Genomic DNA, 72,089 nt, shown 5'->3' on the forward strand with positions numbered 1-72,089 from the left:
GCCAAGCACCGGCAGAGATGAGGAGGAAGAAGAGCAGGGCTGCGCCGAGGGAGAGGGAATAGTCTAATCTCCAATGGCCAAAAGTGCCCACTATATATAGGGGAAGGGGAGAGGGGGTGCCACCCCTAGGGTTCCCACCCTAGGGGGTGCGGCAGCCCTCCCAGATGGGTGGTGCGGCGGCCAGAAGGGGGAGGAGGGGTGGCGCACCAACTGGTGGGCCTCAGGCCCACCTGGCTTACGGTTTGCCCCCCTTTTCTCTCCCTTGCGCAATGGGCTGAGTGGGGAGGCGCACCAGCCCACCTAGGGGCTAGTTCCCACCCCCACTTGGCCCACCTTACCTCCGGGGGTCGTTGCCCCCCTTCGGTGGTCCCCCGGGGCCACTTCCGGTGGTCCCGGTGGTCCCGGTACGTTACCGGTGATGCCCGAAACACTTCCGGTATCCGAAACCATCCGTCCTATATATCAATCATTACCTCCGGACCATTCCGAAGCTCCTCGTGACGTCCGGGATCTCATCCGGGACTCCGAACAACTTTCGGTAACCTCGTATAACAATTCCCTATAACCCTAGCGTCATCGAACCTTAAGTGTGTAGACCCTACGGGTTCGGGAGACAGGCAGACATGACCGAGACACCTCTCTGGCCAATAACCATCAGCGGGGTCTGGATACCCATTGTGGCTCCCACTTGCTCCACGATGATCTCATCGGATGAACCACGATGTCAAGGATTCAATCAATCCCGTACACGATTCCTTTTGTCTGTCGGTATAGAACTTGCCCGAGATTCAATCGTCGGTATACCTATACCTTGTTCAATCTCGTTGCCGGTAAGTCTCTTTACTCGTTCCGTAGCACGTCATCGTGTGACTAACTCCTTAGTCACATTGAGCTCATGATGATGTTCTACCGAGTGGGCCCAGAGATACCTCTCCGTCACACGGAGTGACAAATCCCGATCTCGATTCGTACCAACCCAACAGACACTTTCGGAGGTACCCGTAGTGCACCTTTATAGTCACCCAGTTACGTTGTGACGTTTGATACACCCAAAGCACTCCTACGGTATCCGGGAGTTGCACAATCTCACGGTCGAAGGAAAATATACTTGACATTAGAAAAGCTTTAGCATACGAACAATACGATCTAGTGCTAGGCTTAGGATTGGGTCTTGTCCATCACATCATTCTCCCAATGATGTGATCCCGTTATCAATGACATCCAATGTCCATGATCCGGAAACCATGATCATCTATTGACTAACGAGCTAGCCAACTAGAGGCTTGCTAGGGACACATTGTGATCTATTTATCCACACATGTATTACTGTTCCCTGTTAATACAATTATAGCATGAACATTAGACGATTATCATGAACAAGGAAATATGATAATAACCATTTTATTATTGCCTCTAGGGCATATTTCCAATAGTACGGTAGCGCCACCTATCGGAACCATGCCAAAAATCGCCATGTCAACCTCATGCGTTTGATCTCCCTATCTTACTCCTCTACTTTACACTTGCACGTCTTACTTACCGCTGTTATACTATTAGAACTGCATGTGTAGGGTGTACTTGACTTGTCATAACTTTCGTAGCTGGCCCTCAAGTAAAATTGGGACAAGGCAAAAAAATTATCTTGTTAAGTAGTCTAATCACCCCCCCCTCTAGATATCCTTTCGATCCTACAAGTGGTATAAAAGCTTTGGTCTCCAATTCATTGGTTTAGCAACCTAGGACAGTATGGCATCTAGTGAGGGAAATTATCATCGTAGAGGTCCTTACTTCAATGGCACTTATTTTGCTAGTTGGAAGCATAAAATGAAAATGCATATACTTGGCTTTAATCCTCATGTTTGGGATGTTATTCATGTTGGTGTGCAAGGTAACTTCTTTGGAGAAGGGCATGAACCAGATCATGATGCGACAGCTGATGAACTGAAGATGTTGCAACTTAATGCTCAAGCCTGCGATATCATCTTCAACTACCTCTGCCCCGAAGAATTCAAAAAGATCAGTCGTCTTGAGAATGCAAAAGAAATTTGGGATGCTTTGGTTGATATGCACGAAGGTATTGATTCTGTCAGAGAATCTCAGTTGGATGTGTATCAAATTCAGCTTTACAAGTTCAAGATGAAGGATGGTGAAGGAGTCGCTGAAATGTACTCTAGTCTAGCTCTCATCACCAATGAGATTGCCAGCTTAGGAAGCAAAGAGATGACCGGAAAATTCATCATCAAGAAGATACTTAGAGCTCTTGATGGCAAGTATGACACAGTGTGCACATTGATCCAAATGATGCCAAATTACAAAGATCTCAAGCCATCTAAAGTCATTGGTAGGATTGTTACTCATGAGATGTCACTCAAGGACAAAGATGAGCTGCACAACAAGTCAAGCGGTGCTTATGAAGCTTCTTGTGATGCTCTCGCTACTTCAAAATACAATCTTTTCACTGATGAAGAGATAAGCCTCATGGTCAGAAAATTCAACAAGTTCTACGAGAGTAGAGGCAAAGATAGAAGCTCAAGTTCAATACATGATGAGAAGCGTTTGTCCAGTCGTGACCGAGACTGCTACAAGTGTGGGAAGCCCAGACACTACTCAAATGAGTGCTCGGCTTCCTACAAACGAAGAGAAGAGTCACCTTGAAAACGAAGCTCAAGATATGAGTCACCTCGTAAAGAGAGAAGGAGTAAAGAAGATCACTATGAACGAACACACTCAAAGAGAGGCAAGGAATCGGAGAAAAAGGACAAATACACCAAGAGCAGTTCAAGAAGAAGACGTCAAGATCATGTTGGTGAATGGGTCTCTAGCTCCGAGTCTCATCACCAATCTGAGAAAAGCTATCACTCCAACTCCGACTATAGTCAAGATGAAGGTGTTGCCGGGATTGCGCTTGTTTCCACCAACTCCTACGACTTATTTGATTCACCAAATGAGGGAGTCGGAATCTGCTTCATGGATAAATGCCCCAAGGTATCACATCCTGAGTATCTTGATTTCAATAGTGATGAGGATAACTTGTTAGGATAAGATGACTTGCTTCTAGATAAAGCTAGTGAATGCACTAAAAATGAACTTGCTATTTATCATGCTAGTGAAGAGAAATCTAATGATGATGATAAGAAACAAATTAAACGACTAACTCAAAAATTAAAACCTCTTAAGTTAGATCATGAGACTACTCTAGAAGATCATAGAGAGCTTGCGAGAAGCTCAACTTGGAGCAAGAGCATGAGTTCTTAAGAGCAATCAATGATGATCTTCGAAAGAAGAGTTCTTCTTATCTATACAAATTATTACTCTTGTCTAACTTTGTTCCACAAGTTAAACCTAGCAACACGAGTAACAAAGGTAAGAAGGTTTCTTCATCTAATAACAACAATACTAAAGCTAAATCCAATAATGGTGTTGCTAGTACCTCTATTGATTCCACTCACGATACTCTTAGCCAAGTTACACTTGAGAAAGAAAATGATCTGTTGAAAGGGATTATAGAGAGGGGTGTGTTCAAGAGTCTTGCCGGAGTTAAGCAATTTGAGGAAATTGTGTGCAAGCACGGAGGACATCGGAAGAAACAGGTGTTGGCTACTTCCATGTCAACGGAGATGTTTGGGAAGAGGGTCCATATCCCACTCCCAAGTTTGTCCCCCAAGAGTAGAAGTCCAATCCTTCCGAAGGAACAAGCTCACAAGATGGCCTTCTACCACAAGACCACAAAGGCAAGGGAAAGCTTCAAGATGACATTTACCTATTTGAAGAAGAACCCCAAGCCAAGGTCAAGTGGGTTCCCAAGGACACTACTAGCTCTACCTCAGCAAGTGCTACCACAACTCCAAGGATTCCCATCAATTTGGTGTGGATTCCCAAGAGGAAGAACTAGAAGTTCTTGAGGGGTGACTCTGCCAATGAAATTCACTCTTATTCACATTGGCAAGAATTATATGCAATCAACCTCAACCATATGCATTAGATCAATGAGTCACACATTCCCTCAAAGGTAAGCAAGGAACAAGGTAATTAATGCATCTTTGGACATTATCCTAGGTGTGCTTCACTCCATGTCCATAGATATTCTTGCATATGTTCCTTTGGCTTTGGGAATAACCCATGTAGGTGAGAAGAGTATGAAAACAACAAGGATTACTCCCAACTCAAGATGATCTTCATCAACATTGAGCATCCACCACTACTTCACCTACCCGAAGTCTTCTACGACAAAACCCAAGGTTAGTTGATCCCTCTTAGTGGGGATATCATATCAAGGGGGAGCTTTACTCTAAGACTTGAGTATAAGCATCTCCTAAGGATATGAACACATTAATGCTTATGTAAAAGTGTCCTATGATCAAGTATAAGCATCTCCTAAGGATACCCCACTTGTGCTTAACTATGAGTATGACCTATGATCAAGTATTCTTACTTGGATCCTATGTCAATATACTCATACATAGATGACTTTGTCATCGTCCAAATGCTTGATAGCTGCTAGGATGTGTGTGCATGTTCACCATATTTTATTCATCATTCTTATTGTGTTAGCATATTGGTCTGCATGTGTTTGATCATTCGAGGACATCCAATTGTTGCTATTTGGCTTTTGATTTATCTTTGGCCAATTGGGTGGACAAGAATGCCTAGGACCCTTCTCTAGCTATCTATGTTATCTCATCTCAAGTTATATTCATGCTTCATCAAAAAACTTGAACAAGCACTTGTCAATCCCTCTGTGTGAAGGTGCACTCGGAGTTCAGTATCGTCAAAGGCTACCTTCCAAAACCTCCTTGAAAAACACGGTGTGAACAACTCCTAAACTCGGCGCCACCGATTTTACAAAGTTGATTAGGTTTCCATTGTCGATACCACCGAAATCGCCAACTCGGTTACACCGAGTTTCCCTGTCTGCTGACAGTTGAGGAACTCAGTGACACCGATTTTGCCATCTGAGTGACACCGACAGCACTTGGGTATATATATACCTGCGGACCAAATCTTTGACATCACTTCGTTAAAATGTTTCGTTAGCCAAAACCCTCGCTGCCCTTGAGACCCTAGGTCATCGCGCTTGACTCCTCGAGCGTCGCTGCCTCTAGTATTCGCCACCGTCGATGCAATCTGCTCCGCCGTCATCGCCATAGCCGGACCGCTGCCAAGTTAGGGTACGGTTTGATATCCTTTGTGTTTCCCCGTCTGAATCTCACGCATTGGAATCTTTATTTCTCATACCACCTTGTGCAAACCCTTCCTTCCACTAGATGAATCTGGTAGTGTAGAAGAAGTAGAAATTTAGGATCTGATCTGCTGCAGCATGCAACTCGGTGAGACCGAGTTTGAAAAATAGGTTCCACCGATTCATGTTTTAGTGTTCCTGAGAAGCAACTCGGTGAGACCGAGTAGCTCTTTTCGGTGCCACCGAAAATGAATATCAAGTTTGTGTTATGCGAGTAAGCTTTCTCGGTGACTCCGAAAATGCCAACTCAGTGCCACCGATTTACATCATGCAGAAGATCATACCCTGAGTTTCAAAACTTCAAATTTTCAAAAACCATCTGAATTTTGTGATGCTCATCCATTCTGTATTTCCTATATCCACTTCACATATTCTTTTGTTTGCCGGAACCATCTCGTTAACAACAAACAATGTAGTAATATTTTGCTTCCAGCCCTCTTGTTGTAGGAGAAAATTGGCTTTATGCAAAAACTTATAGCCCCACCTGCCAAATATGCATGTAGAGATAGTTGATTATTATTTTACCCCTCTCTTTGATGACTTGCCGGCATATTCCATATGCTGACCTACACGGCTGCAACGTATCATGTTGCAGAGTACTTTTCCGACCAGGAGTGAGGCTACGATCTACGCTCAGCGACATGCCCTGGAGTCGGATGGACTCGTATCTCTGATGCTTCCGCTAGTCTTCGTTAGATATCTCATGAGATGGCCTTCAGCCACTTTATTGTAATCCATTATTGTAATAAAGTACTCGATATGAGATTTCGATTAATAAAGCTGTGTGATTGTACTCTTGATATATACATTGATGCACTGAGTGTGTACCAGCATGATCTTGGGATGGTACGGAAACACCAGAGGCTTGACTCGTCTTGAGTCGGGTCGCTACAGTCGATGTTGTTTTATCGACTCCATCATCAGCTGCCCGGAGAGACGAGTAGTTCTATACTTTTGAACTTTTTGGTAACTTGTTTCCAAAGGGGGAGAAATGTATAGATCATACACATCGTGTGAGAGAGATCTCTTGACTTTTTTTTCTCTCGTTTGGTTTTAAAAACTTTGGTTTCTGGATGACTTTATCCTATCTGTGTGTGTGATCATATGCTTTATCATGTGTGATGCTACTATATCATCCTTTAACTATCCTTTGTGATGATCACTCACTTATCTTGTTGGTGTCATGTGCATTACTTTTACTTTTATGCACCACCAAGATGTATGTGACATGGAAGAGTAACCCATGATCCTAATCAAGTGTGCATTTGCATTCAAATGCAAATTTTACATTATGCACAAATTTAGGGGGAGCTCTTGCTTTTCACATACTTCTCAAAGCGTCGAGGCTAATCATTGATTATATATTTTTTCGAAGCTTTGATATATATGTTGTCACCAATTACCAAAAAGGGAGAGATTGAAAGCACAATTGCTCCCTATGGTGGTTTTGATAATTGATCACGACATATGCATCATTGGACTAATGCATTTTACAAGTATATTTTAGAAAAGTTCAAAAGATGCTATGGCTTAAGGTTTATGTGGAGATACCCCTGGATACAAGAAAGGAATAATATTGGCTCATGCTTCAAGCTAGAAGACTCTTCATTTTATATTTGTGAGAAATTACTTTTGAGTCCATAGGAAAGCCAATACTATTAAAAGGGGGTGAGGTAGTAAAATGAACCAACTACTCAAATGCTCAAAGTTAGCCACCATAACACCCGGTCATTTTTTCCACATATCCACTGTGTCAAGTTCCACATTCCCAAATTTGGTGTAACCAACATTGCCACTTTGGACCCATAGATTTGAACCTCAGACTGAACCCTAGCCATTCCCACCAAATCGGTGCAACGGATTTTAGTGTGACCAACATTCTGTTGCCAAGATAAACAAAATCAGAATTTCCGAGTTTGAGTATCGGTGCCACCGAGTTTGGTCATCTTACCATTAGTCACCTTTTTTCTGCCACTGAGTTCTATATATCGGTCTCACCGAGATTCAAAGTTCACACTTTTAGTACTAGTCGGTACCACCGAGTTGTCCACTTCGGTGTCATCGAGTTTACACTTTCGTGTGTAACGGTTGGATTTTGGCTGCTGCCTATATATACCCCTTCACCCACCTCTTATTCGTGGGAGAAGCACTTAGAACACACACTTCATTTACAGATCCATTTTCTGAGGGAGAACCATCTACTCATGTGTTGAGACCAAGATATTCCAATCCAAACCTTTGAAACTTGATCTGTAGCCTCCCCAAACTTCTTTCCACCAAATCAACCTCTCTTACCCATTCATATTCTATGACAGAGTGATTTGTGTTGAGGAGACTATCTTTAGAAGCACAGGAGCAAGGAGTTCACTGATCTACCACATCTATTACCTTTTGGAGGGTGGTGCCTGCTAGATTGGTTAGGTGTCTCTTGGGAGACTCTTACTGTGTGTTGTGGAGTTGAACCAAGATGTTTGTAATGGCAAGGAGATCGCCTACTTCGTGCACACCTACCGCGAGTGAGGCTAGTCCTGTGTGGACGTAAGCCGTGGTGGAATAGACAAGGACGCTTCTTTGTGGACACCTTGTGGGTGGAGCCCTGTGTGGACTCTCGCAGCTGTTATCCTCCGTGGGTTGAAGTCTCCACTAACATGGACGTATGATAGCGCCACCTATCGGAACCATGCCAAAAAACACCGTGTCAAGCTCATGTGTTTGATCTCCCTACCTTACTCCTCTACTTTACACTTGCATGTTTTACGTTCCGCTGCTATACTATTAGAACTGCATGTGTAGGGTGTACTTGACTTGTCATAAACGTTGTAGCCGCCTCTCAAGTAAAATTGGGAAAATGCAAAAAAATTATCTTGTCAAGTAGTCTAATCACCCCGCTTCTAGACATACTTTCCATCCTACACTCTAGCCGGGAGAGGTATCTTTGGTGGCTGGATTGCACGCGCTATCCCACGGGACGCAAGACTGATCTTGATGTCCATAGCCCATGTAGGGTAGTTGTGGCCATTGTGGGCAAGCTCCTCAAACTATTTGGCAGTCATCCTTGCCTACATGGGAAACGAGAGATAATTAATTTACGAGCTGTAAATTAAAAACCATCATGGTTGTGTAATAGGAATGCAAAAATTTGATAGTCAAGCGAAAACTTAAAAAATTCTCAACCTCAATTGTGTGAACATAACACATTGAAGATCACTTAGATCTCACAATAATTGGCTACAATTTAGATATAGGGAATACACTTTGGAGGTAATCGCTTGTCGAGGTTGACAAAACATAGACCTCACAGTAACAGAGGATAGTCTGCATATGAGTAGTAGATCCTACCTCATTACCTTGTCAAGTGATTCCAATAAATAAGGGAGAAAATATTAAAAAAGTTACAAGTTTGACACGCGAGAGAAACCGATGTTGATCGCAAAAACATGTTCAAGAAATATGTGGTAAACACAAGGAATATGTCATACTTCCCGGATTAAATCCGGTACTTTATTTATATTAGCAGGTCATTGCATAATATAAATGTACTAATAATTACACAAGTCTTAACCTAGAATAAGTCTAGAACTAAAGTAAATGTAAATAGTCAAACTAGTTACTAAACAGTACTACTACCTCCTTTCCAGATTATAAGGCTTGCACGTATCCCTAAATTTATAATTTAATCAAGTTAAAATGAGTTGTATAGTCTAAAACTTATACCACTAAAAAGTAGACGGTTTGAAGTTTTTAATGACATATTTTTTGTGATATATAACTTGTATTATGATGACCTGTTTGTCAACCTAAGGATACGCGCAAACCTTATAAACCAGAAAAAAGGTAGTAGATATAATCCAATATTGTACTAATACAATAATTAGTACTATAAAAAAATAACAGCCACAAGGGGCAGCCCGAGGCTACCCAACCGCCTTGGTGTGGGTTTGCTCGGCCTTTGGCCGACCCAGCCAACTAACAACTCATAAGGAGGCGAGCGAGGAGAGTAGAGTAGTTACATATAAGATCGACGACCATAACCCGCACCACGACCATCACCTCTCATAGTCATCGTGTGCCTCACGACCTTCATTCTAATTTAAAAATTTTAATTTTTTTTGAAAAAAAGCATACATGTTTATAACACATATTAAGATAACTCCTAAAAAAATCAGATCTAAATTCGAAACATACATTGATAAACAAAAAAGAGAAACTCATATGTGAATAGTCTACACAGAACCATTTGCGAACTATTCATGACAGATTTCTTTTTTTTGTTTTTCGATGTATGTTTGGAATTTTGATCTGAATTTTTTAAGGGTTATCTTAATATGTGTTGTGAACATGCATGATTTTTCTAGATTTTTTCACAATGTTTAAATTTGAATGGAGGCCGCGAGGCAGATCTCCACCTCCTACACGGCGCGACTAGCAGAGGACCAGGCCGCTGCACTCCCCCTACGCCTCCACGCCTTTACCGGCTTGACGCGGACGAAGCGGTCTCCTCCGAAGAAGAGACGACAACGTCGGCAACGGGGACACGACAGCCTCCCTGCGATGGGGCGGCGGTAAAACCCAACCTCAACAGAGCCAACGAGCCGGGGCGGCGGCCAGGATAGCGGTCGAGTGCGGCCATGGCGCGGCCGAAGCGCTGTTCCGTGCAACCGCTCGAGTCTGTGGCCATGTCCTGCAGCGGCGGAGCGCATGCGTTGGTGCACTCCATCCCGACTCCGAGGTGGATGACGCCCGAGGCGCCGGTGGGTGCTGAGATGAAACAGAGTGCTGCCTCCTTGTCCGCAAAGGCGCGCTTCGGGACGGGCATGTAGCCCAGAGGGCTACTTCTCGGGGCGGCGGTCTCGGCTACTAGCGTGGGCGTTGATGGCGCGAGCCAAACCGTCGGTGAAGGAAGGCGTGGAGCGGAGATCCGAGGGGCGGACCAGGCGCGGCTGCAGCCCCGTGCGCAGCAGGGGCGCTCGGGCCGTCCACCAGCCAGGGATCGAACCCCATCAGGGTATGGCCACAGGCGCAAGGAGCACCGCGGTGGGCGCCTCCGGCGGCACGGCGGCCGCGTCCAGCAGCATCACGGCTGAAGTGGCGGATGGCCTGCATCCGGTGATAGAAGCGTCGAAGTCCACCCGCTCCATGGCGACCATAGGCGATGAGGCGGTAGCCGCGACTGTCCTCGCGGATGAGGCAAAGGGAAAAGGGGACGAGGCCTCGCATCTCACCGACGCCAAAGTGCTCCCTCCCTTCCCTCTTTCTCTCTTGTTTTTCTTGCTCTCGCTGGCTGTTCTACGTGCGTGATAGTGTTTTTGAGAAAGTGAAAATCTCTAATCCATTGATGTGCAGGAATCTGAAATTTATACATGGGGTAGAGACGTGACGATTCGAGGGGATTCGTTGGTTTTATGAGACATGGCATTGTGAGAAACACAAGCGCCCGTGCGGAAGCAACCGCCCGTCCGTTGGGCAAGGGAAGATTCCCCTTAATTACATATTGTAATTTAATCTTAACAATAGGGATAAAAATGAGACATGGACTGGTGACCCCTGCTCCGCACATGGCTGTTGTATGCGAGGGGGCGAGTGTGACGGAGCGACCGACGAAATTTCCAGCCGATTCACCGGCTTTAACCGGTCGAAAATTGTAACGCCCATAGGTGTGAGCTGAGGCAACATGGTCCACACACCTTCGTAACCATCCATCTTGTCATATCGAATATACATGAGCAGAATCTTTTTGGTTTTTGAACTTAAAATTGTTTTATCTTTTAAATAAAAAATCTAATTAAAATCCGCTTTCACCATTAAATCCTTCTCGACAAGATCTTCAATATTAGATCTCATATTGATATTTTTCGACAACTTTACTTTCAGGGCCACATGTTTACACTCAAGTTGTCATAGGATTTACAATAAAGTTGCCACGATATGTTTAATCTAGTTTTTTCTTTTAGATTTAAAGCTACCATTGTATTTCAGCTACTTTTCATGGCACCTTTTATTAATTGGCAATGGCAATTTTGGTAATTAACCACGAAAAATTTAATTCATGGATCATGGCAGTTTTAGTAATTCATCATGGCAAATTGAGTTTATAGATCATGACAATTTTATTATTTTGACAATGGCAGTTTAAGTATTTTGAACATGAAAAATATTTTTTGGGTGAATCATGACAAATTTTAGTGCATGTATTATGGTAAATTAAAGTAATTCACCATGGTAATTTTAGTTTATGGTTCATGGCAAATTTGAGCCACTAACCATGCATTTTTATAGTAATTAACGACATATTTTTTTTTACTTGTGAACCATGTCAAAATTATTTCATGGATCATGGAAAATTTTAATAATTCATCATGGCAAGTTTAGTTTGATAATTTCCCTTTTTGACATATCAAAGTTTACTTTAAACATAGGAGAAAAAATAGTTGAAATATATCATGGCAACTTCAGCGCAATCATGATAACAATTTATGTGCAATGGACATAACAACTTTTAACCCACAAAAAAGTCATCAAAACATACCGATATGAGATCTAGTTTGGAAGATCTCGTCGCGACAAATTTATGATGAAAACAGTTTTTCAATTCAATTTTTTATTTAAGAAATAAAATATTTTAAAAACAGAAAAGACAAAAGATTCGGGATGACATCATCAATTCTGTTACTTGTGCATGCATGTGATGGCATGGCGCAACGTGTGATCATTGGACGTGTGGACTGTTGTTGCTCCCACCACACGTGTGGGCGTTATCGCGACCCTAAACGTTCCCCTCCAATAAATCTTTCCTTATTCTTTTTGTGTGGCAATGTTTGGTACTATACTATATTCATGATATTTACATCAAATTATAATGCCAAAAAATAAAGTTCAAAGTAGAAGGACGTCCCTAGCTACAACGAGCTCAACCACAATCTATTCTTGTATCTGTTCTCTCAAATTACACTGTATATATAAACTAATATGGGCAGATCAAAACCTGCCTACTCGACAAAAAATAAATCGAAACCAGCCTGCGTACAAAATCGTGACCACTATACGAAGTGCTGGAAAACAGCCCTGAATAACTTGTAACTAACTATACGGGAGCAATTAAATGCTACCATTGTAGTGCTCAGCAAAAATAGCATATTTCAACATTAAGAGGCCTTTGGCAGCTTCTTGTTCCTTGTCACTGTAGTTCGGCAATGTCCAAGGTGCTTTATCCACCCTTCTCCTCTCGGCTTTGTAGCAGCCGTAATCACCCTGGAAACCGGCGGTGCAAGCGTTCACGTCGTCATCGACCACAACTGGCATATGATCTTCTCTCCTGACATGGCCGCTCTTAGCTCGCTTGTGCTTTGTGCCACGATCTGTCCGATGGCTTCTGGTGTTATCGGCGTCTGGGTAATAGTGGCTCTTGCCATCTCGCTTGCCGCTCCGATCACCAGCACGGCCAGCATCGACGAAGTCGTCGTCGTCGTGGTCGTCCACGGCAGGATAGCGAGCTGTGACAGCAGGCTGCCGGGGTCGCTTACGTTTGATGCACCAGGAGCTATCGCCACCACCCTTGGTCCTGAACACGAAGAGGCAGCGCTCGCCGTCGCCGCGCCTGCACGCGTACAGATCGAGGCGGTCTCCCTTGCACATGCGGCTCTCTGCCACCAGAATCCTCCAGTCAGGCCCCATGACCCGGTACGCCTTGTTGGAGTTAAGGAACCGGAGGTTCACATTCTTCTCGCGGCCCTCGTCGTCGAGGACCTTGACCGAGACTCTGTTCTCGGCGTTCAGGCCATCGTCGCGGAGCTCCTCCAGCTCCGGGAAGAACTTGGGGATAGGGCCACCCCGAACCGCCTCCTTGGTCAGCAGCAGCCTGTTCTGCCCCGCCTGGACGTCGGACTGCTCCAACGTCTTGGACAGCGCCCAGTCGGCGTCGTACACGCCGAGGCTGTCCATCACCTGTTGGTGGCGCGCTTCTTCCACGGGGTCGATGCGGCAGCGGGACTCCATGGCGCCGTTCATGCGACTGCGCAGGGGAGATCTATCGTACGTCTATCCACCGGTTGAATTTGGAATGCCACTGCGGCGGTTAAACGTGCGAATACATAGGTAGTTAGGATCGTTTATATGGCAAGCATGCACGCCTCCGTGGTTAGCTGGACGGCAGGAGATCTTTCCTGCTTCTTTTTTTTAGTTGGAGATCTTTGATTTCGTTGGGGCTGATTGACTTGCAACATATTCATGTATGGAAATCAACGGTTGGGAAAACTGTGGCTCAACTTTGGAATAGATCTTGCCCATCTATCCTTTTTGAAACTAGTTTAAACTGTTGATTATAAAAAAAGAAAAACTAGTTTAAACTGTTTGGAAGCTATCAAGCCAAGGCTCTACATGTCTTCCACAACCATGTTTAAATTTCAAACAATAAAACATGTTTACCTTTTATTATAGGACTTTGATAGTGTTGGTGAATACTCACAACATATGTCATAGGTAGGCTAAAGTCGATGAAAACCGAAGGGACAAAGGTGGATGCTAGGAACGAGGTTGGTACACGCATCGGACGCACGATGTATCCAGGTTCAGGGCTCTCCGTAGAGATAATACCCCTAATCCTGCCGGAGTGTTCGATGTGTATGAACAGAGTACAATGTTGCTCCTGGAGCTGTGTTGGGAGGAGGAAGAGGGGAGCAGCCGGCTCGTCTCTGCCTCTCTCCGTGGTTGGTGAATGTGTTGTGTCGTATCACTGTTGAATGATCGGCCCCCTGCATGGAGGGCGACCGGGGGGTTTTATAGACGAACCCGTCGGCCTACAATATGGATAAAGGGTACAAGTGTGGGACCCGGTTGGCAGCCCCGCCGGCTGGCCAGGGGCCCACGAGAGTCTTGTCTTGTCGCTTGAGGGGCCCGCCGGCTGCATGGTCTCGTTACCCAGTGGGACCCGCCGGCTGGCCAATGAAACTCTCGCGTAAGGTTGACGCCGAGCATGCGTTGTACGTCAAGCGTCGCCCCGCGAGATTCATCATGGGCAGGTAGTACGACCGCCTCGACTGTTCCCCACGCCGAGTGCAGTATTGGAGTGGGAGTGTGACGGTCCGACACTAGCTAGGTGATGGATCAGAGCCGGGGTAGGTCAGCGGCGTGGCCGCCGACGCTCGTACCTGCCGGGCGTCCCGATCCAGTACCTTTGCTAACACGTAGCTACCTTTAATTGTAAGGTCTTATCCTGACCTACGATCTGATGTGACTTGTGCTCTTCGGCCGGCTAGCCTGCTTGGCTAGCCGGCTTATGTGCGGCCGCCTCCTCCCTAGCCGGGCTGGCGGGACCAGGCGGGCTCAGAAGAGGAGGCTGCCTCGATTCTCGCCGGCTGGGGTTGCTTGGCCGGCCAGAGGGATGGCCGCCTCGTCCTCTAGCCGGTAGGCGCTGCCTAGCCGGCCAAAAGACTTGGGCCTTGGGAATCTGTATACGTTCATGTCCATTGGGCCGGAAATGAAGGAACATGCTCTATGAGCCTACCCCGGGGTTATCCCCCCGACAGTAGTCCCCGAAGCTGGCGAGGCCTGGCGCCTGCGGGCGGGCGGCCTCACCGGCTTGTCGATTTGTCTTGATATTTTGGCCGCTATTCGCGACAAAGGACGCCGGCTCCGAAACCGGTTGGCTTCGAAGCGACGCTTCGGTCTTGTCGCAACTTGCTCGGAGAACGCCACATGCCAGGCCCCGCCTGGCGTACTGATGGTGATTACTGATGACGGGACCGGGCCTGGGCCCTAGGTCCTGCCATGACGCCCCTCGGCCTCCACGCGGGGGATCCTCTGCGGATTTACTCCGCGACGGTTGGGCTTAGGGAAGCGTTACTGCCCGTAATACACGGGATTAATGGGGGGCCGGAGCGCACCGGATCCCCTCCCCACGACGCTTCGTGGGGGTTTAAATGGGATGCGGGGGTTCCGAGGAGGCCATTCACCCCCTTCTCGCCTCGCACCCGCGCTCTCTTCCTCCACGCGCCCAGAGAGAAAGAGCTCGCATCCTTCATCTTCGTAGCCGCGAAACCGCCGACCCCTTCGTGTTATCGTTGCCCGCAGCCATGGCTGGTGGTTCTTCCTCGAAGAAGCCCTCGGCGTAGAAGACGTCCTCACAGGGAGCCTGGTTGGGCAGTGATGTTGACGAGGGGCACATCGAGGCACTCCGTCACCACCGACTGCTGCCCCCGGCCTCCCAAGCGCTGGTGCGGCTTCCTCGCGCCGAGACCGGTCCCACACCTGCCGTGGGAGAGATCGTGGTCTTCGTCGAGCATTTCTACCGGTGCTTCGGGCTTCCGGCCAGCTCTTTCTTCGCCGAATGGCTCCACTTCTTCGGCCTGCAGCCGCATCACCTGGCGCCGAACGCCATTCTGTAGCTGGCTGCCTTCGTGGTCCTGTGCGAGGGCTTCGTGGGGATCGAGCCTCGCGTCGATCTGTGGCGCAGCCTGTTCTTCTTCAAACAGCAATCCATCGCCATGGAGAAATCCGAGATGGAGAAGCTCACGGGGCCGCGGCTGATGACGCCGTGCGGGGCCGCGTTGGTACACCATCGCTCGAAGTCTGGCTTCCCCCAGATGCCTCTACAAGAATCCATCAAGTATTGGCAGAAGGGTTTCTTCTATGTGAAGAATGCCGACCCTGCCCTGGATGCCGTCAACCTGCCCCCCTTCGACATCGCTCCGCCGACGAGGCGGAACTGGGACGCGAAGACCCTGATGACCCACAAGTATAGGGGATCAATCGTAGTCCTTTCGCTGAGTAAGAGTGTCGAACCCAACGAGGAGCAGAAGGCTCTGATAAACGGATTTCAGCAAGGTAATAACTGCAAGCACTGAAAGTAGCGGTAACAAGTGATTGTGTAGCGAGCTGAAACGTAGCAAGCAAAGAGTAACAAGTAACAAGTAGTAGCAACGGTGCAGCAAGTGGCCCAATCCCTTTTGCAGCAAGGGACAAGCCTGAACAAAGTCTTATAAGAGGAAAAACGCTCCCGAGGACACACGGGAATTTCTGTCATGCTAGTTTCATCTTGTTCATATGATTCGCGTTCGTTACTTTGATAGTTTGATATGTGGGTGGACCGGCGCTTGGGTACTGCCCTTACTTGGACAAGCATCCCACTTATGATTAACCTCTCTCGCAAGCATCCGCAACTACAAAAGAAGAATGAAGACAAAGTCTAACCATAGCATTAAACTAGTGGATCCAAATCAGCCCCTCACGAAGCAATGCATAGACTGGGGTTTAAGCTTTTGTCACTCCAGCAACCCATCATCTACTTACTAATTCCCAATGCCTTCCTCTAGGCCCAAGTATGGTGAAGTGTTATGTAGTCGACGTTCACATAACACCACTAGAGGAAAAACAACATACATCATATCAAAATACCGAATGAATATCAAATTCACATGACTATTATTAACATGACTTATCCCATGTCCTCAAGAACAAAAGTAACTACTCACAAGACATAATCATAATCATGACTAGAGGTGTAATGAATAGCTTTAAGGATCTGAACATAAACTCTTCCACCAAATAATCCAACAAGCATCAACTACAAAGAGTAATCAACACTACTAGCAACCTTACAAGTACCAATCGGACTCGCGAGACGAAGATTGATTGCAAGAGATGAATTAGGGGTTGGAGAGGAGATGGTGCTGATGAATATGTTGATGAACATGCCTCCCATCCGACAAGAGGAGTATTGGTGATGACGATGGCGATGATTTCCCCCTCCGGGAGGGAAATTTCCCCGGCAGGAACGTCCTGCCGGAGCTCTAGATTGGATCTGCTCAAGTTCTTTGGGCACTGTCTAGAGTTTTACTAGCGTAGTGAATGACATTCAACTTCTTGTCAACTCTTTGTCCTAGAATAGCACCAATAGCATAATCACTAGTGTCACACATGATTTCAAAGGGCAAGTTCTAGTCAGGTGGTTGAACAATAGGTGCGGTTATCAAAGCCTTCTTAAGTATTTCGAAAGCTTCCTCACAATCCTCATCAAAAACAAAAGGAACATCCTTCTGCAAGAGGTTGGTAAGAGGCCTAGAAATCTTAGAGAAGTCTTTAATGAACCTTCTATAGAAACCAGCATGACCTAAGAAACTTCGTATACCTCTGATATCTGTGGGGCAAGGCATTTTCTCAATTGCATCAACCTTAGCCTTATCAACTTCAATGCCTCTTTCAGAGATTTTGTGTCCTAAGACGATACCTTCATTAACCATAAAGTGGCACTTCTCCCAATTCAAGACGAGGTTGGTTTCTTCGCTTCTCTGTAAGACTCGATCAAGGTTGCTGAGGCAATCATCAAAGGAATACCCGTAAACGGAGAAGTCATCCATGAAAACCTCGACAATCTTTTCACAGAAGTCGGAGAATATAGCCATCGTACATCTTTGGAAGGTGGCAGGTGCATTACATAAGCCAAAAGGCATACGTCTATAGGCAAAGGTACCAAAAGGGCAGGTGAAAGTGGTTTTCTCTTGATCACATTGTGCAACAGGTATTTGCGAGAAACCTGAATAACCGTCTAGAAAGCAGAAGTGAGTGTGCTTTGATAGCCTTTCTAGCATTTGGTCGATGAACGACAAAGGATAATGATCTTTCCTGGTTGCCCTGTTCAGTTTCCGGAAGTCTATCACCATTCTATAGACGGTAATAATCCTTTGTGGGATTAGTTCATCCTTACCATTAGGAACGATGGTGATACCTCCCTTCTTAGGTACGCAATGTACTGGACTTAGCCAATCACTATGAGCGACATGATAAATGATTCCTGCTTCCAGAAGCTTTAATATTTCTTTTCTAACGACCTCTTTCATCTTAGGATTTAATCTCCTTTGATGATCAACAACTGGTTTAAAGTCAGGATCGGTTTTAATCTCGTGCTGACATAGAGTAGGACTAATACCCTTAAGATCATCAAGAGTATATACAATAGCAGCGCGGTGCTTCCTCAGAGTTTTTAATAACTTCTTCTCTTCGCGATCTGAGAGGAGAGCACTAATAATGACAGGATATATCTCCTTTTCATCAAGATAGGCATACTTAAGAGTATCAGGCAACGGTTTAAGCTCGAACACAGGATCACCCTTTGGTGGGGGGAGGATCCCCAAGCAGTCCAAGAGGAAGATTATTCTTGAGAATAGGATGTTGTTCTAAGACAATTCAATCTATCTCATCTCTCTCCTCCATATGCATATCATTTTCATGCTCAAGCAGATATTTCTCTAAAGGATCCGTAGGAGGTACGACAATAGAGTCAAGAGCAATGATTTCATCACTGCCAGACGACTCTCTTTCATGGGGTTGCCTTCCAAACTTGGGGAAGTTAAATTCATGAGACACACCCTCGAAACTTGTTGTGGCAGTCTACTTAATGCAATCAATGTGAGCATTGACAGTGTTGAGAAAGGGTCTACCAAATATGATGGGACAAAAGCTATATTGTGCAGTACCAAGGAGGAGGAAATTAGTAGGATACTTCGTCTTACCACACAGGACTTCTACGTCTCTTACAATTCCCAAAGGGCAGATAGTGTCTCTATTAGCTAGCGTGATAGTGACATCAATGGGCTCTATCTCAGCAGGTGCAATCTCATCTTTGATTTCATCATAGAGAGAACGGGGTATTGCACTAACACTAGCTCCCATATCAGATAAACCATGGTAGCGGTGATCTCCTATCTTAACAGAAACAACGGGCAGGCCAACTATAGGTTCGTGCTTGTCTTTCGCGTGAGGTTTAGCAATTCTAGCGGAGTCCTCACAGAATTTAATAACATGCCCGTCTATGTCTTCGGATAAGAGATCTTTGATAATAGCAACACTAGGTTCAACTCTAATCTCCTCACGGGGTGCAAGTGGTCTAATGTAACCCCTACGTATCACAGTTGGAGCTTTAGAATAATCCTTCATTCTAGCGGGGTATGGTGGTTTCTCAGTGTAAGCACAAGGAACAACAGGATCACTAAAAGCTATGATTTTCTCCTCAACTAGATTGGTTTTGGCTATGTTGCTTTCTACAGGAGGATGATATTTAAACCACTTCTCTTTGGGAAGTTCAACACGAGCAGCAAAAGATTCACATAGAGAAGCTACTATCTCAGAGTCAAGTCCATACTTAGCGCTAAAATCTCTAGAAGTGTTTGTCTCAACAAAAGATTTAACGCAATCAAACTGGAAATTCATACCTCATCCTTACCTTCCTCCAGCTCCCAATCTTCAGAGTTTCGTTTGATTCTCTCCAATAAATTCCACTTGTGATCAATATCCTTGTTCAGAAAAGAACCGGCACAAGAAGTGTCAAGCATGGTACGATCTTCATGAGAAAGCCGAGCATAAAAGTTTTGAGTGATGATTTCTCTCGAGAGCTCATGATTGGGGCATGAATATAGCATTGATTTAAGCCTCCCCCAAGCTTGAGCTATGCTTTTCCTGTCACCAGGCCAAAAGTTATAAATAAAGTTCCGATCACGGTGTACTAAATGCATAGGATAGAACTTCTGATGAAATTCCAATTTCAACCGATTGTAGCCCCATGATCCAGCATCATCACATAGCCTATACCATGTCAACACCTTATCCTTCAAAGATAAAGGAAAGACTTTCTTCTTTACCTCATCCTCGGGAAAACCTGCAAGCTTAAATAAACCACAAACTTCATCTACATAGATTACATGAAAGTCTGGATGTGAAGATCCATCTCTTGTAAAAGGATTAGCCAGCAGTTTCTCAAGCATACCCCAAGGAATTTCATAAAATATATTTTCAGTAGGTACCTCAGGTTGAGGAGAAACTCCTCGTGCTTCCGTTCGTGGTGAAGATACCCCGAACAAACTCCTCAAAGGAAGAGTTTCCATAGTGATAAGTGACAATAAATTTCAGCACAGTATATAAATGTTTCCTTACCAATTTCCACTTACCAAAGGCACTTCACTCCCCGGCAACGGCGCCAGAAAAGAATCTTGATGACCCCAAGTATAGGGGATCAATCGTAGTCCTTTCGATAAGTAAGAGTGTCGAACCCAACGAGGAGCAGAAGGCTCTGATAAACGGATTTCAGCAAGGTAATAACTGCAAGCACTGAAAGTAGCGGTAACAAGTGATTGTGTAGCGAGCTGAAACGTAGCAAGCAAAGAGTAACAAGTAACAAGTAGTAGCAACGGTGCAGCAAGTGCCCAATCCCTTTTGTAGCAAGGGACAACCCTGAACAAAGTCTTATAGGAGGAAAAACGCTCCCGAGGACACACGGGAATTTCTGTCATGCTAGTTTCATCATGCTCATATGATCCGCGTTCGTTACTTTGATAGTTTGATATGTGGGTGGACCGGCGCTTGGGTACTGCCCTTACTTGGACAAGCATGCCACTTATGATTAACCTCTCTCGCAAGCATCCGCAACTACAAAAGAAGAATTAAGACAAAGTCTAACCATAGCATTAAACTAGTGGATCCAAATCAGCCCCTCACGAAGCAACACATAGACTGGGGTTTAAGCTTGTGTCACTCCAGCAACCCATCATCTACTTACTACTTCCCAATGCATTCCTCTAGGCCCAAGTATGTGTTGGGGAACCTCGCATGGGAAACAAAAATTTTCCTATGCGCACGAAGACCTATCATGGTGATGTCCATCTATGAGAGGGGATTTCCGATCTACATACCCTTGTAGATCGCACAACAGAAGCGTTAAGAAACGCGGTTGATGTAGTGGAACGTCCTCACGTCCCTCGATCCGCCCCGCGAACCGTCCCACGAACCGTCCCGCGATCCGTCCCACGATCTGCTCTAATCTAGTGCCGAACGGACGGCACCTCCGCGTTCAGCACACGTACAGCTCGACGATGATCTCGGCCTTCTTGATCCAGCAAGAGAGACGGAGAGGTAGATGAGTTCTCCGGCAGCGTGACGACGCTCCGGAGGTTGGTGGTGATATAATCTCAGCAGGTCTCCGCCCGAACTCTGCAGAAACACGATCTAGAGGTAAAACCGTGGAGGTATGTGGTCGGGCTGCCGTGGCAAAAGTTGTCTCAAATCAGCCCTAAAACCCCACTATATATTGGAGGGAGGGAGGGGAGGCTTTCCTTGAGGCTCAAGGAGCCCCAAGGGCTGCACACGAAGGGGCGGAGGAGTCCTCCTCCGATCCTAGTCCAACTAGGATTGGAAAGTGGAGTCCTTCTCTCCTTTCCCACCTCCTTTTTTTTCTTTCTTTTTGATTTTCTATCCATGGCGCATAGGGCCTTCTTGGGCTGTCCCACCAGCCCACTAAGGGCTGGTGCACCACCCCCAAGGCCTATGGGATTCCCCGGGGTGGGTTGCCCCCCCCCCCCCGGTGAACACCCGGAACCCATTCGTCATTCCCGGTAACTCCGGAAACCTTTCGGTAATCAAATGAGGTCATCCTATATATCAATCTTCGTTTCCGGACCATTCCGGAAACTCTCTTGACGTCCGTGATCTCATCCGGGACTCCAAATAACATTCGGTAACCAACCATATAACTCAAATACGCATAAAACAACGTCGAACCTTAAGTGTGCAGACCCCGCGGGTTTGAGAACTATGTAGACATGACCCGAGTGAATCCTTGGTCAATATCCAATAGCGGGACCTGGATGCCCATATTGGATCCCACATATTCTACGAAGATCTTATCGTTTGAACCTCAGTGCCAAGGATTCATATAATCCCGTATGTCATTCCCTTTGTCCTTCGGTATGTTACTTGCCCGAGATTCGATCGTCAGTATCCGCATACCTATTTCAATCTCGTTTACCGGCAAGTCTCTTTACTCGTTCCGTAATACAAGATCCCGCAACTTACACTAAGTCACATTTCTTGCAAGGCTTGTGTGTGATCTTGTTTTACCGAGTGGGCCCAGAGATACCTCTCCGTCACACGGAGTGACAAATCCCAGTCTCGATCCATACTAACTCAACGAACACCTTCGGAGATACCTGTAGAGCATCTTTATAGTCACCCAGTTATGTTGCGACGTTTGATACACACAAAGCATTCCTCCGGTGTTAGTGAGTTATATGATCTCATGGTCCTAGGAACAAATACTTGACACGCAGAAAACAGTAGCAACAAAATGACACGATCAACATGCTACGTCTATTAGTTTGGGTCTAGTCCATCACATGATTCTCCTAATTATGTGATCCCGTTATCAAGTAACAACACTTGCCTATGGCAAGGAAACCTTGACCATCTTTGATCAACGAGCTAGTCAACTAGAGGCTTACTAGGGACAGTGTTTTGTCTATGTATCCACACAAGTATTGTGTTTCCAATCAATATAATTATAGCATGGATAATAAACGATTATCATGAACAAAGAAATATAATAATAACTAATTATTATTGCCTCTAGGGCATATTTCCAACAGTCTCCCACTTGCACTAGAGTCAACAATCTAGTTCACATCACGATGTGATTCCAACGAATCCAACACCCATATAGTTATGGGGTCTGATCACGTCTTGCTCATGAGAGAGGATTTAGTCAACGGTTCTGAAACTTTCAGATCCGTGTGTTCTTTACAAATCTTTATGTCATCTTATAGATGCTGCTACTATGTGCTATTCGGAAATACTCCAAATATCTACTCTACTATACGAATCCGTTTCACTACTCATAGTTATTTGGATTAGTGTCAAAGCTTGCATCGACGTAACCCTTTACGACGAACTCTTTAACCACCTCCATAATCGAGAAAAATTCCTTAGTCCATCAGTTACTAAGGATAAATTTTGACCGCTGCTAGTGATTCAATCATGGATCACGCTCTGTACCTCCCAACAGACTTTGAGTCAAGGCACACATCAGGTGCGGTACCCAGCATGGCATACTTCAGATTCTACGGCCAAGGCATAGAAGACGACCTTCGTCTATTCTCTTTATTCTGCCGGGGTCGGGTTTTGAGTCTTACTCAAATTCACACCTTACAACGCAACCAAGAACTCCTTCTTTGCTGATCTATTTTGAACTCCTTCAAAAACTTGTCAAGGCATGCACCTTGTTGAAACTTCTATTAAGCGCTTTCAATCTATCTCCATAGATCTTTGATGCTCAACGTTCAAGTAGCGCAATCCAGGTATTCCTTTGAAAACTCCTTTCAAACAACCTTGTATGCTTTACAGAAATTCTACATTACTTTTGATCCACAATATGTCAACCACATATACTTATCAGAAATTCTATAGTGCTCCCACTCACTTATTTGGAAATACAAGTTTCTCATAAACCTTGTACAAACCCAAAATCTTTGATCATCTCATCAAAGTGTATATTCCAACTCCGAGATGCTTGCACCAGTCCATTGAAGGATCGCTGGAGCTTGCATACTTGCTAGTATCTTTAGGATCGACAAAACCTCCTGGTTGTATCACATACAATGTTTGCTCAAGGAAACCGTCGAGGAAACAATTATTTGACATCCTATGTGCAATATTTCATAAATAATGCAGCAACTACTAACATAATTCTAACAGACTTTTAGCATCGCTACGAGTGAGAAATTCTCATCATAGTCATCTGTTTGATCTTGTCGGAAACATCTTTGCGACAAGTCGAGCTTTTCTTAGTAGTGACTTATCACCATCATCGTCTATCTTCCTTTTAAAGATCCATCTTTACTCAACAGTCCTATGACCATCAAGTAGTTCTTCCAAAGTCTACACTTTGTTTTCATACATGGATCCTCTCTCGGATTTCATGGCTTCCAGCCATTTGTCGGAATCCGGGCCCACCATTGGTTTCTCCATAACTCATAGGTTCACTGTTGCTCAACAACATGACCTCCAAGACAGGGTTACCGTACCACTCTGCAGTAGTACGCGACCTTGTCAACCTACGAGGCTTGTAGTAACTAGATCCGATACTCGATGATCACCATCATCAGCTTTCATTCAATTGGTGTAGGCGCCACAGGAACAACTTCCTGCGCCCTGTTACACACTAGTTGAAGTGATGGTTCAATAACTGCATCAAGTTCTACCACCCTCCCACTCAATTCTTTCGAGAGAAACCTTCCCTCGAGAAAGGATCCGTTTCTAGAAACAAACACTTTGCTTTTGGATCTGAGATAGGAGATCTACCCAACTGTTTTGGATATCCTATGAAGATGCATTTATCCGCTTTGGGTTCGAGCTTATCAGACTGAAACTTTTCCACATAAGTGTCGAAGCCCCAAACTTTCAAGAAACGACAATTTAGATTTCTCTAAACCTCAGTCTATACTGTGTCATCTCAACGGAAATACGTGGTGCCCTATTTAAAGTGAATGCGGTTGTCTCTAATGCATAACCCATAAACGATAGTGGTAATTCGATAAGAGACATCATAGCATGCACCATACCAAATAGTGCGTGGCTATGACGTTCAGACACATCATCACACTATGGTGTTCCAGGTGGCATGAACTGCGAAACAATTTCCACATTGTCTTAACTGCGTACCAAAACTCGTAACTCAGATATTCATCTCTATGATCATATCGTAGACTGTTTATCCTCTTGTCACGACGATCTTCACTCTAAAATAGCTTTGAACTTTTCAACATTTCAGACTTGTGATTCATCAAGTAAATACTCTTGTATCTACTCAAATCGTCAGTGAAGTAAGAATATAATGATATCCACTGCGTGCCTTAGCACTTATTGGACTGCACACATCAAAAATGCATTACTCCCAACAAGTTACTCTACTTGTTTCATGTGGCATGTTTTGCATGTATCAAGTGATTCAAAATCAAGTGAGTCCAAACGATCCATCAGCATGGAGCTTCTTCATGCATTTTACACCAACATGACTCAAGTGGCAGTGCCACAACTAAGTGGTACTATCATTATTACTTTTTATCTTTTGGCACTAATATTATGAACATGTGTAACACTACGATCGAGATTCAATAAACCATTGAGGGTAATTATTCAAGCAAATAGAATAACTATTATTCTTTGAAATGAATAATCGTATTGCAACAAACACGATCCAATCATGTTCATGCTCAACGCAAACACCAAATAACAATTATTTGGGTTTCACCACCAATCCCGATGATAGAGGGAGCGTGTGACGTTTGATCATATCAACCTTGGAAACATTTCCAACACGTATCGTCACCTCGCCTTTAGCTAATCTCCGTTTATTTCATAGCTTTCATTTCGTGTTACCAATCACTTAGCAACTGAATCGGTATCCTATACCCTCGCGCTACTAGGAGTACTAGTAAAGCACACATCAACATCATGTATATCAAATATACTACTTTCGACTTTGCCAGCCTACTTATCTACCAAGCATCTACGGTAGCTCCACCTTAGTGACCGTTCCCCTCATAATAGAAGCACTTAGTCTTGGGTTTGGGTTTAGACTTGGGTCTCTTCATTAGTGCAGCAACTGTTTTGCTGTTTCACGAAGGATCCCTTCTAGCCCTTGCCTTTCATGAAACTTAGTGGTTTTACTAACCATCAACCATTGATGGTCCTTCTTGATTTCTACTTTTGCAGTGTCATACATCACGAATCTCTCAAGGATCATTGTATCTATCCTTGATATGTTATAGTTCATCACGAAGCTCTCACAGCTTGGTGGCAGTGACTTTGGAGAACCATCACTATCTCATTTAGAAGATTAACTCCCACTTGATTCAAGCGATTGTCGTACTCAGACAATCTGAGCACACGCTCAACGATTGAATTTTTCTCCTTTACTTCATGGACAAAGAATCTTGTCGGAGGTCTCATACCTCTTAACAAGGGCAAAGCATGAAATCACAATTTCATCTCTTTAGAACATCACTCATGTTCCGTGACGTTTCAAAACATCTTCGGCGCCACGCTTCTAAGCCATTAAGTATTTTGCACCGAACTATCGCGTAGTCATCAGAAACGTGTATGTCGGATGTTCACAACATCCACAGACGACGCTCGAGGTGCAGCACACTGAGTGGTGCATTAAGGACATAAGCCATCTGCGCAGCAACGAGGACAATCCTTAGTTTTACAGACTCAGTCCGCAAAGTTTGCTACTATCAACTTTCAACTAAATTTTCTCTAGGAACATATTAAAAACAGTAGAGCTATAGCGCAAGCTACATCGTAATTCGCAAAGACCATTAAACTATGTTCATGACAATTAGTTCAATTAATCATATTACTTAAGAACTCCCACTCAAAAAGTACATCTCTCTAGTCATTTGAGTGGTACATGATCCAAATCCACTATCTCAAGTCCGATCATCACGTGAGTTGAGTATAGTTTTAGTGGTAAGCATCTCTATGCTAATCATATCAACTGTACGATTCATGCTCGACCTTTCGGTCTCATGTGTTCCGAGGCCATGTCTGCACATGCTAGGCTCATCAAGCTTAACCCGAGTGTTCCGCGTGTGCAACCGTTTTGCACCCGTTGTATGTGAACGTTGAGTCTATCACACCCGATCATCACGTGGTGTCTCGAAACGAAGAACTGTCGCAACGGTGCACAGTCGGGGAGAACACAATTTCGTCTTGAAATTTTAGTGAGAGATCACCTCATATTGCTATCGTCATTCTAAGAAAGATAAGGTGCATAAAGGATTAACATCACATGCAATTCATAAGTGACATGATATGGCCATCATCATGTGCTTCTTGATCTCCATCACCAAAGCACCGGCACGATCTTCTTGTCACCGGCGTCACACCATGATCTCCCTCATCATGATCTCCATCAACGTGTCGCCATCGGGGTTGTCATGCTACTCATGCTATTACTACTAAAGCTACGTCCTAGCAATGTAGTAAACACATCTGCAAGCACAAATGTTAGTTTAAAGACAACCCTATGGCTCCTGCCGGTTGTCGTACCATCGACGTGCAAGTCGATATTAACTATTACAACATGATCATCTCATACATCCAATATATCACATCACATCGTTGGCCATATCACATCACAAGCATACCCTGCAAAAACAAGTTAGACGTCCTCTAATTGTTGTTGCATGTTTTACGTGGTGACCATGGATATCTAGTAGGATCGCATCTTACTTACGCAAACACCACAACGGAGATATATGAATTGCTATTTAACCACATCCAAGGACCTCCTCGGTTAAATCCGATTCAACTAAAGTTGGAGAAACCGACACTCGCCGGTCATCTTTGAGCAACGGAGTTACTCGTAGCGATGAAACCAGTCTCTCGTAAGCGTACGAGTAATGTCGGTCCGAGCCGCTTCGATCCAACAATACCGCGGAATCAAGAAAAGACTAAGGAGGGCAGAAAAATGCACATCACCGCCCACAAAAACTTTTGTGTTCTACTCGAGAAGGAATCTACGCATGAACCTAGCTCATGATGCCACTGCTGGGGAACGTCTCATGGGAAACAAAAATTTTCCTACGCGCATGAAGACCTATCATGGTGATGTCCATCTACGAGAGGGGATTTCCGATCTACGTACCCTTGTAGATCGCACAGCAGAAGCTATAAGAAACGCGGTTGATGTAGTGGAACGTCCTCACGTCCCTCGATCCGCCCCGCAAACCGTCCCACGATCCGTCCCATGATCCGCTCTGATCTAGTGCCGAACGGAGGACACCTCCGCGTTCAGCACACGTACAGCTCGATGATGATCTCGGCCTTCTTGATCCAGCAAGAGAGACGGAGAGTTAGATGAGTTCTCCAGCAGCGTGACGGCGCTCCGGAGGTTGGTGGTGATCTAATCTCACCAGGGCTCCGCCCGAGCTCCGCAGAAACACGATCTAGAGGTAAAACCGTGGAGGTATGTGGTCGGGCTGCCGTGGCAAAAGTTGTCTCAAAGCAGCCCTAAACCCCACTATATATAGGAGGGAGGGAGGGGAGGATTGCCTTGAGGCTCAAGGAGCCCCAAGGGCTGCGCACCAAGGGGAGGACAAGTCCTCCTCCAATCCTAGTCCAACTAGGATTGGAAAGTGGAGTCCTTCTCTCCTTTCCCACCTCCTTTTTTTTTCTTTCTCTTTGATTTTCTATCCATGGCGCATAGGGCCTTCTTGGGCTGTCCCACCAGCCCACTAAGGGCTGGTGTGCCACCCCCAAGGCCTATGGCCTTCCCCAGGGTGGGTTGCCCCCCCGGTGAACACCCGAACCCATTCGTCATTCCCGGTACATTCCCGGTAACTCTGAAAACCTTCCGGTAATCAAATGAGGTCATCCTATATATCAATCTTCGTTTCCGGACCATTCCGGAAACCCTCGTGACGTCCTTGATCTCATCCGGGACTCCGAACAACATTCGGTAACCAAACATATAACTCAAATACGCATAAAACAACGTCGAACCTTAAGTGTGCAGACCCTGTGGGTTCAAGAACTATGTAGACATGACCCGAGTGAATCCTCGATCAATATCCAATAGCGGGACCTGGATTCCCATATTGGATCCCACATATTCTACGAAGATCTTATCGTTTGAACCTCAGTGCCAAGGATTCATATAATCCCGTATGTCATTCCCTTTGTCCTTCGGTATGTTACTTGCCCGAGATTCGATCGTCAGTATCCGCATACCTATTTCAATCTCGTTTACCGGCAAGTCTCTTTAATCGTTCCGTAATACAAGATCCCACAACTTACACTAAGTCACATTGCTTGCAAGGCTTGTGTGTGATGTTGTATTACCGAGTGGGCCCCGAGATACCTCTCTGTCACACGGAGTGACAAATCCCAGTCTCGATCCATACTAACTCAACGAACACCTTCAGAGATACCTGTAGAGCATCTTTATAGTCACCCAGTTACGTTGCGACATTTGATACACACAAAGCATTCCTCCGGTGTCAGGGAGTTATATGATCTCATGGTCATAGGAACAAATACTTGACACGCAGAAAACAGTAGCAACAAAATGACACGATCAACATGCTACGTCTATTAGTTTGGGTCTAGTCCATCACATGATTGTCCTAATGATGTGATCCCGTTATCAAGTAACAACACTTGCCTATGGCCAGGAAACCTTGACCATCTTTGATCAACGAGCTAGTCAACTAGAGGCTTACTAGGGACATTGTTTTGTCTATGTATCCACACAAGTATTGTGTTTCCAATCAATATAATTATAGCATGGATAATAAACGATTATCATGAACAAAGAAATATAATAATAACTAATTATTATTGCCTCTAGGGCATATTTCCAACAGTCGACGTTCACATAACACCACTAGAGGAAAAACAACATACATCATATCAAAATACCGAACGAATATCAAATTCACATGACTATTATTAACATGACTTATCCCATGTCCTCAGGAACAAAAGTAACTACCCACAAGACATAATCATAATCATGACCAGAGGTGTAACGAATAGCATCAAGGATCTGAACATAAACTCTTCCACCAAATAATCCAACAAGCATCAACTACAAAGAGTAATCAACACTACTAGCAACCTTACAAGTACCAATCGGACTCGCGAGACGAAGATTGATTACAAGAGATGAATTAGGGGTTGGAGAGGAGATGGTGTTGATGAATATGTTGATGAACATGCCTCCCATCCAACAAGAGGAGTATTGGTGATGACGATGGCGATGATTTCCCCCTCCGGGAGGGAAATTTCCCCGGCAGGAACGTCCTGCCGGAGCTCTAGATTGGATCTGCTCAAGTTCCGCCTCGTGGCTGCGGAGAAACCACGAAAAAGCTCCCTTATGATTTTTTCCAGGTCAGGACGCTTCATATAGCAAAAGAGGGGGCTAGTGGGCCTTCAGGCAGCCCACAAGCCTGCCCTGCGCCACTAGGGGGTGGTGGCGGTGGGCAAGCTTGTGGGGCCCTGGTGGCCCCCCTCCAGTAGTTCTTTCGCCCAATATTTTGAATATATTGCATAAAAAATCCACGTAAATTTTCAGGGCATTTAGAGATGTGTAGAATAGTGGACTAGGATTTGCTCCTTTTCAAGTCCAGAATTCCAACTGCGTGAATTCTCCCTCTTCAAATAATCATTGCAAAATAAGAGAGAAAAGTCATAAATATGGTACCACAAGTAATATAACAGCCCAAATAGCAATAAATATCAACATGAAAGCATGATGCAAAATGGACGTATCAGACCCCCAAGCCGATTCCCGAGGTGGCGCTGATTTGCGCCCACCTCGATATTTTGGAGAAGGGCGGCCTCCGTGGCCGCGACCTGCTCACCACCATGGTGGCCTGCCGGATGAGCGGCCGGTTTGATCCGTGCCGGCTCTCCACCAAGAGGTTCACCCCAAGCGTAGTAGCGCGAAGGGTGAATCTGATCTCCACCGCTCGCATGGACGAGACCGGGGAATGGACTTGGGGGATGTCCCCCTTCAACAGGACCCGTCCGCCTCCGATGGTAAGCGACCTTTTTACTCTTTGTTGTTTGCTTTGTAGCCGGTCGCGATGCTGAGCCGACGATCGAAGCTCTTTCCGCACCTGTACGAGAAGCTGCAGGGGTCCCTCCGTCCGCCTGCTCCCGACGTGGATGTGTCCGACGCCTCGGAGATTGAGGACGAGGGCATGATTGAATCCCGCTCGGACTCCTACGCCGGCTTGGAGAATCCCCTGGAGTCGGAAGGGACAGAGCCGTCTGGTGTGTACGCACGACCCTCCGTTGCAGACTGGACGGACGATGACGAGATAGCCTCATTCTGTTCTGGTGCAGCCTTCGAGGAGGACTCTGACGGGGTGGAAGAGGTCACCAGTCCGCCACTGACGCGTGGCAGGCGCCAAAGGGGCGGAGCGACCGCTGCTGACGAGGCAGTCGGGAAGAAGGGCAAGGGTGCCAAAGCTGCCCGACCGGCTCCTAAGCGGCCGACGCCAGGTCCTCCAGCCGGACAGCAAGCAGGCGGCGTCAAGAGACGCTGTGGTGCTGGCCGGAGGCAGGTCCTTGTGGTAGCGGGATAAGATTTCCTCCTCTTTTTCTTCGTCCATCTTGTGAGGAGCTTTGTTCCTTAGGAGTTTTGCTTGACAAGGAGGCGGAGGATGTGGATGAAGACACCACCTCCGCAGCGGAGCGGGATGGCTGGGCAGCAGCTGATGCTGCCCAGAGAGAGCTTGAGACGGAGTCCAAGCGCTGTAGGGACACGACTACGGGGAAGGCCGCCGTGGGCCAACCTCGCCCCAGCCGGGTCAAGAGGCCGGTGGAGAAGCGTGCGAAGGCTAGACATGAGCCCTCCGCACATGCTTGTGCGGAGGAGCCACCTAGTGAGGCCGCCTCAAGGCCGGCCCCAAGGGCTGAGGGGGCCCAGCCATCAGGGCCGGAAGCCTCGGCGCAGGTGGACCTAAAAACGGTCCCTGACTCTCCCAGGGCCGAAGCGGCACCCGACGCGCCGGAGCTGGACCTAGTGGCGCTGGACACGGCCCTTGATGCCCAGGGGTGACCATGGATGCGCCAGACGCGGCCCATCCGCCTCCCGCGGAGGAGGTAGTGCTAGCCGGGATGGCGCCAGAGCCGTCTGCCGAGCCGGCACCAGGAGCCGGTGCCATCGTCATTCCCCAGCACTGCCCTGTTGCGCCGGGAGCTGAGGGCCGGGCTGGGAGCCGGCCCATGAGGACATGGCTGGCGGCAAATCTGGCCCGCCTGCGACTGCCCGCTGGCACCATGCTTTTCGGCGTACCGGAGCTGGTGACGATGTTTTCCAGCAGTCGGTCCAAGGTGGAGCAGTTGGCCCGCGTGGTGTGCAGCGACATGGAGCGCCTGGAGGCCCCGCACCCAGGTAGGTGTTTCCTTTTTTGGATTTTTGTACTTTTTTTCTCTTCCTTTTGCGTTAGTGGGGGCGCGACAACACACCCACTGGGCGTAGCCCTCGAGAATTGTGTCGGTCGATCGTCGACCGGTCCGAATCTCTTGGACGCCCTTTTCCTTGTGTGGTTTCTTCAGTGGGGAAGCGCAAGCGCACCCACTGGCTGTTGCCCCCGAGAATCGGGCTGGTTAGGTCTTAACCAGACCGAATCTTAATCCTGTTCCTTTTTCTCTTTTGGCAGGGGCTTTTTGATGCTCAGGCGCAGGCCTATAACGAGTAGCGGACCCAGTACCTGGGGGCTGATAGCCGGATCGCCGAGCTCGAAGTCCGGCTGGGCGAAGCTGCCATGGAGCGGGACGCCCTGCGTAACACCGGCAACCAGCTCCAGGAGCAGCTAGACCTTCTTCAAGCGAAGAAGAAGGAGCTCGAGGCGGCCGGCCGGGTCGAGCTGGAGGGACTGCGTGCCACGTTCCAGGAGAAGGAGGCCTCCTACTCCTCCGATGTGGATTGCCTCGTGTCGCTTCATCTCAAGGAGATGGACCTCAAGGACGCCACCTTGAGGGAGAAGGAGGAGGCCCTTGTCCAGAAGCAAACGCAGCTGGCCGAGGCCTTGTAGTCTGAGGCGACTCTCCACGAGGAGGTTGCCCGCCTTACTCATGTGAGTAAGGTGCGGGAGCGCGAGGTCCTTGAGGTCTCCCATGAGACCGATGGTGCCTTCCATCACGAGTCTCTCTTCCTTGTCTTGTTTTTGGTCTTTTAGGCCGTCTCCTGTTTTTGTTGTGTTCTTACGTCCTGGCTGCTGCCATTCCAGGTCTCTTTCCTCAGACCCAGATCGCGACCACCACCGCCGTCGAGGTGAGCCACGAGGAGCGTCGCGCGACTGGGTAGGAGGTAGACATTACCTCCGGCTAGAGCGTGGAGGAGATCGGGGTGGGCCTTCGGGCCCGCCTGCGCGCCCTGGGCGAGTGTGTGGCTCAGCTCCAGGTCGCATGCTCGTCGATGGTGGCGGCCTTGTGGACGGATGGCGTGGAGCCGGCGTCCATGAGCCGGCTCGCCCGCTGGCTTGCAGCAGGCGGAGAACGCCTGGATGCCTGGCGTGCCTCTGCTACGCGGGCTGGCGCTTACATGGCCCTACGCTTGGCCAAGTCCTGGTATCGGAACCTAGACTTGGGCAAGCTTCGTGCCGAACGTGATGGCTCGGAGGCGGAGCTGCAGGGCATGGAGGAAGCGCTTCGTGTGAGGGCTAGCGCCGTCGCCGAGTAAGCAGCCTGGGACGACTTCGTTTTGGAGCGGGGTGAAGATGGCGGTGTGATCGTTGAAGATATGCACGTCCTTCAGCCCTATGACTCTGATGGAAGCTCCGACGAGGCAGCCGGGCTATGGAATCTGCTGCCGCCTCCAGCGGTGCGACGTATGCCGACTCCGGTGCGGACGGAGTCGGGAGCCCTCGCGAGGGAGACGGCGCAACCTCCTCGGGAGCAGCCGGAGATGGTGATGCTACCACATCAGGAGCAGCGGCCGGGGCGACCGATCAGGCCGCAGCCCCGTAGCCGGTGTCCTTTTGTGTTTTGTTCTACCCCCGGAGGGATGTAGTGAACGTGGGCCGTGGGCCAATGCTTTTGTGAATGTATATATTCAGCATTATATTTGTATTGCCAAGCGTGTTATCTTATGACCTTGTCTTTTGATTCCTAGTTGACTCCTTTTTTTGAAGCCATCAAGACTTAAAGAACAAGACATAAGCCAATCAGAGGCCGGCTTGAATGAGATCGTATATACGATTGAGCCAGCCTGAGCCGGTGACCCTTTGTAGCCGAACTTTGCATGTATCCGACCTGACCTGGCGTCACCTCGCAAACCAGGCGGCTGGAGCCAGCCCGTAGGCTCGTACCAGGTGACCAGGAATCAGCCGGTTACACTATGTTTTCTTTTACAATAGGGATGGCGTCCGAGCGGCTAGCGAGTCCCCAAGCTTGTTAAAGCCAGCAAGGGGCATGCGCTGCGTAGCGTCCGAGCTTGATAAAGCCAGCAAGAGGTGTACGCGGTGTAGCCCCCGAGCTTATTGAAGCCAGTGAGAGGGCGTACACTGAGTGAAAACTCTCAGTAAAAAGAAACATGAAGCATGCTCTTTTTATTGCATTTGTTGTTGTTCCCTGAAGAGGGAGAAAGATACATGTGCATGCTCTTTCCCTTGCTTGATTCCTGCCTTTTAGCAATAGAACGGGCGAAGCAACGCCGCGTTCCATGGATGTTCCGTTTCTTGGCCGGAGTCGTCCCTCTTGCGCTTCTTTGGCTTTTGGGCGTCGATCAGGTAGTAAGTGTTGTTGTGCAATGCCCTACTGATGATGAAGGGTCCCTGCCATTGGGATGAGAGCTTTTGCTGGCCGGCACTGCGCTGGATTCTTCTGAGGACCAAGTCTCCCTCCCTGAAAGAGAGAGGCTTGATCTTTTTGCTGTGGTAGTATCTCACCTACTATTGATAGATGGTCGTCCGGCTCAGGGCCAAGTCCCTTGCTTCTTCGAGGAGATCCACACCGTCTTCCTTTGCCTCCTTCGCCTCCGTTTCTGTGTATAGGGTGACCCGAGGCGAGTCAAACTCGATATCCGTGGGAATAATAGCCTCGGACCCATATACCAGAAAGAATGGAGTGAAGCCGTTCGACCGGTTGGGCATGCATGGTGCGGAGGCTCCATAGCACAGCCTGCAGTTCTTCAATCCACCAGCCGGCTGATCTGACCAGTGGTGCCACCAGCCTTGGCTTGATGCCGGCCAGAATCAGGCCGTTGGCCCTCTCTGCTTGGCCGTTCGACTGAGGGTGTGCCACTTAAGCTAAGTCGAGTCGGATTCCTACCTTGGAACACTAGAGTGCTAGAGCGCCCTTGGCGAAGTTGGTGCCATTGTTGGTGATGATGTTGTGGGGAACGCCATATCGGACAGAGATGTGTGTGATGAACCTGACAGCGGTGGGGCCATCAAGCTTTTTGATAGGTCTGGCTTCGATCCACTTGGTGAACTTGTCGACGGCCACCAAAACATGTGTCATCCCTCCGCGAGCCGTCTTGAAGGGCCCTACCATGTCCAGTCCCCAGACGGCGAATGGCCATGACAGGGGAATGGTTTTGAGGGCCGAAGGCGGCATGTGGCTCTGCGTGCTGAAGCGCTGGCAACCTTCTCACTTGTCAACCAGATCCACGGCCTCCTCGAGGGCCGTGGGCCAGTAGAATCCATAGTGGAATGCTTTGGCGACAAGGGTTCTGGAGGCGGCGTGATGCCCGCACTCCCCCTGGTGGATGTGTCCGAGGATCTCCTGCCCCTTTTCTGATTCGACGCAGCGTTGGAACACGCCGGTCATGCTGCATCGTACTAGTTCGCGATTGATGATAGCATAGGCGGCGGACCTGCGCTGGATCTGTCTCGCCTCCGCCTTGTTCTGAGGAAGTTGGCCGCGAAGAAGGAAGGCCAGAATAGTTTGAGCCCATGATGGAGCCGACACAAGGTTCGCCTCTGCTTTGTCTTGACTGTTGGGGGCTTTTGCAGCCCCCGAGCTTGATGGTGCCGCGGTTGTGGGCTCGATACAAGGTGTCTCTGGTGCTACCGCGGCAACCGGCTCACCGTCCCCCTGGGAGGATTCAAGTCCAGGAAGAGTCGGGGTTGTTATCGTAGCCGGCGCCGCCATTGGAATCGGTGGGACCAATGGAGCCGGCATAGGAACTGTAGCCGCTGTAGTTGGTGGAGCCGACGGTGTTTGCACCGTGGAGTCAGTCGGTGCTGCTTTTGGAGTCGGCGTAGTCAGCGCAGCCGGCGTGGGAACCGCAGCCGGCGTAACTTACTGAGCCGACGACACTTGCACCGTAGAGTCAGCCGACACAAAGATTGATGCCGACTCAGGAGACGGCTTGATAGACGGCTTATGGAGTTGCTCGAGGGAGACGCCAGCTTGAATGGCCTGTCTCGTGGAGCCGATCTTCGCCAGTGTATCAACCACCTCATTTTCTGCCCTGGGAACATGGTGAAACTCACAACCCTCAAAAGGACCGCTGAGCTGTTGGATTAGGAAGCGGTAACTCGCCATGTTGGCGTCCCTGGCGTCCCATTCGCCAGAGACCTGCTGCACCACTAAGTTTGAATCGCCAAAGCATATGAGCCGCCGGATGCCGATCTCCTTGGCAAGACGGAGGCCATGAGCCAGTGCTTCGTACTCGGCGACGTTGTTGGAGGCGGCGAAATGGATCTGGTGAGCGTACTTGAGCTGGTCGCCTTTCGGAGACGTCAAGACGATGCCGGCTCCGAGTCCTGTCCGCATCTTCGAGCCGTCGGAGTGCATTCGCCAATGCGTGGAGTCTGGAGGCGGTGGCTCAAACTAGGTCTCGGCCCAATCGACTAAGAAGTCGGCCACCACCTGAGATTTGGTGGCGGTGCGAGGCTCGTACCGAATATCATGGTCCGCCATGGCGATGGACCATTTGGCAATCCTGCCCGTGGCATCACGGTTGCCAATGATCTCTGAAAGCGGAGCAGTGCTCACCACAGTGATGGCATGCTCTTGGAAGTATTGCTTCAACTTCTTTGCAGCAAGGTAAACACCATAACACATTTTTTGATAATGTCGATAGTTCTGCTTAGAGGCGGACAAGACCTCGCTAAGGTAATAGTCAGGGCGCTGCACTGGCAGGGCCTTGCCTTCCTCTTTACACTGAACTACCAATACTATGCTAACCAGCGAGTTGTCGCCGCAATGTATATGAGTATGCGTTCCCTTTCAGACGGTGCTGCCAAGATCGGCAGGCTCGAGATTACCCGCTTGAGGTCGCGGAAGGCTTCGTCCGCCTGGTCGTTCCACTCGAACTTCATTATCTTCTTCATGAGTTGGTAGAGTGGAAGGGCCTTCTCGCCAAGCCGGATGACGAACCGGCTAAGGGACGCCAAGCAGCCAGCGAACTTCTGGACGTCGAGGATTCGAGCCGGCCGCACCATCCGCTCGATGGTGCCGATCTTCTCGGGGTTCGCCTCGATGCCGCGGGCGGACACGAAGAACCCCAAGAGTTTGCCGCCTGGAACCCCGAAGACGCACTTCTTAGGGTTGAGCCGGATCTTGTACTCGCGCAGATTGGCAAACGTCTCCCGCAGGTCGTCGAGGAGGCTGAAGTGCTGCTTCGTCTTGACGACGATGTCATCCACATAGACGTGGATGTTTCTGCCAATCTGGGGTAGTAGGCACTGCTGCATGCAGCGTTGGAATGTCGCACCTGCGTTCTTCAGACCGAACGTCATGGTGGTGTAGCAGTAGGCCCTGAAGGGCTTGATGAAACATGTCTTCAGGCGATCAGCTGGATCTAGCTTGATTCGATGGTAGCCTGAATAAGCATCCAGAAACGACAGCAGTTCGCAGCCTGCAGTGGAGTCGATCACTTGATATATCCTAGGCAACGCGAAAGGGGCTTTCGGACAGGCCTTATTCAGGCTAGTGTAATCAATACACATTCGCCATGTGTTGTTATTCGTCAGCACCAGTACTGGGTTAGCCAGCTAGTCCGGGTGGAAAACCTCAATGATGAAGCCGGCTGCAAGGAGCCGGGGGATTTCTTCTCCAATCATGGGCCGCTTCCCCTCGGCGAAGCGGCGCAGGGGTTGTTTCACCGGCTTCGCATCCGGTCGCACGTGAAGTTTGTGCTCGGCGTACTTCCTCGGAACACCCGGCATGTCCTTGGGGGACCATGCAAAGATGTCCCGATTCTCACAGAGGAAGTTGACGAGCTCGCCTTCCTATTTGGTGCTGAGGCCAGCCCCGATGGTGACGCACTACTTCGGGTTGGCAGGGTCGAGTGGGACCTCCTTGGTCTCTTTAGCCGGCTTGAAAGAGCCCTCGCCGGCCGATTGGGACGGAGGAGAAGGAATCGCCGGCTGCTCGGTAGCCTAGGCCACGAGCCGGTCGATCTCCCGCTTCTTCTCAGCAATCACCAAGGCGTCGGCGAGACGGCTGCTATCTTGGGCACACTCGAGCGACTTCTTGTAGTCGCCAACAACAGTGATGATGCCCTTGGGGCCCAGCATCTCCATCTTCAGGTAGGCGTAATGCGGAATAGCCATAAACATGGCCAGAGCCGGTCTTCCCAGCAGCGCGTGATACGGGCTACTGAGATCCACTACCTCGAACCATATGGAATCTCGACGGAAGTGGGCTTTCTCGCTGAAGAGGACGTCCAGCTGGATCTTGCCGATGGGCGAGCAGGACTGCCTAGGCACGATGCCATGGAAGACAGTACAGGTCGGTAGGACTTCCGTCTCCTTGAGCCCGAGCTTGAGGAGAGTGTCGAGGTAGAGGATGTTGATGCTGCTACCGCCGTGGACCAACACTCGGGAGAATCGTTAGGTGAGCCTCTTGGAGGCGAAGGTGGGGTCGAGGACGAGTGCGTATAATCCCGGGTTGGGCATCACCGCAGGATGGTCCACCAGGCTCCATGTGATTGGTTTGTCAGACCAATGCATGTACTCGGGAACCGGGGGGACAGTGGCGTTTACCTCACGCCGCCTCTGGCGCAGGCTGTGCTTGTCGTCGCCTTCGCTGGTGAAGATGATGAACGCTCCGTCTTGATGAGGGTAGTCGTCTTGGTGATGACCGTCGTTGTGAGGCGGCGGCGGCGGAGTCGGAGCATGGTTGGGAGCCGGTGCACGAGGTGCCGCCTGCGCATCCGGAGGAGCCGGCAGGTCATCCCCTTGCAACAGCCGGCGTGCAAAGCTGCACTGTCGAAGGGTGTGGGAAGACGGCTGCGCCCCAGAATGTATCTTGCAGGGGGAGTCGAGCAGCTGCTCGAAGGACTGCTTGGGCAGCCAGTTGGTGTTGCATCTATTGGGACGCTTTCGTGGAGGGCCGGCTTGAGGAGCCGATGCTTCGCCCTCCACGCTGGCCACCAACTTGCTGTTGGAGCGGGGATCCATCTGATCCGCCTTGCGCTTCTAGTTGTTTTGGCCGCCTCGGTTGTCGACATCCGGCTTGGGAGTAGCCGGCATAGGCACAACCTTGTCTGAGGTGGTCACCTTGACGCGCATCGCTGAGTCGGTCGTGGAGTATTTCTCTGCCTTGGCCATGAGCATCGCTAGAGAGGTGGGCTCGGTGCACATGAGCTTGTGCTTGAGGAGGGTGCCGTCTCGGCAACCGTCGATGAAGTACTGGATGGCTTGTACCTCATGCACCCCCCTCACAGGAATTACGGAGCTTAGTCCACCGGGTGACGTAGTCGCGAAGGGGTTCGTCAGCCTTCTGGTCGCACATGGCCAGCTCGCGGGGCCAGCCAGGGCGCTTGTAGGTACCAGTGAAGTTGCGGACGAACGCCTCCTCGAAGTCCACCCAGGAGTTGACACTGCCGGCCCGGAGGCTGTTAAGCCAAGTCCGGGCCAAGCCGGTCAACATGAGTGGCACATAGCGGACTGCTACGATCTTGTTGCCCCTGGCAATGCCGACGGCCGTGGTGTAGTCAATCAGCCAGTCCTCTGGCTTGGCCGTGCCGTTGTATTTTGGCGTGTCTCGCGTTAGGGTGAAACCTCGGGGGATCGGCTCCCCTCGGATCCAGGGGCCGAAGCATGCCGGACCGACGGGACCGTCTTCCTCTAGGAGGGCTGACCGGGCCAGGACGATGAGACGTCGGCCTGCGTCCCGCTCATCCTGGGTGGCGTGAGCATCAGCCCTGGTGGCGAGAGGGGAGGTGCCTCGTGATCCAGAGATGTGAGTTCTTCGCGGGGGAAGAATCTCACACTCCTAATCGCCCTCGTCGCCTCCATGACGCAAGCCCGAAGTGTGCTCGCTCTGGCGCTGAGAGCGCCGGTCTTGGCTTCCCTCGCCCCTCCGGCCGGAAGGGCGATGCGAGGAAGATCCTTCTGCATGATGCTGACCGCCAGGGTTGTGGCATGCCCCTGAGTTGGGTCCCGTGGACTCCGATTGAGCCTGACTGGGGTCAAGCCGAGCGTGTTGCTGGTTGGCGGCGTCAAGGAGGTCCTTGACCCGCCTCTCCTGGAAAGCATGCTCCTCGCCTTCCAGGCTTGCCATCTCCTCCATGGCTGCGTGCACCGCTCGTGTGTTGGCCGTAGGTGGGCAGATCGCCACCTAGGACCTCGGCGATGAACCGGCCGCGGCTGCGGACCGATCCAAGCCGGCTAGGGGCCTCAGAAATCGGATTAAGTCCGTATGTGGAGTTATACTCGCGCTGCGTAGCCTCCAACCGACGTTTCGCCGAAGCTACAGCGATGCCCTCCTCCAGGATACGCTTGCGAGCCCCCTCCAGCGAGGCCCGAGCGTCATCAGGGTTTGCGGAAGCGGTGATGGGTGTCTTCAGGCCGGCGATGGCGTCCTGAAGAGTATCGGCGGTGGCAGCGACGGGCTCGCCGGCGCCTGCTGAGACCTTGCCGGGAGCTGTGCTGGTGCCGGCGCCGATAACCATCACTTCCACGGTGTTGGAGACGGCAGCAACGTGGTATGGGGTGAAGAACCCCACCGACGGCGGAGGGCTGTCGAAGATGAGGACATTGCTAGGATATACGTCGTGGCAGGCATCTCAGCGATAGAGAGCCTGCTGAAGCTGGCGCAGAGCGCCTCAACGTCGAAGTCCTCGCCGAAGTAGCGCGGGCCATCGTTGAGACGAAGGTCGCTGAAGAGAACGCTGAGGTTCTCCATAGCATCGACGACGACGCTAGGGAGAGCCTCGTCATAAGAATCTTCATCCTAATCCGCATGGCGGATGGGGACGTCGGTCACCATGGGCGTTGCCTCGTCGAAAGCGGGCTCCACGGGCATGCAAACTGATCCGGACGCGATGCACCCTGTGCTGTAGGTGCGGGGCCCCGCCTAGCGCGTAAAGCTAGCCGATGCCGCGATCGGCCCCATGGTGGGCGCCAAATGTCGGTGAATACTCACAACATATGCCATATGTAGGATAAAGTCGGTGAGAACCGAAGGGACAAAGGTGGATGCTGGGAATGAGGTTGGTACACACATGGGACGCACGATGTACCCAGGTTCAGGGCTCTCCGTAGAGATAATACCCCTAATCCTGTTGGAGTGTTTGATGTGTATGAACATAGTACAATGTTTCTCCTGGAGCTGTGTTGGGAGGAGGAAGAGGGGAGGAGCCGGCTCGTCTCTGCCTCTCTCTCTGTGGTTGGTGAATGTGTTGTGTCGTATCACTGTTGAATGATCGCCCCCCCTGCATGGAGGGCGACCGGGGGGGTTTATAGACGAACCCGCCGGCCTACAATATGGATAAAGGGTACAAGTGTGGGACCCGGCTGGCAGCCCCGCCGGCTGGCCAGGGGCCCACAAGAGTCTTGTCTTGTCGCTTGAGGGGCCCGCCGGCTGCATGGTCTCGTTACCCAGTGGGACCCGCCGGCTGGCCAATGAAACTCTCGCGTAAGGTTGACGCCGAGCACACGCTGTATGTCAAGCGTCGCCCCGCGAGATTCGTCATGGGCAGGTAGTATGACCGCCTCCACTGCTCCCCACGCCGAGTGTAGTAATGGAGTGGGAGTGTGACGGTCCGACACTGTGCTAGGTGATGGATCAGAGCCGTGGTAGGTCAGCGGCGTGGCCGTCGACGCTCGTACCTGTCGGTGCCCCGATCCAGTACCTTTGCTGACGCGTAGCTACCTTTAATCGAAGGTCTTATCGTGACCTACGATCTGATGTGACTTGTGCTCTTCGGCCGGCTAGCCTGCTTGGCTAGCGGGCTTATGTGCGGCCGCCTCGTCCCTAGCCGGGCTGGCGGGACCTGGCCGGCTCAAAAGAGGAGGCCGCCTCGATTCTAGCTGGGTGGGGTTGCCTCGCCGGCTAGAGGGATGGCCGCCTCGTCCTCTAGCCGGTAGGCGCTGCCTAGCCGGCCAGAAGACTTGGGCCTTGGGAATCTGTATATGTTCATGTCCATTGGGACGGAAATGGAGGAACAGGCTCGATGAGCCTACCCCGGGGTTATCCCCCCAACAGATAGGAAGAGAATGTGCTCTCTCTCTTTTTTTTCAAGGAAACTTCTCATCTATTCAGACATAATAAAAATTACATTCAGATCCGTAGATCACCCAGCGACGACTACAATCACTGAAGCAAGCCAAAGACGTGCCACCATTTTTCCTGCTAAACCTGCTGATTGCTTATTTAAAGTCTGCATGTTCCTCTAGTAGTGGAGATTATTGACTAAACTTGAAGACCAAGACGGCTTCGACCTGCTGCTATCTAAGATTCGGGCCTCGGCATCTTTCCTTTCACGGCAGGAGCCTGATGTCTAACCACTTGGTGGTCTGCTGGCATGGCTGCTGATCTTCCTTCTCTCTCGGAGTTGTGCTTGTCCAGCGTGGGTGCTGTTGGTTGGGCCTATGTGCCCTGTATCTGGTACTTTGCTCTTCTTCTGGCCTTGGGTGGCTACGGACCTTGTGATGTTGTGTTTGCTCTTACTCTGCCTGGTGGCTTTATTTGTAAAGTCGGGCTCTAACCTTTTTTCTAAAAAAAAGATGTGCCAGCATCATCAACCATCCCTCGTAGAAGCCAAGCAAAACGTGTTGTAGTAGACAGTCGGGAAGCCGTCATGCTAAGGCCTCATAGGACGACTGCAGCAGAACAGTGACCGCCGCCGATGAAGAGTAGCATAGATCGGCAGGATCCAACGTGAAGAAACACAAACGCAGACGAACTACGGCCAGCTCCGAGAAAATTACTCCACCAACAACAGATCCGCAGGAGACACACTTCCACACGCCCACCAATGATGCTAAAGACACCATCGGGACGGGGGCTAGACAGGGAGAACCTTATGCCATCTTCAGGGAGACGTCGTTATCTCATCTAACTAAGCATGACCCAAACCCTAACAAACTCAAAGGGAAATCTAAAAACAGAACCCTCCCGCCAGCAAGGGTTGGATCCACCGTGCCGCCATGGCCCTAAGGTCACCAGAGACGAGGAGGACTGGCGGCGGTGCCGTCGGGAACTAAAGGAACCCTAAAATTTGAGTAAGGGAGGAGGCGGTTGCGTGTATTTCTCTCCGTGGTGTCGTTGTGCAAACGATACAGCTCCCGCGCGAAAATGTTTCAAGAATTGGCATGTTATGATTGAGAGATTTGGCATGCTATAATTGTGAAATTTGTAATGATATAACAGAGAGATTTCTTCTTTCTAGGAATTACCATGCTAGGAGAAGAGGATTGACATGCTACAACCAAAAATGACATGTTACAACTGAGAAATTTGCCATGCATGTCCTGGTTTTGTCATGATACAGCAGGAAGAAGTGTCTTGGTACATCAGGAAAAATGGCATGCTATGCAAAGAAGTTTCCACACATGCTTTTACTGGTTGCCATGCTACATCATAGAGAAATGTAATGCTACACAAGGGGCCATTCTCTTGGGAGGGTGGATGAGAGCGAACGTTTCCATCATTCGCTCGAAGGATGGATGCATGCTAGCAAACGGTCTGCCCACGGGAAATGCCACATGTCACCACGTTGAGATTAGTGTGTGGCAACCAAACGAACCAAATGTTTCCTCAAAAATCTGTTACCCCAAAGAGTTTGCTCAATAAGATTTCTATTTTTTAACATACAACCATGTTTGCTCCAAGTTCCTTTTTCTTGCAAAAAGGCCAAAGGCCATATAGTAACTAACATTGACCCTTAGAAAAATTAAAAATATGCCAAAGCCTTGTGGATGCTGAAGTTCTTTTCCTCCCGCATCCACCGATAGAGAAATATATGCAACAAATTATCCATGGTTCTTAAAAGTGCTAGTTATCAACTAGAGAGGGGTGAATAGGCGATCTTTATGAAAATCTATGAGACAATAAATATCTTTGAAATAAGCGGAAGCAACTCAGGATGAGATGGGGATAACAATCAAGGGTTTAGGCATTGCATGCACTGTTATGAAGACATTCAGTCAAGTACAACATAGGTATCACTACAGCAATCACCTTCTTTGCCGTCTGCTATCATAGACGGCAAAGACAATATCCCGGACGGCAAAGACAATACCACAGACGGCAAAGATTGTCACGGCCGGCAAATTTCTGTGTCATCCTACGACGGCATAGGACCTTCTTTGCCGTCTGCCCACGCAAGGCGGACGACAAAGCTCTTTGCCGTCAGCTTTTCTCAGGAGCTGTCGGCAAAGCTCTTGAGACGGCAGCCGACACGCGTTGCCTCCGTTAGGGGTTAACGGAGCCTTTGCCGTCTGCCTCCCCATCAATCTTTGTCGTCTGCTTTCTCCTCCCCTCCCCTCCCCCTCCATCTTTGCCGTCTGCCTCCACGTCCATCTTTGCCGTCTGCCGGGTCCTCCCCTCCCCCCTCTCTCCACTTCTTTGCCGTCTGCCCCCCAGGAAGCAGACGACAAAGAGACTATATGGCCAGCTGCTACTGCCTAGGTTGCACAGCTGGGCGCCACGTGGCACCTTTGCCGTTGGTCAGCTGACGCCAAAGGCCTTTGCCATCAGCTGGCAGACGGCAAAGAGCCTATATTGTCACATTTTTGTTTATTTTTTCTATTTCACAACACATATACATATAATTCATAGCACATATATCATAAATAGGTCACAACATATATCAATCTCATCAATGCCATTTGTTCATCAACGTACATCCCATATATCAAAAGAACCAACACATACAAAGTTTCATCCATATATACATACATATAGTTGCACATATATTGTTCATCCATATATACATATACATATAGTTCCACATTGTTCATCAACTCAAATAAAAACGGAAACTAAAGCACTCCAACGCCAGCTTCCATGCATGTAGTACATCAAATCTGCAAAATGGGTATAAGAAAGTCAGAAGAAGAAGAACAACAACATATATATGACAAATAAGCTAAATTGAAGAAGAAAGAGAAGAAGCAAGAAGAGAACAAGGAGAAGAAAAACAAGAAGGAGGAGGAGGAGGAAGAGGAGGAGGGGAAGGGGAAGGAGAAGGAGAAGGAGGAGGAGAAGAAGAAAAAAGAAGAGAAGAAGAAGGAGAAGAAGGAGGAGAAGGAGATAAGAAGAAGGAGAAGAAGGAGGGCTCCTTCTCCTTCTTCTCCTTCTTCTTCTCTTCTTCTCCTCCTCCTTATTATTCTTCTTCTTCTCCTTCTCTTCTTCTTCTCTTCTTCTTCTTCTTCTTCCTTCTCCTTCTTTTTGAGCTAAATGGGCTAATTATGTCATTTTAGAGGAAAACAAGCTAAGTATATAATATTCATGAGCTAACCAAGGTTCTTATGCCATTTTGAGCTTATTATGGTATTTTGGAGCTAAATGGGCTAATTATGTCATTGTTGGGTTAATTAAAGCAAGGATAATATGAAAGAGGAGAAGAAAGAGGAGGAGGAGGAGAAGAAGAATAAATCAAGAAGAAGGAGGAGGAGGAGAAGGACTAGAAGGTCCTTGGCCTTCTCCTCCTCCTCCTCCTCCTCCTTCTCCTTCTTCGCTTCTTCTTCATCTCTTCTTCTTCTTCTATCTTTTCATTTTGCCTATTTCTTCTCCTCTTCTCCTCTTGTTGGAGCTAAATTACCTAATTATGTCTTTTTTGAGCTAAATATTCCAATTACGTCATTTTAGAGGAAAACAAGCTAAGTATATAATATTCATGAGCTAACCAAGGTTCTTGTGCCATTTTGAGCTTATTATGGTACTTTGGAGCTAAATGGGCTAATTATGTCATTGTTGGGTTAATTAAAGCAAGGATAATATGAAAGAGGAGAAGAAAGAGGAGCAGGAGGAGAAGAAGAAGAAATCAAGAAGAAGGAGGAGGATGAGGAGAAGGAGGAGGAGGAGAAGGATAGAAGGTCCTTGGCCTTCTCCTCCTCCTCCTCCTTCTCCTTGTTCTCTTCTTCTTCTTCTTCTTCTTTCTTTTCATTTTGCCTATTTCTTCTCCTCTTCTCCTCTTGTTGGAGCTAAATTACCTAATTATGTCTTTTTGAGCTAAATGGGCTAATTATCCCATTTTAGAGGAAAACAAGCTAAGTATATAATATTAATGAGCTAACCAAGGTTCTTATGCCATTTTGAGCTTATTATGGTATTTTGGAGCTAAATGGACTAATTATGTCATTTTTGGGGAAATTAAAGCAAGGATAATATGAAAGAGGAGAAGAAAGAGGAGGAGGAGAAGAAGAAGAAATCAAGGAGGAGAAGGAGGAGAAGGAGGAGGAGGAGAAGGACTAGAAGGTCCTTGGCCTTCTCCTCCTTCTCCTCCTCCTCCTCCTCCTCCTCCTTCTCCTCGTTCTCCTTCTTCTCTTCTTCTTCTTCTTCTTTCTTTTCATTTTTCCTATTTCTTCTCCTCTTGTTGGAGATAAATTACCTAATTATGTCTTCTTGGAGCTAAATGGGCTAATTATCTCATTTTAGAGGAAAACAAGCTAAGTTTGGAGGAGAAACTTACCGTAGTGGTCATCAAGGACGAGAAACACCACGGTTGCTCGCGCCGGCTTCGTTTGGAGAAGGTTGCCCTGGAGAAGGGTCGTGCGATGCCGCTCGGGAGTTATTCTGCAGAAAAGATATTTTGCAATGTCTCAGTTAGCATGATGACACTCAATTATTAATACTAGTTTATAATGAAACTCACCGTGCCAATCGAAGAGAAGACGGGCATCGGCGGAGGGACTTGACCGCTCTTCTCGCACAGACCATGAAGAGTCGGTCGTATTAGTTAGTATTGAAACAGACATTACACACATGATTTGGCTAATGTGAAAAAAAACATACCACAAAAAGCTCGTACAGGGCCCGTAGACCCGCCTCATTCCGGGCCCTCTCCTCCTCAAGCAATCGTGCCGTGGTCTGGTCCCTCTCATCAAGAGCAGCCTAAAGAGCAGCCTGGCTTGCCAATCTCTCTTTCTCAAGAGCAGCCTGAAAAAACCTTTCCTCGTTACCACAGTAATGATCTATGGTGACACACATAATGAAATGGATGAAAGTGTTCTTAGTCCGTACAACTAACCTCGATGGCAAGTTCGACTGGCCGTGGACGAGGCGTTATCTCAGGACATCTGCTCGACTGGCGCGCCTTGATCTCTGGAAGAGTGAGTGGACAACGTATTATCCCATCTCCAATGGCTATCGAGCCATGGGGCCTCTGTTGGGGAACGTCGCATGGGAAACAAAAATTTTCCTACGCGCACGAAGACCTATCATGGTGATGTCCATCTACGAGAGGGGATGAGTGATCTACGTACCCTTGTAGATCGTACAGCAGAAGCGTTAGAGAACGCGGTTGATGTAGTGGAACGTCCTCACGTCCCTCGATCCGCCCCGCGAACAATCCCGCGATCAGTCCCACGATCTAGTACCGAACGGACGGCACCTCCGCGTTCAGCACACGTACAGCTCGACGATGATCTCGGCCTTCTTGATCCAGCAAGAGAGACGGAGAGGTAGAAGAGTTCTCCGGCAACGTGACGGCGCTCCGGAGGTTGGTGATGATCTTGTCTCAGCAGGGCTCCGCCCGAGCTCCGCAGAAACGCGATCTAGAGGAAAAACTATGGAGGTATGTGGTCGGGCAGCCGTGAGAAAATCGTCTCAAATCTGCCCTAAAAGCCCCATATATATAGGAGGAGGGAGGGGGACCTTTCCTTGGGGTCCAAGGGATCCCCAAGGGGTCGGCCGAGCCAGGGGGGAGGACTCGCCCCCCCAAACCGAGTTGGATTAGGTTTGGTGGGAGGGAGTCCTTCCCCTTTCCTACTTCCTCCCTTTTTTATTCTTTTCTCCTTTGATTTTTATCCTTGGCGCATAGGGCACTTGTGGGCTGTCCCACTAGCCCACTAAGGGCTGGTGTGGCTCCCCCAATGCCTATGGGCTTCCCCGGGGTGGGTTGCCCCCTCCCGGTGAACTCCCGAAACCCATTCGTCATTCCCGGTACATTCCCGGTAACTCCGAAAACCTTCCGGTAATCAAATGAGGTCATCCTATATATCAATCTTCGTTTCCGGACCATTCCGGAAACCCTCGTGACGTCCGTGATCTCATCCGGGACTCCGAACAACATTCGGTAACCAACCATATAACTCAAATACGCATAAAACAACGTCGAACCTTAAGTGTGCAGACCCTGCGGGTTCGAGAACTATGTAGACATGACCCGAGAGACTCCTCGGTCAATATCCAATAGCGGGACCTGGATGCCCATATTGGATCCTACATATTCTACGAAGATCTTATCGTTTGAACCTCAGTGCCAAGGATTCGTATAATCCCGTATGTCATTCCCTTTGTCCTTCGGTATGTTACTTGCCCGAGATTCGATCGTCAGTATCCGCATACCTATTTTAATCTCGTTTACTGGCAAGTCTCTTTACTCGTTCCGTAATACAAAATCCCGCAACTTACACTAAGTTACATTGCTTGCAAGGCTTGTGTGTGATGTTGTATTACCGAGTGGGCCCCGAGATACCTCTCCGTCACACGGAGTGACAAATCCCAGTCTCGATCTATACTAACTCAACGAACACCTTCGGAGATACCTGTAGAGCATCTTTATAGTCACCCAGTTACGTTGCGACGTTTGATACACACAAAGCATTCCTCCGGTGTCCGTGAATTATATGATCTCATGGTCATAGGAACAAATACTTGACACGCAGAAAACAGTAGCAACAAAATGACACGATCAACATGCTACGTCTATTAGTTTGGGTCTAGTCCATCACATGATTCTCCTAATGATGTGATCCCGTTATCAAGTGACAACACTTGCCTATGGCCAGGAAACCTTGACCATCTTTGATCAACGAGCTAGTCAACTAGAGGCTTACTAGGGACAGTGTTTTGTCTATGTATCCACACAAGTATTGTGTTTCCAATCAATACAATTATAGCATGGATAATAAACGATTATCATGAACTAAGAAATATAATAATAACTAATTTATTATTGCCTCTAGGGCATATTTCCCACAGTCTCCCACTTGCACTAGAGTCAATAATCTAGTTCACATCACCATGTGATTCCAACGAATCCAACACCCATATAGTTATGGGGTCTGATCACGTCTTGCTCGTGAGAGAGGTTTTAGTCAACGGTTCTGAAACTTTCAGATTCGTGCGTTCTCTACAAATCTTTATGTCATCTTATAGATGCTGCTACTACGTGCTATTCGGAAATGCTCCAAATATCTACTCTACTATACGAATCCGTTTCACTACTCATAGTTATCCGGATTAGTGTCAAAGCTTGCATTGACGTAACCCTTTACGACAAACTCTTTAACCACCTCCATAATCGAAAAAAAATTCCTTAGTCCATTAGTTACTAAGGATAAATTTCGACCGCTGCTAGTGATTCAATCATGGATCACTCTCTGTACCTCTCAACATACTTTGAGTCAAGGCACACTTCAGGTGCGGTACACAGCATGGCATACTTTAGATTCTACGGCTAAGGCATAGAAGACGACCTTCGTCTATTCTCTTTATTCTGCTGTGGTCGGGTTTTGAGTCTTACTCAAATTCACTCCTCACAACGCAACCAAGAACTCCTTCTTTGCTGGTCTATTTTGAACTCTTTCAAAAACTTTGTCAAGGCATGCATCTTGTTGAAACTTCTATTAAGCGCTTTCGATCTATCTCCATAGATCTTTGATGCTCAACGTTCAATAGCGTAATGCAGGTACTCCTTTGAAAACTTCTTTCAAACAACCTTGTATGCTTTACATAAATTCTACATTACTTCTGATCCACAATATGTCAACCACATATACCTATCAGAAATTCTATAGTGCTCCCACTCACTTCTTTGGAAATACAAGTTTCTCATAAACCTTGTACACACCCAAATTTTTTGATCATCTCATCAAAGTGCTTATTCCAACTCCGAGATGCTTGCACGAGTCCATTGAAGGATCACTGGAGCTTGCATACTTGCTAGTATCTTTAGGATCGAAAAAACCTTCTGGTTGTATCACATACAATGTTTGCTCAAGGAAACCGTCGAGGAAACAATGTTTTGACATCCTACGTGCAATATTTCATAAATAATGCAGCAACTACTAACACAATTCTAACAGACCTTTAGCATCGCTACGAGTGAGAAAGACTCATCATAGTCAACTGTTTGATCTTGTCGAAAACATCTTTGCGACAAGTCGAGCTTTTCTTAATAGTGACTTATCACCATCATCGTCTGTCTTCTTTTAAAAATCCATCTTTACTCAATAGTCTTATGACCATCAAGTAGTTCTTTCAAAGTCTACACTTTGTTTTCATACATGGATCCTCTCTCGGATTTCATGGCTTCCAGCCATTTGTCGGAATCTGGGCCCACCATCGCTTTCTTCATAACTCGTAGGTTCACTGTTGCTCAACAACATGACCTCCAAGACAGGGTTACCGTACTACTCTGCAGCAGTACGCGACCTTGTCGACCTACGAGGTTTGTAGTAACTTGATTCGAAGCTCAATGATCACCATCATCAGCTTCCACTTCAATTGATGTAGGCGCCACAGGAACAACTTCCTACGCCCTGCTACAAACTGGTTGAAGTGATGGTTCAATAACCTCATCAAGTTCCACTACCCTCCCACTCAATTCTTTTGAGAGAAACCTTTTCTCGAGAAAGGATCCGTTTCTAGAAACAAACACTTTGCTTTCGGATCTGAGATAGGAGATGTACCCAACTGTTTTGGATATCCTATGAAGATGCATTTATCCGCTTTGGGTTCGAGCCTATCAGACTGAAACTTTTTCACATAAGTGTCGAAACCCCAAACTTTCAAGAAACGACAGTTTAGATTTCTCTAAACCTCAGTCTATACTGTGTCATCTCAACGGAAATACGCGGTGCCCTATTTAAAGTGAGTGCGGTTGTCTCTAATGCATAACCCATAAATGATAGTGGTAATTCGATAAGAGACATCATAGTATGCACCATACCAAATAGTGCGTGGCTATGACGTTCAGACACATCATCACACTATGATGTTCCAGGTGGCATGAACTGTGAAACAATTTCCACATTGTCTTAACTGTGTACCAAAAATTCGTAACTCAGATATTCATTTCTATGATCATATCGTAGACAGTTCATCCTCTTGTTACGACGAACTTCACTCTGAAACGGATTTGAACTTTTCAATATTTCAGACTTGTGATTCATTAAGTAAATACTCCTGTATCTACTCAAGTCGTCAGTGAAGTAAGAACATAATGATATCCACTGCGTGCCTCAGCACTCATTGGACTGCATACATCATAATGTATCACCTCCAACAAGTTACTATCTTGTTTCATCTCAATGAAAACAAGGTCTTGCTCATGTGGTACGATTTGCATGTCACTAGTGATTCGAAATCAGGTGAGTAAAGATCCATCAGCATGGAGCCTCTTCATGCAATTTATACTAACATGACTCAAGCGGCAGTGCCACAAGTAAGTGGTAATATCATCATTAACTCGTATCTTTTGGCACCAATGTGTAACACTACAATCGAGATTCAATAAACCATTGAAGGTGATTATTCAAGCAAATAGAGTAACCATTATTTTCTTTGAATGAATAATCGTATTGCAATAAACACGATCCAATCATGTTCATGCTTAACGCAAAGCACCAAATAACAATTATTTAGGTTTAACACCAATCCCGATGGTAGAGGGAGCGTGCGACGTTTGATCATATCAACCTTGGAAACACTTCCAACACGTATCGTCACCTCGTCTTTAGCTAGTCTCCGTTTATGCCGTAGCTTTCATTTCGTGTTACTGATCACTCAGCAACCGAACCGGTATCCAATACCCTTATGCTACTAGGAGTACTAGTAAAGTACACATCAACATCATGTATATCTAATACACTTCTTTCGACTTTAGCCAGCCTTCTTATCTACCAAGTATCTAGAGTTGCTCCACCTCAGTGACTGTTCCCCTCATTACAGAAGCACTTAGTCTCGGGTTTGGGTTTAATCTTGGGTCTCTTCATTAGTGCAGCAACTGTTTTGCCGTTTCACGAAGTATCCCTTCTAGCCCTTGCCTTTCTTGAAACTTAGTGGTTTTACAAACCATCAACTATTGACGCTCCTTCTTGATTTCTACTTTTGCAGTGTCAAACATCGCGAATCGCTCAAGGATCACTGTATCTATCCTTGATATGTTATAGTTCATCACGAAGTTCTCACAACTTGGTGGCAGTGACTTTGGAGAACCATCACTATCTCATCTGGAAGATTAACTCCCACTTGATTCAAGTGATTGTCGTACTCAGACAATCTAAGCACACGCTCAACGATTGAGCTTTTCTCTTTTACTTTGTGGACAAAAGAATCTTGTTTGGAGGTCTCGTACCTCTTAACAAGGGCACAAGCATGAAATCACAATTTCAACTCTTTGGAACATCATTTATGTTCCATGACGTTTTACAACGTTTTCGGCGCCTTGCTTCTAAGCCATTAAGTATTTTGCACTGAACTATCTTGTAGTCATCAGAAACGTGTATGTCGGATGTTCATAGCATCCACAGACGACGCTCGAGGTGCAGCACACCGAGTGGTGCATTAAGGACATAAGCCTTCTGCGTAGCAACGAGGAAAATCCTCGGTTTTACAAACTCAGTCTGCAAAGTTTGCTACTATCAATTTTCAACTAAATTTTCTCTAGGAACATATAAAAACAGTAGAGCTATAGCACAAGCTACATCATAATTCGCAAAGACCATTAGACTATGTTCATGACAATTAGTTCAATTAATCATATTACTTAAGAACTCCCACTCAAAAAGTACATCTCTCTAGTCATTTGAGTGGTACATGATCCAAATCCACTATCTCAAGTCCGATCATCACGTGAGTCGAGAATAGTTTCAGTGGTAAGCATCTCTGTGCTAATCATATCAACTATACGATTCATGCTCGACCTTTCGGTCTCATGTGTTCCGAGGCCATGTCTGCACATGCTAGGCTCGTCAAGCTTAACCCGAGTGTTCCGCGTGCGCAACTGTTTTGCACCCGTTGTATGTGAACGTTGAGTCTATCACACCCGATCATCACGTGGTGTCTCGAAACGACGAACTGTAGCAACGGTGCACAGTCGGGGAGAACACAATTTCGTCTTGAAATTTTAGTGAGAGATCACCTCATAATGCTACCGTCGTTCTAAGCAAAATAAGGTGCATAAAAGGATGAACATCACATGCAATTCATAAGTGACATGATATGGCCATCATCACGTGCTTCTTGATCTCCATCACCAAAGCACCGGCACGATCTTCTTGTCACCGGCGCCACACCATGATCATCCATCAAAGTGTTGTCTCGGGGTTGTCGTGCTACTTATGCTATTACTACTAAAGCTACATCCTAGCAAAATAGTAAACGCATCTGCAAGCACATATGTTAGTATAAAGACAACCCTATGGCTCCTGCCGGTTGCCGTACCATCGACGTGCAAGTCGATATTTCTATTACAACATGATCATCTCATACATCCAATATATTACATCACATCGTTGGCCATATCACATCACAATCATACCCTGCAAAAACAAGTTAGACGTTCTCTAATTTTGTTGTTGCATGTTTTACGTGGTGACCAGGGGTATCTAGTAGGATCGCATCTTACTTACGCAAACACCACAATGGAGATATATGAGTTGCTATTTGACCTCATCCAAGGACCTCCTTGGTCAAATCCGATTCAACTAAAGTTGGAGAAACCGTCACTTGCCAGTCATCTTTGAGCAAAGGGGGTTACTCGTAACGATGAAACCAGTCTCTCGTAAGCGTACGAGTAATGTAGGTCCAAGCCGCTTCAATCCAACAATACCGCGGAATCAAGAAAAGACTAAGGAGGGAAGCAAAACGCACATCACCGCCCACAAAAAAACTTTTGTGTTCTACTCGAGAAGACATCTACGCATGAACCTAGCTCATGATGCCACTGTTGGGGAACGTCGCATGGGAAACAAAAATTTTCCTACGCGCACGAAGACCTATCATGGTGATGTCCATCTACGAGAGGGGATGAGTGATCTACGTACCCTTGTAGATCGTACAGCAGAAGCGTTAGAGAACGCGGTTGATGTAGTGGAACGTCCTCACGTCCCTCGATCCGCCCCGCGAACAATCCCGCGATCAGTCCCACGATCTAGTACCGAACGGACGGCACCTCCGCGTTCAGCACACGTACAGCTCGACGATGATCTCGGCCTTCTTGATCCAGCAAGAGAGACGGAGAGGTAGAAGAGTTCTCCGGCAGCGTGACGGCACTCCGGAGGTTGGTGATGATCTTGTCTCAGCAGGGCTCTGCCCGAGCTCCGCAGAAACGCGATCTAGAGGAAAAACTATGGAGGTATGTGGTCGGGCAGCCGTGAGAAAATCGTCTCAAATCTGCCCTAAAAGCCCCATATATATAGGAGGAGGGAGGGGGACCTTGCCTTGGGGTCCAAGGGATCCCCAAGGGGTCGGCCGAGCCAGGGGGGAGGACTCTCCCCCCCCAAACCGAGTTGGACTAGGTTTGGTGGGAGGGAGTCCTTCCCCTTTCCCACTTCTTCCCTTTTTTTTCTTTTCTCCTTTTATTTTTATCCATGGCGCATAGGGCACTTGTGGGCTGTCCCACTAGCCCACTAAGGGCTGGTGTGGCTCCCCCAATGCCTATGGGCTTCCCCGGGGTGGGTTGCCCCCTCCCGGTGAACTCCCGGAACCCATTCGTCATTCCCGGTACATTCCCGGTAACTCCGAAAACCTTCCGGTAATCAAATGAGGTCATCCTATATATCAATCTTCGTTTCCGGACCATTCCGGAAACCCTCGTGACGTCCGTGATCTCATCCGGGACTCCGAACAACATTCGGTAACCAACCATATAACTCAAATACGCATAAAACAACGTCGAACCTTAAGTGTGCAGACCCTGCGGGTTCGAGAACTATGTAGACATGACCCGAGAGACTCCTCGGTCAATATCCAATAGCGGGACCTGGATGCCCATATTGGATCCTACATATTCTACGAAGATCTTATCGTTTGAACCTCAGTGCCAAGGATTCGTATAATCCCGTATGTCATTCCCTTTGTCCTTCGGTATGTTACTTGCCCGAGATTCGATCGTCAGTATCCGCATACCTATTTCAATCTCGTTTACTGGCAAGTCTCTTTACTCGTTCCGTAATACAAAATCCCGCAACTTACACTAAGTTACATTGCTTGCAAGGCTTGTGTGTGATGTTGTATTACCGAGTGGGCCCCGAGATACCTCTCCGTCACACGGAGTGACAAATCCCAGTCTCGATCTATACTAACTCAACGAACACCTTCGGAGATACCTGTAGAGCATCTTTATAGTCACCCAGTTACGTTGCGACGTTTGATACACACAAAGCATTCCTCCGGTGTCCGTGAATTATATGATCTCATGGTCATAGGAACAAATACTTGACACGCAGAAAACAGTAGCAACAAAATGACACGATCAACATGCTACGTCTATTAGTTTGGGTCTAGTCCATCACATGATTCTCCTAATGATGTGATCCCGTTATCAAGTGACAACACTTGCCTATGGCCAGGAAACCTTGACCATCTTTGATCAACGAGCTAGTCAACTAGAGGCTTACTAGGGACAGTGTTTTGTCTATGTATCCACACAAGTATTGTGTTTCCAATCAATAAAATTATAGCATGGATAATAAACGATTATCATGAACTAAGAAATATAATAATAACTAATTTATTATTGCCTCTAGGGCATATTTCCAACAGCCTCCCGCCACCAGATATCATCACCAGCTCTGGATCCAAAGGTTCCTTGGTAGGGTTAAAGTTATCCCCTTTCGTAGCCTTCCCCGCGTCCCTGTATGCCACGAGCTTCTGGTGGGATGATATGTTGGTGAAGTTACTCGGATCATCTAGGTCAGACTCAGAGAATGCCTTCGCCTTCTTGTACGAGGCAGTATGGGCCATGCCATAAAGGTCGTACAAGTGTGGCATCTCAGTCTTATTGTGATGCGCCTAAAAGAGAGGAACAAAATATTAGCATCAAGAATGAATTGCATGAATCATGAAGCAAATCACATACCCAGTTTCGTCCAAACTGAAGTAAGTTGGCGCTGCCTTGATGGTGTGGCACACCAACCATTTGGCTACACCGATCCTTCGCATTCTCGTGGACGGCTTGCCAGCTGCCTGTGCACCACTCATCAACCAGCGCCTCCCAAAAATCCATCTTATCCGCACACCATCTCGGGGGCAGTTGTAAGTTATTAGAAAGAATTTTGAGCGCTACGCCTATGAATGATATCAAGAAAACTACATAGAAGGACTTAAGAATAGGTAATTACCTTCATGTATTGCTCCTTCTTCAGAAACTTTCCGCGACAATCCTTCTTCTCCTTCTTAATACCACGCGTGGCGTAGTAATCTCGAATAGCCTGCGGCCGAGCCTCGTGGCGCAAGTTCTATATTAACTGCCTACACTCGACCTCGAGAACCCTGGCCGCCTCCTCCTCATATGCCATCCTCACACCTATAGAAGGTCTGCAATCAAACATGAAAACACTGATTAGTACAATAATTAGGTATATTGTTAATTTTAGATTCTGTAAAACGATAATTTACCCAAAAGCTCTGGATCACCATCTCGGCCCTCGTGTGGCACAAGACACCATCTATAATCTCCTCCGGCGGGGCCTGTGCAGCCTGGTAGTGCTCCCAGGTAAATCCTAGTGTAGGAACTTGACCCTCACCAGGCAACGTGACAAACCCCGGGAAATTTGTCTGGCAAAGCACACCAAGGACGGAGTTCGGCCTGCGGACTCCAAGAGGGTGTACTCATCCCCTGCAGTATGATAAGGTTAGCGCATTAGATATTTGAACAAACTTGAAGGCAAAAGCTAAAAAAAGGGTAAATGTACTTACCTATATCCTTCAGGTTTAATCACCGACCTCTGCTCGCGGGTACCCTTCAGGTACACGGTGGCCCCGTCCACCTGCACATCGCCCTCACTATCCGTAAGCTCATCCCCGCCATCCCCGCCCCCTGAGCCACCCGGACCCTCGGTCCAATCCGGCAACTCGGTACGATCCGGCCAAGGCTCCCATCCGGGCCTCTCCACGTCGGGTGAAGCCTCCGGAACCGTAGTCTCCTCCGACTGCTCCTGGGCCGAATGCACCTCGACCCGAGGCTGCTCCTGGACCGGAGTCTCATGGGACGAATGCCCGTCAACAACAGGCTCCTAGACCGGAGTCCCCGTAGCCTCCTCCGCAAACGGGTCGACCATACTAGTCCTATGCTCGGGTGAATGAGCTCGTGGTGGTGGCGAGGACGGCTCAACAGTCCTCCTGGATCTTCCGCGGCCACCACCTCTCCCTATACCCTTCCCCTTCCTCCCTACCCGACCAGCACCTCTCCCAGTGGGCAATGCCGCCGACGAAGAAGAACCCCCGGCTGGTGTCGAAAGACTATCTGCCAAGGGTCTACGGAGGGATAGGGGTGGAAGGGAAGTACCACCCCTCGTGCGGGGCGCCTGGGAAGAACCCGTCGAGTGCTCTCGACCCGCGCCCACCATCTTTCAACACCTGCCATGATAAAGATTAAAAGAAATTAGTACAACATAAAAAAATTGAATGACTGACATGAATAATAATATGTACATGAATAATAAAGATTCAAATATATATAATTTAAGTTGTGAATCTTACATCATCAATAAATGCATCATCATCATCACTATCACGCATGTCTTCATGAATGACGTGCTCATCGGGTTCAACGGCGTGAAGTTGTGAAAGGCCTTCCTTTAATCGTTGAAGCATTGACAGGTCATCCGCATCAGTAACCTCTATGAGTTCCAGGTCTTCTGGTTCCGGCTCAGGGCTGGAGTCGGATTCATTGTCGCTGTCTACTTCCATGTTCTTGGATGAAGCACGGAGGTTCTTGAAACGTTTCTTGGAAATACGTGCTTCTTGGAAGAATTCTCCATCATATGTGTCTGGGTTAATGTGAGGTTCATAATCCTGTTCATTTGGGAGAGGTGGTCTGACATGTGGCGGCACTTCATAAACAACATACCAACCTTCCAGATTCTTATCTGTTTGGCATGCCCACGGTAGATAGAAAACTTGGGTCGCCTGTTGAGCCGTAATATAGACATCGGGAACATCTAAATGGGTGTTTGGATTGATTTCGACTAGTCCTATATGTCCATGAGTCCTTCTAGTCTTTTTCGGCTGGAACCAATAACATTTGAAGACTACGACGTTCGGTGGGTTTTCACCATATAATTGAAGTTCATAAATTGCTTCAACTCTTCCATAATACTCGATAACACCTTCGCCGATAGCAGAGACACCACAATTTGTAGATTTCCGGTCGGGCATAGATAGCTCTTTGCCAAAGGTACGAAAGAGATACCCGTTGATGTTGTATTTCTCAAATGAACGGACCTTATAGTCAAAACCATTAGCGACTTGTCTCAATTCGGCGTCCATAGACTCTGAATTAGCCTACAAGTTTAATACGAAACGGTTGTTGCATTAACCGCAAGTTAGACCAAGAATGAAATGGTCCATTATTGATAATTACCGTTTGTTTGAACCAAGAGATGAAACCGGGATAGCCGCCTCCTGTCTTTGACAGAAGCTCATACTCTTCGACGGAATCATTTTCGATCACCGCTCCATCCGAGAATTTGAAGATGTAACGGCTGTTTGAAATATCCGGGAATAAGAGCAGTTCAAATGAATTAGAAGTTACGGGAAAATGTGCCGAGAACTCACTCGATGTACGGCCGCACTTCTGTTAGGTTGTTGAAGATATACAACGAAATGTTCCGCCATTCTTTGATATCCAACGTTATTGGTTTCGAAGCACTGGCGGGTGCGAGCTTCCCTTTGAATAGGCTGATGTTGGACCCACCTTTTTTAGGGTCTCCATCATTGTGCCGAGGCTTCGGATTATGCAAATGATGATTTTTGGCTTCGTAGTGTGCTGTCACAAAGTTTGCCACCTCCTCAGTAATGAATGCCTCAACCATCGGTGCTTCAATTCTACGCTTATTTTTACATTTAGCTCGAAGGGTCTTCTGCATCCTCTCAGTTGCATAGCACCAACGATCTTGCACGGGCCCACCCAATCTTGCCTCGGTCGATAGATGTAAAATCAAATGCTGCATTGGATTAAAGAAGCCCGGTGGAAAGATCTTCTCTAACTTGCACAACAACTCCGGTGCAAACTCCTCCATGTCTTCTACCACGCCAGGCGACAATTCTTTCGCACAAAGAACACAGAAGAAATAGCTCAGCTCCGCCAGTACTAGCCATTCATCCTCAGGAATAAAGCCACGTAACATCACCGGCATTACCCGCTCTAGCCATATGTGCCAATCAGGACTCTTGAGACCAAAGTTTTTTATTTTTTCAAGACTCGCTCCCCTCTTTAGATTCGCTGCATACCCATCGGGGAACACCAATTGCATTTTGACCCACAAGATAATTTCCCTGATAGCTGGCCTTCCAAGATTGAACCAGGCCTTTGGCTTCGACCACTTTTGCTTTCCTTTGCCTTCTCGCATGTTTTGTAACGGTCTATGACATAGTGTCTCTTGATCGACTCCAGCCTTAATATTATCCTTTGTCTTCCCATCTATGTCGAACAATGTACCAAAAATAGCCTCTCCGATATTCTTTTCAGTGTGCATCATGTCGATATTGTGTGGAAGAAGGAGGTCTTTGAAGTAAGGCAGATCCCAGAAGCATGGCTTGTGAGTCCAAGCATGTTTTGAATTATACCCCTTGAAATACCCTGGGCGCTCTGGATCAGGCTCGAGGGCGCTTAACTGATCCAGGATCTGTTGGCCTGTGAACGCAGGTGGTGCCAAGTTTTTGACAACTTTACCTTTGGTAAAGTTCTTCTTGTCTTTTCTGAACTGATGGTCAGGATCCAGGAACTGTCTATGCAAGTCAAAGCAAGAATACTTCCGACCCTCCTGCAACCAATGAAACTGAAGAGCTGCCTTGCATTGGGGGCACGGGAACCTTCCATGCACACACCATCCAGAGAATAGCGCATACGCTGGCAAGTCATGCATAGAGTACATGTACCACACATGCATTTTGAATTTTTCTTTTCTTAGGGCATCGTATGTCTTGACCCCATTTTCCCAAGCTTCTTCCAATTCATCCTTAAGCGGTTGCAGGTACACATTCATATTCTTCCCCGGATAATTGGGCCCTGGAATTATCAACGTCGGAAACATGTTCTTTCTTTGCATAATCTGCCCGGGGGGGGGGGGAGATTGAGTGGAATGACAAATACAGGCCAACAACTGTATTGGGTTTCCGTCATGCTGAAGGGATTAAAACCATCCGTGGCGGCGCAGACTCGAGGATTCCTTGGATCTGCCACTTTATCCTGATGCAATCCATCGAAATGTTTCCACGCTTCCCCATCCGATGTGTGTAGCATCATCTAGTTCGGTTCTTTTGCCCAATTTGTGCCATGTCATCTATCTGGCTGTCTCTTTGACCACGAAAAGACGTTGGAGTCTTGGTACGATTGGCATATACCGAAGAACACTAACTGCGATTTTGGTCTGCCTCTTCTCACCCATACCGTTGTCTACCACAAGATACCTGCAAGACTCGCAATTGGGACAATAGTCCAAGTGTGCATACTCCTTCCTAAATAAGACACATCCTTCCTCACATGCATCTATCTTCTCATAGGGCATCTTAAGTACACGAAGTATTTTGTCCGACTCGTACATGTTTGCAGGCATGACATGGACTTTGGGTAGGAAACGTCCAAATAGTGTCATCATCGCGTCGTAGCATTCTCTTCCCAAGTTGAACTAAACCTTCAGAGCCATTACTTGTGCAATTGCATCCAGCTGACAGAGCTCAGTGTGCTCATGGAGAGGACGTTTTGAAGACTCCAACATTTCATAAAAGGCCTTTGCAGATTCCTCCATCTCATCTTCCAAATCCCAAGCATCATCAAAGTCTTGCACCATGTCTTCGATCCCAGTACCATGCTCGTCCGTGCGACGACGGACCACCTCAACTCTTGTGCGTTGTATAGACTCACCATGAAATGTCCACACCGTATAATTAGGCTTAAAACCCCTCCTCTGCAGGTGTTTAATCATTACAGCCTCTGTCGTCTTTTTATAGTTGTCGCATCCAGGACAGGGGCAATAGTTTCTTTCCTGGCCATTTGCGAATGCGGCTTTCACAAATTCCTTTGTTTTTAAAAACCATTCTTTCGTCATCTCTTTCTGACTAGGGTGACCGGTATACATCCACGCACGATCACTCATCTCGCGTAGCTACTAAAGACAGAAGAAATATATTTATATATAATTTAGCATTTATATTCATCGGTTAATCAGGTTCGCCATTTTTATTACGTCCAGGCAACCTACACGCTAATAGGTAAAGATAGGTCCTAATCCCACCCGAGTATGTGTAGATTGGGTTCGTTTTCCCATGCTCTGCTTCGGATCCAACGCAAAATTTCGGCAGCACCTCCCCGTTGTTCTCCTGATACACGTCTCCGCAATAAACAGAGAGGATGTGCATCCGGAGAACAACAGGGAGGAACTGATGAAATTCCGCATCGGATCCAGAGCACAGCATACGGGAAAATGAACCCAATCTACACATACTCGGGCTGTCCATGGATAATGTTGGACAATTCGAAAGGATGGCGGTTATAAATATGCAAAGACATGCATATTTATAGATGTCGCCCTTTCGAACGGGAGACGCATACTGGTCACGCATACTGATAAATTAATTGAATTACCTAAATCTAGAAAGTTTCATCCGGAAACCGAGCCACAGTAAATGAAGGGGCGGGGAGGAGATGAAATTTGTACTGACCCACAAATGCGGGGGCGGAGCTCGTACAACGCACGGGCAGGTCTTCGCACAGCAGACCTCACAGCGACGAGACAACTATCACATGTAAATCCACCCGATCAACACAAATATTCTAATGATGTCATTTTAGAGGAAAACAAGCTAAGTATATAATATTCATGAGCTAACCAAGTTTCTTGTGCCATTTTGAGCTTATTATGGTATTTTGGAGCTAAATGGGCTAATTATGTCATTGTTGGGTTAATTAAAGCAAGGATAATATGAAAGAGGAGAAGAAAGAGGAGGAGGAAGAGAAGAAGAAGAAATCAAGAAGAAGAAGGAGGAGGAGGAGAAGGATAGAAGGTCCTTGGCCTTCTCCTCCTCCTCCTCCTCCTTCTCCTTCTTCTGTTCTTCTTCTTCTTCTTCTTTTTCTTCTTTCTTTTCATTTTGCCTATTTCTTCTCCTCTTCTCCTCTTGTTGGAGCTAAATTACCTAATTATGTCTTTTTTGAGCTAAATGGGCTAATTATCCCATTTTAGAGGAAAACAAGCTAAGTATATAATATTAATGAGCTAACCAAGGTTCTTATGCCATTTTGAGCTTATTATGGTATTTTGGAGCTAAATGGACTAATTATGTCATTGTTGGGGAAATTACCCTGCTGCACGGACATGCACCTACCACGCAAAGTTCGGAGGTCCAGAAGTTGCCCTTTTGGTCCAGAGGACTTTCCAGGTTACCTATACTACTTTTCAGTTTATATAAAACTTTTCGATATTTTCTACATTTGAGGATGGCAATATTATTTAAGTTGTCCTGTTTTGCTCCGGTACAAATAAATATAGACGATACATTATTTTGACAGACTTGATTTCAACAAAAGAACATGTGATCTTCTTTGAAGTAGTCTTGAACCTAAGCAATAATGATGGGCGAATAAACTAAGAGAATCTACCACTAAATCTACTAATTAACTAACAGAATCTACCACCAAAACTACTAATTAATTCCAAAAAACTAAATACCAAACATGTGATCTTCTTTTTGTCTTCTCCTCCTCCTATTCTTCTTCTTCTTCTTCTTCTTCTCCTCCTCCTCCTCTTCTCCTCTTCACCTCCTCCTCCTCCTCTTCTTCTTCTTCCTATTCTTTCTAGTAAGCTAACTAACTAACTAACCTAACTAACCAAGCTAACTAAACCTATCGCTAAACCTAGGTAGCACTAAACAGCAAAAAAATAACAAAAACAGAATCTACCACTATAACAAAAACAGAATCTACCACTAAGTAACTAAAAAAGAATCTAGCTACCACTAAATACCAAACAATAAAAAATCAACTTCTTCTTCTTTTTTCTCTTCTTCTCCTTCTTATTTTTTTCTTATTCTCTTCTTCTCTTCTTCTTCTCTTCTTCTTTACTTCTTCTCCTTCTTATTTTTTTCTTCTCTTCTTCTTCTTTTTCTTCTTCTTCTCCTTCTTATTTTTTTCTTCTCCTCTTCTTCTTCTTTTTCTTCTCCTCCTCCTCCTCCTCCTACTCCTATTCTTCTTCTCCTCTTCTTGTCCTCCTCCTCCTCCTCTTCTCCTCTTCTCCTCCTAACTAAATCTACTAACCTAACTAAAACTACTAACCTAACTAAATCTACTAACCTAACTAAAACTACTAACCTAACTAAATCTACTAACCTAACTAAAACTACTAACCTAACTAAATCTACCACTAAAACTACTAACAATAACAACTACTCAAACTACTAAAAAATAATAAAACTAGTAAAAAATAATGCGGGTGGGGGGGTGGGGGTGGGGGTGTGGGGGCTCACCGAGAGGGGCGGCTGTGGAGGGGCCGGGGTGGCAGGGGTGGCGGGGCGGCGCCGGGGGCGCCAGGTGCGGCGGCGCGTCGGTGGTGGGGCAGCGGCAGCGGCAGCGGGGGTGAGGTGGGGAGAGAGAGAGAGGGGCGGCAGGGGCGGCGACGCGACGGGGGCGGCGGCGCGACGGTGGTCCTGGCGGCCGTTACACAGAGAGGAGCGCGCGGGGTGGGGAGAGAGAGCGAGGGGCCCGCGGGGATGAGCCGTTACACAGAGAGAGGGGCGGGGTGGGGGGGGGGGGAGGAGCCGTTAACGGAGTTAGCGCTTTGTCGTCTGCCGGTGGACGACAAAGAGTCTAGACTCTTTGCCGTCTGCCTCCGGACTCTTTGCCGTCCGCTAGCAGACAGCAAAGGTCTGACTCCTGTTTGACCTAGCCACCCCGTGGTCAGGTGGGCCTATCTACATCTTTGCCGTCTGCCTCTGGACTATTTGCCATCCGCTAGCAGATGACAAAGAGGTGACAGATGGCAAAAAGACTGTATGCCATCAGCCAGTACTGTGCCGTCTGTTTTGCTGAAGCTGACGACAAAGACAATCTTTGCCATCAGCTAGCAGACGGCAAAGACTAGGCAGATGGCAAAATACTGATTTCCAGTAGTGTATCGTACAAAGAGAAGTGTATTGAAGATAAACTACACTAGTACGAAGACAAATATAGATCAGAAAAATGTATTCGATGAATGTCTTCACACTAGAGCAGTCAAGCAATGGCTTCAGAGTGCATAGTTGTATGTAAAGGAGTGGAAAGATAGAACAGGTGGCTTGACGAAGACTCATGATTTGTTAGACCCGTTCCAGTTGTTGTGACAATTGTACATATGGTTGGGGAGGCTGCAATTGAACTCTGACGACCTCGTCTTCACCGCGTTCCCCTTGAGCCGAGGTCACTTAGACCACGCCCAATCACTCAGGTAAGTCTTCAGGGGAGACTTCTGAAACCCGTACAAACATTGTCACCCAGCTTCCCACAATGACTCTTGAATGCTTTAGACCCAAATATTGGGGAACGTTGCATGGGAACAAAAAAATTCCTACGCACACGAAGACCTATCATAGTGATGTCCATCTACGAGTGGAGATTAGATCTACGAACCCTTGTGGATCACACAGCGGGAAGTGTTAAGAAACGCGGTTGATGTAGTGAAACGTCTTCACGTCCCTCGAACTGTCTCAGGAACCGTCCTGCGATCCGTCCCACGATCCTTTCGATCTAGCGCCGAACGGACGACACCTCCGCGTTTAGCACACGTACAGCTCGACGATGATCTCGGCCTTCTTGATCCAACAAGCAAGACGGATAAGTAAATGAGTTCTCCAGCAGCGTGACGACGCTCCGGTGATGGTGACGATCTACTCCTGCAGGGCTCCCCCCGAGCTCCGCGGAAATCCCATCTGGAGGTAAAACTATGTAGTATAGGCTAGAGTTGCACGTGGCAAAGTTGTGTCTCAAAAAGCCCTAAACCACCACTATATATAGGAGGGAGGGGGAGGGGCTAGCCTTGAGGGACAAGTCCCTCAAGGTGCGCCGGCTGCCAGGAGGAGGAGGACTCCTCGTCCAATCCGGTTTGGGAAGGAGGAGTCCTCCTCGTCCTTCCCACCTCGCTCTTTCCTTTTTCTTTTTCTTTTCTTTTGGTATTTTCTTTATGTGGCACCATGGCCATCTTGGGCTGACTCCACCAGCCCACTAAGGACTTGTGGCGCCACCCTAGGGCCTTGGGCTCACTCCCGGGTGGGTGGGCCCCTCCCGGTGAACACCCGGAACCCATTCGTCACTCCTGGTTCACTACCGAAATTGCCCGATACTTTCCGGTGACCAAATGAAACCATCCTATATATCAATCTTCGTTTCCAGACCATTCCGTAAACCCTCGTGATGTCCGTGATCTCATCCGGGATTTCGAAAAACATGCTGTAATCACACATATAACTCAACTATACTAAAACATCATCGAACCTTAAGTGTGCAGACCCTGCGGCTTCGAGAACTATGTAGACATGACCCGAGGCACCTAATACGTCCATTTTGCATCAAGTTTTCATGTTGATATTTACCCCTTTTTGGGCTGTTATTTCACTTCACGGTGCAATTCTTATGCCTTTTCTCTCTTATTTTGCAAGGTTTGCATGAAGAGGGAGAATGCCGGCAACTGGAATTCTGGCCTGAAAGTGGAGCAAAGTTGAGATACCTATTATGCGCAACTCCAAACGCCGTAAAAATCAACGAGGATTTTTTTCCTGATTTATAAAAAATACTGGGCTGAAGAAGCGCCAGAGGGGTTCCAGGGGGTGGCCACAAGCCTGCATGGCGCGGCCACCCCCCCAGGCCGCACCATGGGGGCTGATGGGCACCCTGCTGGCCCACTTGCCCCCTCTTTTCCTATATGAAGGGTTTCGTCCAGGAAAAAATCAAGGAGGAGCTTTTTCGTGGTTTCGCTGCCGCCACGAGGCGGAACTTGAGCAGAACCAATCTAGAGCTCCGGCAGGACGATCCTGCCGGGGAAACTTCCCTCCCGGAGGGGGAAATCGTCGCCATCGTCATCACCAACACTCCTCTCATCGGAGGGGACTCGTCACCATCAACATCTTCATCAGCACCATCTCATCTCGAAACCCTAGTTCATCACTTGTAACCAATCTCTGTCTCGCGACTCCGATTGGTACTTGTAAGGTTGCTAGTAGTGTTGATTACTCTTTGTAGTTGATGCTAGTTCGATTACTTGGTGGAAGAGTTTATGTTCAGGTCCTTGATGCTACTCATTACCGCTCTGGTCATGAATATGATTATTCTTTGTGAGTAGTTACTTTTGTTCCCGAGGACATGGGATAAGTGATGCTAATAATAGTCATGTGAATTTGGTACTTGTTCGGCATTTTGATGCGTTGCATATTGTTTTTTCTTTAGTGGTGTTATGTGAACGTCGACTACATAACACTTCACTATTATTTGGGCCTAGAGGAAGGCATTGGGAAGTAGTAAGTAGATGATGGGTTGCTAGAGTGACAGAAGCTTAAACCCTAGTTTATGCGTTACTTGGTAAGGGGCTGATTTGGATCCACTAGTTTAATGCTATGGTTAGACTTTGTCTTAATTCTTCTTTGGTACTTGTGGATGCTTGCGAGAGGGGTTAATCATAAGTGGGATGCTTGTACAAGTAAGGGCAGTACCCAAGCGCCGGTCCACCCACATATCAAACTAGCATGACAGAAATTCCCGTGTGTCCTCGGGAGCGTTTTTCGTCCGATAAGACTTTGTCTATGCTTGTCCCTTGCTACAAAAGGGATTGGGCCACTTTGCTGCACCGTTGCTACTTTTGTTACTTGTTGCTTGCTACGAATCATCTCACCACATAATCACTTGTTACCGACAATTTCAGTGCCTGCAGATTTTACCTTGCTGAAAACCACTTGTCAGATCCTTCAGCTCCTCGTTGGGTTCGACACTCTTACTTATCGAAAGTACTACGATTAATCCCCTATACTTGTGGGTTATCAAGACTCTTTTCTGGTGCCGTTGCCGGGGAGTGAAGCGCCTTTGGTAATTGGAACTTGGTAAGGAAACATACATATAGTGTGCTGAAATTTATTGTCACTTGTCACTATGGATACTAATCCTTTGAGGGGCTTGTTCGGGGTATCTTCACCTCGAACGGAAGCACAAAGAGTTGCTCATCAACCTGGTGCACCTACTGAAAATATTTGCTTTGAATTTCCTTCGGGTATGCTTGAGAAACTGCTGGCTAATCCTTTTACAGGAGATGGAACATCACATCCAGACTTGCATCTAATATATGTAGATGAAGTTTTTGGTTTATTTAAGCTTGTAGGTTTGCCCGAGGATGAGGTAAAGAAGAAGGTATTTCCTTTATCTTTGAAGGATAAGGCGTTGACATGGTATAGGCTATGAGATGATACTGGATCATGGGACTACAATCGGTTGAAATTGGGATTTCATCAAAAGTTTTATCCTATGCATTTAGTACATCGTGATCGGAATTATATTTATAATTTTTGGCCTCATGACAGAGAAAGCATCGCTCAAGCTTGGGGAGGCTTAAATCAATGCTATATTCATGCCCCAATCATGAGCTCTCGAGAGAAATTATCATTTAGAACTTCTATGCTCGGCTTTCTCATGATGATCGAACCATGCTTGACACTTCTTGTACCGGTTCTTTTATGAAGAGAGATATTGACTTCAAATGGAATTTATTGGAGAGAATTGAACGCAACTCTGAAGATTGGGAGCTTGAAGAAGGTGAGGTGCCAGGTATGAATTTCACGTTTGATTGTGTTAAATCCTTTGTTGAGACAAATAATTTTTGTGACTTTAGCGCGAAGTATGGACTTGACTCTGAGATAGTAGCTTCATTGTGTGAATCCTTTGCTACCCATATTGATCTCCCCAAAGAGAAGTGGTTTAAATATCATCCTCCGTTAGAAGTCAATGTAGTTAAACCCACTCCAGTTGAAGAGAAAGTCATTGCCTATAACGATCCTGGGGTTCCCAATGCTTACATTGAGGAACCACCTTTCCCTGTTAGGATAAATGATCATTCTAATGCTTCAACTGCGATACGTAGAGGCTTTATTAGAACACCTACACCCCTGAGCAAATTAGTGTTGAACCTATCATTGCTATTATCAAAGATCTTCTGTCCGACGATGTTGAGGGACATAATATTGACTTCTGTGAAGATGCTACTAGAATTGCTAAACCTCACGCTAGAGACAAACATAGGCCTGTTGTTGGCATGCCTGTGGTTTCTGTTAAGATAGGAGATCATTGTTATCATGGTTTATGTGACGTGGGTGCTAGTGTTAGTGCAATACCTCAATCCTTATATGATGAAATAAAAGACGAGATTGCACCTATTGAGATAGAGCCTATTTATGTCACTATTCAGCTTGCCAAAAGAGATACTATCTTCCCTGTGGGAATTGTTAGGGATGTTGAAGTCTTGTGCGGTAAAATGAAGTATCCTGCTGATTTGCTCGTTCTTGCTACCACACAAGATAGCTTTTGTCCCATCATATTTGGTAGAGCTTTTCTCAATACCGTCAATGCTCATATTGACTGTGAGAAGCAAACTGTCACTGTTTGATTTGAAGGTGTGTCACATGAGTTCAGTTTCTCCAAGTTTGGTAGACAACCTCATGAAAAAGAGTTGCCTAGTAAGGATGAAACTATTGCCTTAGCTTCTATTGCCGTGCCTCCTACTGATCCCTTAGAGCAATACTTGCTTGAGCATGAAAATGATATGCATATGGATGAAAGGGATGAAATAGATAGAGTTGTGTTAGAACAATATCCTATCCTTAAGAATAACTTGCCTGTTGAACTGCTTGGGGATCCATCTCCACCAAAGGGTGATCCTATGTTCGAGCTAAAACAGTTGCCTGATACTCTTAAGTATGCCTATCTTGATGAAAAAGAGATATATCCTGTCATTATTAGTGCTAGCCTCTCGGAGCATGAAGAAAAGAAGTTACTAAAAACTCTGAGGAAGCACCGTGCTACTATTGGATATACTCTTGATGATCTTAAGGGCATTAGTCCCACTCTATGCCAACACAAGATTAAAACTGATCCTGATTTCAAACCAGTTGCTGATCATCAAAGGAGATTAAATCCTAAGATGAAAGAAGTAGTAAGAAAAGAAATATTAAAGCTCCTAGAAGCGGGTATTATCTATCCTGTTGCTCATAGCGATTAGGTGAGTCCGATGCATTGCGTCCCTAAGAAGGGAGGCATTACCCTTGTCCCTAATGATAAGGACGAATTAATCCCACAGAGGATTATTACTGGCTATAGGATGGTGATTGATTTTAGGAAGTTGAATAAAGCCACTAGGAAAGATCATTACCCCTTGCCTTTTATCGACAAAATAATAGAAAGACTGTCTAAACACACACACTTCTGCTTCCTAGACGGTTATTCTGGTTTCTCCCAAATACGAGTTGCACAATCTGATCAGGAGAAAACCACTTTCACCTGCCCTTTCGGCACCTTTGCTTATAGATGTATGCCTTTTGGCTTATGTAATGCACCTGCCACCTTTCAAAGATGTATGATGGCTATATTATCTGACTTTTGTGAAAAGATTGTTGAGGTTTTCATGGATGACTTCTCCGTTTATGGGTCTTCTATTGATGATTGCCTCAGCAACCTTGATCGAGTCTTACAGAGATGTAAAGACACCAATCTTGTCTTGAATTGGGAGAAGTGCCACTCTATCGTTAATGAAGGCATCGTCTTAGGACATAAAATTTCCGAAAGAAGTATTGAAGTCGTTAAGGCTAAGGTTGATGCAATCGAGAAAATGCCATACCCCACAGATATCAAAGGTATAAGAAGTTTCCTTGGTCATGCTGGTTTCTATCGAAGGTTCATTAAAGACTTCTCTAAGATTTCTAGGCCTCTTACCAATGTCTTGCAAAAGAATATTCCTTTTCTTTTTGACGATGATTGTGAGGAAGCCTTCGAAATACTTAAGAGGGCTTTGATAACTGCACCTATTTTTCAACCACCTGAATGGAACTTACCTTTTGAAATCATGTGTGATGCTAGTGATTATGTTGTTGGTGCTGTTCTAGGGCAAAGAGTCGATAAGAAGTTCAATGTTATTCACTACGCTAGTAAAACTCTAGACAGTGCCCAGAGAAACTATGCTACTACGGAGAAGGAATTTTTTAGCAGTCGTGTTTGCATGTGAAAATTTCGGGTCTTACATAGTTGATTCCAAAGTCACTATTCACACTGATCATGTTGCTATTAAGTACCTCATGGAGAAGATGGATGCTAAACCTAGGCTTATCAAATGGGTTCTCTTGCTACAAGAATTTGATTTGCACGTTGCTGACACGAAGGGTGCTGATAACCCAGTAGCAGATAACTTGTCTAGGTTGGAGAACGTTCTTGATGACCCACAACCTATTGATGATAGCTTTCCAGATGAGCAATTGAATGTCAACAATACTTCACGTAGTGCACCGTGGTACGCTGATAATGTAAACTATATCGTTGCCAAATACATACCACCTAGTTTCACGTACCAGCAAAAGAAGAAATTCTTCTTTGACTTGAGACACTACTTTTGGGACGATCCTCACGTTTATAAGGAAGGAGTATATGGTGTTATTAGACGTTGTGTACATGAACGTGAACAGGGACAGATCCTACAGAAGTGTCACTCCGAGGCCTACGGAGGACACCATGCGGGAAATAGAACTGCACACAAGGTATTGCAATTAGGTTTCTATTGGCCCACTCTCTTCAAGGATGCCCGTAAGTTTGTCTTGTCTTGTGACGAATGTCAAAGAATAGGTAATATCGGCAAACGTCAGGAAATGCCTATGAACTATTCACTTATCATTGAACCATTTTATGTTTGGGGTTTGATTACATGGGACCTTTTCCAAAATCCAATGGGTATACTCATATCCTAGTTGCTGTTGATTACGTCACTAAGTGGGTAGAAGCTATCCCCACTAGTAGTGCTGATCACAACACTTCTATCAGCATGCTTAAAGAAGTTATCTTCCCTAGATTTGGAGTCCCTAGATATCTAATGACCGATGGTGGTTCACACTTCATTCATGGTGCTTTCCGTAAAACGCTTGCTAAGTATGATGTCAACCATAGAATTCCGTCTCCCTATCACCGTGAGTCCAGTGGTCAAGTAGAGCTAAGCAACAGAGAGATTAAACTAATTCTGCAAAAGACTATCAACAGGTCTAGAAAGAACTGGTCTAAGTAGCTCGATTATGCACTGTGGGCTTATATAACTGCCTATAAGAATCCCATGGGATGTCTCTGTACAAAATGGTGTACGGTAAAGCATGTCATTTACCTCTTGAGCTAGAGCATAAAGCTTATTGGGCAATCAAAGAGATCAACTTTGATTTCAAACTTGCTGGTGAGAAGAGGTTATTTGACATTAGCTCGCTTGATGAATGGAGAACTCAGGCATATGAGAATGCCATGTTGTTCAAAGAGAAGGTTAAGAGGTGGCATGATAAGAGGATACAAAAGCGTGAGTTTAATGTAGGTGATTATGTTTTGCTATATAACTCTCGTTTAAGATTCTTTGCAGGCAAGCTTCTCTCTAAATGGGAAGGTCCCTATGTTGTTGAGGAAGTATATCGTTCCGGTGCTATCAAGATCAACAACACGGAAGGTAATTGTCCGAGAGTTGTAAATGGGCAGATAATCAAGCATTATATCTCAGGTACTCCCATAAATGTTGAGAGCAATATTATAAATACCATAACTTCGGAAGAATACCTAAGGGATATTTATCAGCCTGTTTCAGACTCCGAAAACAAAGAGGTATGTGATTCGGTAAGAAAACAGAGTCCAAAACTTTTCCACTATGAACTTTTCTCCGTTTTGGAATATTTGAAAAAGTATAAAAATTGGAAGTAGTCCGGAAAG

The sequence above is a fragment of the Hordeum vulgare genome, chromosome 7H (assembly GCF_904849725.1).
Source record: "Hordeum vulgare subsp. vulgare chromosome 7H, MorexV3_pseudomolecules_assembly, whole genome shotgun sequence".
Taxonomy (NCBI): domain Eukaryota; kingdom Viridiplantae; phylum Streptophyta; class Magnoliopsida; order Poales; family Poaceae; genus Hordeum; species Hordeum vulgare.